Raw genomic sequence first — 72,089 nt, forward strand, 5'->3', positions numbered from 1 at the left:
TGTCCTTCCCCCAAGGTCTGGTAATGACAGGAGAGGACCTGTTTGTCATTCAGGTTGCTGAACGTGATAACCTCAGAACACTCTAGGATCATTGGTTTGGAGAAGTTACCAGTGTCTGGATATTTCATCAGCTTAAGACGTTCTGCAAGTTTGTAAGCAACTCAAAAGCAGGGGTCTTTCTTTCCCACTGCTAAGTTTCAAGCATTTAAAATAATGCCAGACATACCACACATATGCAAAAATTATTGACCGCATAGATACTTCAAGTTTGGTTTTATTTGGAATTAGTGATGAATTTTAACAAAGGACACCTGGTATAGCATTGATACATGACAGTGAAAGAACTTCTGAAGAAACAAATAGATATTCAGGGTGATCCTTGGGAGTTCCAGTGATATCCCTTCCCACTAATATTTCAGAAAGAGCTCCAATTTACTACCAGATACATCTGGCCTCAATACCTGGTCCTGTCACACTCTTTCTAGGTAAATTCAGGCCACCATACTTGAGATTTGCATTTCCATTTGTAAGACGAGGAAAGTAATACATTCCTCACATGATTTTTGTGAGAATTAAAATACAGGGGTTTCCAAAATGTCTAATAGAGTGGGTAGCCCACAAAAGTGTGAAATGTTGCATATCATTACCACCAGTAGGAAAAAGAATTATTTCCTACTATCTGTTACCTTTTTGTTTCTTCATTCTTCTCTACATCCTTATGACCCAACCTCATGCTGGCAGGTAGGAAAATGAATTTGAACACTGAAGATTCTGCAAGCTCAGCTGTCACAAACTTTGTTTTTGTATCTTAGCCAAAGCTGTTACTGTAAAATATTTAACAACTGGCACAGCACATGTTGGCCCAGTGGCTAAGATACTCACATATGCTTTAGAAGTGGTAAGATTCAGTACTCACTTCCAGGTCCTGCTTATTATTAACACAAACTCAGGAAGATGGTGATGTCATGATGATGGTGAGGACTCAAGTAAATTGTGCCATGTCATTCACATGGGAAACACAGATTGAGTTCCAGTTTCCACATTTATTCCTGTCTAACCCCAACTATTGTGGGAATTAGGGGAGTGAATAAGTAAATGAAAGTTTCTCCCTCTCTCTCTCTCTCTCTCTCTCTCTCTATGTGCCCATACATATTTCAAATTTATAGTTGTCTGGGGGAGAAAAAAGAACTGGGTTTTTAACTTTAGATAATATCCAGCATTTAAATATTCTTTCTATGGTCACTTTTCAGTGTCACTCTGATATCACTGTGTAGAATTTGGCAGATACGAATAATCGCACCCCAATGCACAGTATTTCTACCATAAAATACATGCCAGTAGTCACAAAAAATTGTAATTATAATAACAGAAAATGAATAACAATTTATGTGCTTTGAGTATCCCTTACCTTTGATTTCAGTAAAATTCATTTAACTTGCTATGTACTTACTATTTAACTTACGATTAACTATATGTACTTCAAGAATGGTTAAGCTTAACAAGCAGCTTAGCAAATTCCTGAAAATCGAACAAATGAGCCAGTGTGAACTGGCCCCTGCACATTAACCTACCTGTGCTCACAGAAGCAATATCATCAGAGAGGCTTTTGGTCACATGCTTTTGGACTTGAACATGGAAAGATTCCAGTGACACAAAATAGATTTCAAGACACATTTCAAGGAGGCAAATCATCCTTTGACATTTTATAAAAGTGTCTCCAGGATAAAATAGTTATCCCTGATGGAGTCCTTCAGTGAAGAGATTATTTGGTTCTCTATGTGTGGGGGAAGTCCAGCTCGGATTGGTATAGTGAAACAAAGGGATTTAGTCTGGAGTTGGAGTGATGTTGTCATGATTCTGGCAAAGGGCATGAGCCATCATTTTGCCTCCTCCCCAATGTGGCTACATGGCTTTAGGTAAGTTACTTCATCTCTTCAGCCTCATTTTCATCATCTGCTTAATTGGGACAGCACCAGCCTACAAATGTGGTTGTGAGATTGGTGAGCTCATGCATTTCACCTGGCTTGCTGATCTACAAAGCATCATAAAAATGTAAGGCATCACTTCTATGTGGGGAATGAGACAGAAACCTGGAGTGAGAAAGAGCTGGGTGGTGAAGGAAGGAGGAGGAAGGCAGTCAATTTAGATAAAGGACAATGAAAGAAAACAGAAGAAGAGGTTTGAGGTAGGAGGAAGATAAAGGAAGTGGGGGTTAGAGAGAGCATTATATAGCCCATTGCATATGCAGTCACGTCCTCAGTGTTTTTCCAATGCTACAGTCATACACACTGCCACGGGTTCTTCCTTATTTCTTAACAGTTCCCATGCATTCATTAATGCTCACATTCATGTACTAGGGACTATGAGTTTATCCCATGCTGATGCTGTCACCATCCCTACCACCAAGAATAGATTCCACCTTTCTCTGCCCATATCCTGTGCCTTTCATGCTAGGATGGACTCCTCATGAACGGAATCATTTCCACTCTACTGTCGTTAGAATTATGCAGTTGCCAGAGTTCTATTTGAACCATGAAAACAATTTTTTTTTAACTCAACGTGTTTTTATCTCTGACATACAACTTGAAACAGTGCTGGGCCTCAAATGACAAAAAGTGAAAATCAATTTCAATCAAGGCAGTGAGTTGCTTTTGTAATGCCTTCATTCATCAGATATACCCGTGCAAGAATTCCTAGAACAACCCCTTTCAAAGCACTCCTTTCTCCAGCCAAGGTTAGGTAGATATGTGACATATAAGTTGCTCTTTAGTTTTGAAACATCAAAGGACAGGCTATTCAACAAGGTGAATTTCTTCATATGACAGAAAGAGTTCAGACAGGAAAACTGCTTTGTAAGCATGTTGTAGGGGTGTTGAGGGCACCCTACAAGTTGGCTTCTGTCTTAGCTATTTTTAAAGAATTTGTTTTGTAAGTCAGAGAGAAGGGGTGGAGATAGGGAGAGAGATCTTCAACTTGCTGATTCACTCTCCAGATGTCCTCAGTGACCAATGCTGGCCAGACAGAGGCTGGAAGCCAGAAGCTTTATCCAGCTCCACCACACTGGTGTCAGGAACCAAAACACTTGCACCATCTTCTGCTCCTTTTCCCAGGCCATTTGCAGGAATCTGAATCAGAAGTTGCAAAGGCAGAACACAAAGCAGCTCCTTTCTGGGATGCTGTATCACAGGCAACAAATTACCTACTATGTCACCACAGTGGCCCCTGTCTTATGATGCTACACAAAATACTTTACACTGGGTAATCTATAAAGAGTGGAAATTTTATGTTTTAGTCAGTAAGCTGTGAAGTTCAAGGCTGAGGCACCACTAGGTTCAGAACTGAGGATGGTCTCTGCTTCCAAGATGCATCTGTTGCCACATCCTAACACTGTGTCCTCATGTGGAAGAAGGCAGGAGGCATGCCTGTGCAAGCAATCTTTGCCTTAATGCCCAGTGGCACCTGATCCACTCTCTACCCCTCCTCTATCTTACAAGGATTCCTTCACCCCTTACATTCATCTCAAATAACACCATTTTAATTCTTTCTCAGAACCACTCAGGCAGATTCCATTTCCTCCCCTTCTTGAGTTCCCACAGATTTTGTACACGTACCTCAGCAATGATAACTCTGCACAGTATCATTAGTATAGCTGTCTGCCTCTCCCAGAACAGCGAGGACAGGTACTAAGGTGAACTCAGCTCCTTCATCCAGAAGGCTTAAAACAAGGCCAGGTTCCTGTAGAATTGACTTATCCAAGTTCACACAACTGTACAGGGGGGAGGGGAGCTAGGTTGATAAAATTCATTTTTAATTATCTTCCTTCACCTTTTCACCCTATCATGAACACAAATGTATTCTGAATACTTCCAGATTTCCACTTTAATTTTAGCTTTGTAGGTATGCTCATCCAAAATGATACAGCATGTAGCCTTTGTAGCACTCTCTTAACCTCTGTACCTACCACAACAGTATCTGAATGTTGTTCATAGTATTATCCATCAGGGAGGTACACAGCACTACCCTGAGAGCAAACGTCTAAACAACCTCCTCCATCTTGAATCCAGCGTGGTGGCCTAGCGACTAAAGTCCTTGCCTTGAACTGGTTCTAATCCCAGCAGCTCCACTTTCCATCCAGCTCCCTGCTTGTGGTCTGGGAAAACAGCAGAGGATGGCCTAACACTTTGGGACCCTGCACCCCCGTGGGAGACCTGGAGGATGTTCCTGGCTCCTGGCTTTGGATCGGTGCAACACCAGCTGTTGCGCTCACTTGGGGAGTGAATCATCGGACAGAAGATCTTCCTCTCTGTCTCTGCTCCTCTCTTTATATCTGCCTTTCCAATAAAAAAGAAAATAAATCTTTGAAAAGGAAAATACCCCTCAGTCTTTGCTGCTTCTGCGAACCACTAGTCATAAACTACCTGGTAATGTATTCAGAAGTTCCCTTAATTAAAAGGCGGCTGCCCACTAGTATCTAAAAGCAAAACAGGTCCAGATTTATTATATTCCATAGGTTTCAAAAAATCATAAAAGAAAAATACTTCATTTTTCCAAAATGCTTCTCTGCAATCATCTTTACAGTCATGCATCCAATTCGCTTCATTTTTTAGGTAATTTAGTAATCAATAAATAGTTTCACAAACCAGATAACCAAAATTACGTGCTGCTGAGTCCTTATGTGAACACGGGCATTCTTTCTCCTTCTCTGGCCTGGTTTCTCTTTCTGAGACTAACAGAGTGTCAGTACAAGTGATATTTAGGCATCCTAAGAAGCTCAATATTCCTGAAGCCCATAGTCACATATCAAGTACGTATTTGAGAAACATCTGCTGCCATCTGTCACTGTGCCAACTGATGAGGGCACAACCACACTCTGTGCCTTCACAACCTGATTCTCACACATTTTTCTTGCTCCACTGGGTTGATTATTACATCTATTAATGTAGCAATTACTTATTGATCATTTCTATATGTGGTATCTCAGTATCCTAAGTTGGGTCAATTATGTGATGAGACAATTTTCTGGGAGCTCAAAGTCACAGAAGAGCCTGCACATGCCCTGCTTATCCCAACCAAGGCAGAAAGTACTCAGTAAAATGAGATTGACCAGGTGCTTTGGGGCAGTTCATGAATAGCTTTAATTAGATCTCACTGCAGTTTAGCTGAAGATTAGTCCAGAGTCCCCAAGGCCACACTGGACAAGATGGATGAGAGATAGATGTGTGTGTCTGTGTGTCTGTGTGTGTGTGTGTGTTTAAATTAGAAAGTCACCAGGGAGAAATAAGAACTGACTCCAGCATCCTCAAGGCTCGAAAGAATTCAGATGGCCTCCAAGACACCAGCCTCCCTCCCAGGGAAGAGATCTACCAAGCAAGATGGAATTGCTAATTTACTCCAATTTGTAAAGATACAAGGCACAGCAGGAGGATAACAAGGCTCTAAGTTTTTGTCAACCGTTAGAGAACCAATCCTAACTGGCAGTCACCAGGGTCTCAACGGAGCCAACCAGACATAACAGCAAACCCTGACTCTGCCACATCCTGTCTGGCAGCTTTCTTAATCTCTGTGCACCTCCATCTCTTCAGGTGGAACTTGAAGAGAATAATACTGACCTTGCTTAGTTTCTGAACACTTAAGTGAAATCCCACATGTAAAATTGCTTAGTAGTTTGCCTACACTAAGTTAGTACTTAGTAAGTCATAACTGAAGTGAAGGGAACTTGAAAAACCTATGCTAAGGAGAGGGAGACCTATTAGACCCTACAGTGGGTGTCAGGGGCAATCCAGGCATTTTTCCTTCAATCCTCCAACAGTTCCTTGATGGTAGCATTCTCCTAACTCAAGAAACACAAGTTCAGAGAAGTTATGCTATACTTAATCATCTACTTAAAAGTCCACTTAGCGGCCGAGTGTGGAGGCCTAGTAGCTTAAGTCCTCGCATTGAACGCACCAGGATCCCATGTAGGCACCAGTTCTAATCCTGGCAGCCCGATTCCCATCCAGCTCCCTGCCTGTGGCCTGGGAAAGCAGCAGAGGATGGCCCAATGCCTTGGGACCCTGCACCAGTGTGAAAGACCTAGAAGAAGTTCCTGGCTCCTGGCTTCGGATCAGCACAGCTCCAGCTGTTGCGGTCATTTGGGGAGTGCATCATTGGATGGAAGATCTTCTCTGCTTCTCCTCCTTTCTGTACACCTGACTTTCCAATAAAAATAAATAAATCTTTTAAAAAAAAAAAGTCCACTTAGAACCTGGGGCTTCATCACTTTGGTTCTGCTATTTCTAAACATCTGTTTCTTAGTATAATATTGTAACTTAAAGTCTCTGCAACTCAATTTTCTCATCCATTATCTGTCAAAGTCTCTTCCAACACTACAAGAATTAATAAAACAATATAGGTAATTTAACTGGCCCCTGATGTCCACTCAAATTGGAGTTTTCTTTGTGACAAATTGACATTGTTAAGAAAGATAGTTGGAATTTGAGCCTAAGTCTAAAGCCCGGATTCTTTCCTCTAAATCACAAGAGAAGAAACAACTTCTATGCAAAATCTACATAAAGGTAGACTGGAGGACCTCCGGAGATGGGGGAATTTCCCAAAGGGTCTAGCTACTCCAAAAATGACTCTAAAGTTAACTCAGTGCCAATTAGTATCATTGCATTGTATCAAAGCTCAATTATAAGCCTAATGTTCCACTTGGAAGGTAATAATTTTCTACTAAAGCATTACAGTCCTACTTTCACATTAGAAGACTATCAACAGAAGACAAAGTATAAAACCAATGACATACCAGATTCAACGAAATTCAAAAAAACAAACAAACAAAAAATTCTACATGGAGCTCTACCAAGGATTCAGCAGACATGAGAGGGGAGGAATCAGGGAAATTAGATCAGTAATGGGGCCTAAGCTAACTCATTAATGAGCTCAGCCAAGTCTCTTCCCTTTACTCAGTCTCGGCTTCCCCTTGTTGTTCACTGTTTGTAGATACTTTCCTAGTTTCACCAGTTAGGTTACTGGGAGAAGAGGGCTTCCAAGCAGAGACCAAATGAGACAGAGGCTTCCTAGGCAGCTTGAGAATCCTGAGGGCAACACAGAGCAAACAATGACAGGGATCTCACTAACTGGCGTGACCGCCAAGCCACAGATCCACAGCCTGAGGTCTGAGTTTACTCATTCCCCCCAAACACCCTGCGGACCAAAAGTAAATTTAGAGTACCTACGACAACCTAGGATGTTCAAGCTCTTACCAAAAATCAGAGTTAACTTAGAAAAAAAAATCACCAAATGGTAGAGTTGGCAACGAACTTCAAATCTACCTCTCACCAGGGCTGTTTTGATTCCATCAATGGGTGCTGACCTTCTCTGGAACAGTGGCTGTCAACCAGGGCTCACTTGGCCCCCAGAGGTAACACTTAGGTATATCTGGATGGATTGGAGGCTGGCATATTTGGAGCAGGAAGCGCACTACTGGCATCCAGCAGGTAGAAGCCAGGGATGCTGCCAAATGCCCTACATTACCCAGAACATTTCCTCATATCAAAGAATTACTAGATCCAGAGTGTCAATAGTGCCAAGGTTGAGAAATCCCGCTGGAAAGCTTGCCTAAAATTCATCTGGTATTTCAGGCTACCTGACCAGAGAGATTTATATAGCTAAGCTAAGAATGAGTCATAGGTCAAATAGCTCCAAGTGATCAGACTCCTCACACCTGACATTTAGACCACACTAAAAGGACACAGCCTCCTTGTCAGGGATAAGGCTGACATCTTACCTCTGTTAATATCACAGATAATCCTTCTGTGAATCATGTTTCCATAGGCTGGGATGATCTTCCTGCTGAATCCTTGATGAATAAAAATGGGAAGAGTAGCTCTTGAGCCCATTTCCGAACTGGACTGGTCATTGATTGCTCATTTGTCAGAGGTTACCATTCACTGTCTGACTTTCCCCTCCTTCCTTCACAACAAAATCCTGCAACACCAGTATCACTTGAGCTATAAATATTTGTTGTAGTGATACATGTGCTGGGAACTAGAAACCATGAAAAATGACTCTCTCGAAACAATTCTGGGCCTAGCAGGTTACAACACAGCCCCATTATAGTGCAGAACAGAAAATGGTTGAATAGGGAATCCCCCAAAAAGGTACTTAGCCCAAGTTTAGAGATCAGAGAAAGCTCCAGAGGGAAGTGAACTCCAACTAAGGCTTAGAGGTGTTATCTAGACCAAAGCCAACATGGCAAAGAAGCATAGGAGGTCAAGTGAAAGCACATTCAGATAGCTAAAGAGAGATTAGGGTGCATTCAAGAAACTGCAAATTGTCCTGTAAATTGTAGCCGTGACCTGCCACTCATTTGAGAGACGTGGATTGACTTCCTGGCTCCCAGCTTCATAGTGGCTCAGCTCCCACTACTGCAGCTTTCAGAGAGTGAACAAGCAGGTGGAAGTGTTTCTGTTTCTGTCTCTCTTGCACTTAACAAGCAAAACAAGCAGTGGTTGGTTATTGCTTGGCTTTGGGAGGTGAGGAACAAGGGGAAGTCAACAATGATTCCCAGCGTTCTTGGTTGGTTCCACTCTAGTGGTCATTGGGAAAGGAGATACATGGTAGCTCTAGATTGGTGGAACATTACCCTTCTAGTTCTGGTTGCGTTAAGAATAACTTTGCCAGCAGACTACTATCCAGGCTGTACTGGAACTCATAAAACAGGCTCAGACACTCAAGAGAGGGTGGGACCAAGAATGAGGTGATACACTGTGGCGTGAGGTTTTTCATCCACCCCAGGAGCGCCAACTCCACACCCAGGGCTTCAGGAAAAGAATGAAAGCAATGTCCACAGTACCCTCTATTGTTGTCAAGTATATAATTTAGCTATGGAAAGACTTGCTTCGCCACTGTCCCTTTTCTTCATTCTATCCTCTAACAACCTGCATGACAAAGTACTAGCTCACAATTTCAACAGCAAAAAATGGGATTCAGTGTGGATGTGGTGACGAACTCACCACTGTGGAGTTGAAATTCCAACTCAGGTTTACCAGGCTCTAAATCCTCACCAAACCAATTACATTGCTTTACACCTCTAAAGACCACCTCTGGTTTTTTAGGTTTTCTGTTTGTTTGCTTTGCTTTGTTTTGTTTTGTTTTGTTTTAATTTTCAAAGTGGTAAAAAAAATAAACAAAGTGGTGATGTATACAGGCTCTCAGTGGAGGGCGTGAATCCATGTAAATTAAGCTTCATCATCCATGAGCAGCTCATCACCCTTGTTTGCAAAGTACAGGATAAGAATGCTCACTATACGCAGGTGTTGTAAGGACTGGCTAAGGTCAGCTCAGGGAGCAGGCATTCGCCCTGGAGGTAAAGAAGCCACTTGGATCACCCGAATCCCATATTGAATGTCTGGGTTCAAGCACAGGCTGCACTTATGATTCCATCTCCCGCTAGGCAGACCCTGAGTGACAACCATCCACAAAAGAAACACAAATTCAGTTGTTGGGTGCGGACATCTGGAGCATCTGGGTAGTAAATCTATGAATGGTTCTCTGTCTTTCAAATGAGTAAATAAAATTTCAAAAACAAATGGAGTACAGAAATCTCTACGCACAGCGCCTGGCATTTTAAAAAGTGCTTGATAAAAATGCCTGATATTGTCATGTTTAAGTGCTTTTAAGTCATGATTGTCATCATTGACCAGTGTCTGGAGACAATTTTGGCCGTCACAACTCGGGGAAGTAGTGTCACTGAGTTCAGGATGTTGCTCCACATCCTCCAAGTACCAGAACAAGAGAATTCAGAAATTACCTGTCCTGAAATGTTGTGATGCCAAGAGTGAGAAACTGACCATATACAAAACATTGAAATTGGGATAGAGTGGAAATCAATTAGGTTCAAGATGATCTCATTTAACTTCCTCTTTTCACTCAAGAGAAAATGGAATCTCAGAAAGGGAAAGGGGTTTGGGCAAAGCAAGGATTGGCTGGAAGGTACAGAGAAGAATTGTCTGGGAGCTCGGTTGGGAGAATGTGTCTGTGCCTTCTTGTCATTCCTCCAGCTCATCCTGGGAGAGTGGCTGTGGTCACGGTTTCTGGCCCATTACCAAGGTAACAACAATGATCAAGGGTGCTGGCTCCGTTCCCATCACAGCTACACCCTAGCCCTTCAGCTGAGTCAATTAGAGGTAGCGATTAGAAGTATGTGGGAAACTCACAACACACCCAGCCCTTTATGAACATTGTATGACTTAACTCTGCACAGCACATGGCTCTATTGTTGTCATTCTGTTGTGGCCAATGGACACAGAGACCCACAGAGCCCCCACAGCTTTCCCAAGGTTACACACAAAGTAACACATCGAAGACAGAGGTGGGACTGCAGGGTTCACACTCTGACTCACCTCTTTAGAGGTGGCGAGACAGCGGCCTGGGGCTGCAAACCCATCACTTCCTCCGTGTTAATAGGAAGAAGAGTCAACTTCCAGATGTAGGGTTTGGTTATAGCCAAACTCTATCAACAAGCCATCAGAAAATTCATTTCACTAGTTTAAGCCACTCCTTTGGCACACAGCTAAGAACTATGGACTTGGAGGTCTTTCTGAAGACTAGAAGGGAGAGCAAGTTTGCATCTGACCTCCTTACTTCTTGCTTGTTTCATATTAGGAAACAAAAAAGCAAAAGTAAGAGTCCCAGCTCTCAATGCTGCCTCCCAACAAGAGGCAGAGGGCTGACATCAGGGAAGTTTCCTTCTGAGACAAAGACATTTGCATGAAGTGATTCCCCAAAAAGGAGAAAGGGTTTTCTTGCCTCATTCCTCTCTTGGCTCAAGTTCTTGGGATTCTGAGTTGTTAAAATAGCAACTTGAAAATGGTAACCAAAACTACGAAATGGAAAAAAGAAAGCTATTTGAAGATCTCAAATCCAAGCAGTTTCCATTCAGTAAATCTTCAAGCCAAGACCCAAAGCATCACTATTCACTAGAAAGAAGGCAAAGAACACTGACTGATTCCCTGATTTCTCTTTCACAGAAGCCATCTGCCAACAAGAACACTTCTGGTGTATCCACATGGCTGACAGTTCATCTCAGCAGATACAGGTGTATACAACACAGCAGCAGGGAGGGAGGAAAAGAAATCAGAGTCACGGGGAAATGGGAGTTCAAGCTGCAAGAGAGGAGATGCATCAGTAAAGAGCAATGAGCAGGTGTTTCATTGAGATGCCTAGTAGCTGATGCTGCTAAAAATCACAAATTCTGAGACTTTCAGGTGATCAACACAGCAAAGATCTTTTCTCATTCATTCACTCTTCCACAAAGATAGATGGGACCTTTTCTATCTTTGAGCTTCTTATGAGCTTGTGTGTTCCAGAGCCTAAGAGATAAAAGATGAGATCGTTTTAAAGCACCTGAGGAAAGACGCAGTAAAACTCAGGGAGAGATATTAGCTGACACACAAGCTTCCTCTCTTTCCCTGACCTCTGTGAATTCAGAGGACACATATTCTATAAGGTGTAGCTCTGAGATGATAGAGGAGAGTATCACGGGTACAGTCACCTGTTGGGCCGTAAGCATTACCTCCCTCCAAGTTTCTTATGCAATCCCAGCTCTCAAACATCAAGAAGTATATCAGTAAACTTGGAACCTCCATAAACAAGGAAGGTAGCTTCGCTGAAGAGCTAGACACTGTGAGATGGCAGAAGCCAGTTGTGGTAGACTGCAGTATTGTTTAAAAGCATCCATTGCCCCTTCCTCAGTGAAGGCATCCCTTCCCTGCCTCATTGACATAAGGCCCTGGTCCATGTAACCTGTATGAAGGTGGTATGTGTCAATTCTGGAGAAAACTTGCAGACCCAACATGTGAAGATCCATAGTCTTTTTTTTCCTTCTGTCTCCACACTCAGCACTGTTTCAGATAATAGCAACTTGAGCAGCCTGGTTTCTAGAGTGAAGATAAAATGGAGTAAAGATGTTCTGGCATGCAGTGAACAAATAATGTGAACAAGAGCAGAGCCTCTATTCCTGAGGGCTCCTGAGACCTTGAGTCATGTGTGCCTGGAGCATCACCTAGCCTATCCCACCTGATCACAGAATAATGTCCTGTAGAAGAGCAGCTACAGCAGGAACAATGTCATCTATGAGCTGAAGAACCAAGAGGAAAAGCAATGCTTTGTTCCTTGTGAAAGTCACAGAGTCTTAGCTCAGCCTAAGGAAAAGTGTTCTTAGAGTTTGTCATGAGCGAGCAATCATTTCAGCTCTGCATTCAGATAAACAGAGGTCTGAGCAGGGAGGGTGACAGGTGGCTCTCCAATGTGGAGGTGTTGTGATGATGGGTGATGACATAGAAAGTCTACACTACAGGTGATCTTTGACTTGGAGGCTTCCATGTGTGAGTGCTGTGGTCTCCAAAATTGATATAGTGTGACTTAAGATAAAATGCCATAGTACTGAGAGGTGGGGTCAAGAGGGGTTGGTTAGGTCCTAAGAAACAGTCCCTGATGAAGAAGATTAGTGCTCATATAAAAGAGGCCTGGCAAGCTGATTTAATCCTTCCACCATGTGAGGTTAGCAAGAAGGTATCATCTGTAAGGCAGGAAAACAGCCCTTACTGAACCCTGAACACACCACTGCTTAGCTGCTGGACTTGTTCGCTTGCGGGGCCATGCACAGCCGACACCTCGGGTTTATAAATGAGCCAGTCTGAGCTGTTTCGCTGTATCAGCACAGACAGATTACATGAGATTAGAAAGCACAGAGATTTAGGATCTCCCAGTACCTCACCTAAGCCAAACAACCTATCCCATAGGAGAAGCTGCAGGTGTGAGCACACAGACCTTCTCAGGCAACTCCTTTGCATTTTCTCCATGAAACACAGCTAAGCATTGGGCGTTTCTGTCCCTGTATCTCCCTCTTCTCCCTCTCTTCTGTTTTCTCCCTCACTTCCTGGTTTCTTTTTTTTTTTTTTTTAGATTTTTATTGGAAAGTCAGATATACAGAGAGGAGGAGGAGAGACAGAGAAGAATATTTTCTGTCCATTGATTCACTCCCTGAGCAGCTGCCACGGCCAGAGCTGAGCTGATCCGAAGCAAGGAGCCCAAAGCCTCTTCTGCGTCTCCCATGCAGATATAGAGCCCCAAGGGTTTTGGCTGTCCTCGACTGCCTTCCCAGGCCACAAGCAGCAAGCTGGATGAGAAGCAGGACCACCGGGATTAGAACAGGGGCCCATATGGGATTCCGGCGCATGCAAGAAGAGGACTTTAGCTGCTAGGTTAGTATGCCGGGCCCTCACTTACTGGTTTATTATTTGTCTTTGCATCAGTCTCCCTCCCTCCCTGCCCCTTCCTCTCCTTCTGGATGTCTCTGTGTCATCCTCTGTGTGTTTCTTTTGTATTTGGGGTTTTGCATCCACCACAATCTCTCTGTTGCTATGCGCTCCTTCTTGTATTTCCAAACTTTTTATCACTCCCTCGAATATAAAGGGTCATTTTAAAAAATCATGTAATATGTGCATTGTGGGGAAAAAAGGCATGTATTTCAAACATTTTTTTTTTTCACCAAAACTGATAACTGAATTCTACTCTCGCAGGAACTTTCTTAAGTACCCTCTTAATTTGTTTCCATCCATCTGCCACACAGACGCTGTTACGTAAACTGGTTCTTAGGTTTTTCTTGTGCCATAGCAGAGGCTGAATAAAGATGGTAATGTGAAAATATTTACTCTTGTTCTCTGCACCACCCAACTCCATGCCCCACTTCACCTCCTGGGAGGACCTGCCATGAGTAGGTTTGGGAGTTGTGATACTGTTTACAGTCAGGGTCTGCTCTCATGACCCAGCAGGCTTGCAGTTTCAATTTTTATTTATTTGAAATATTCCCCCATAGCACCACAACCGTACTCACCTCTCCACCCCGCTAACACATCTCCACCTGTGAATTCTACTCCAAAGTCCAAATTAAGCCAACCCCCATTACCTGAACACCTGGTCCCCACCCACCCCAACCAGTGATAATCCGTTTGTATTCTGAAGTTCCCACTCAGTGGGGACTGACTAGAAGGTGCCACATATAGTGTTCCCCAAAGTATTACTTTAGCATTTATACTATGTCCTGAATTTTGGAGACTTGCCAATGAAACAAACAAGGTTTCTATGCCCATGGAATGTTCACCGGTTAGTGGGAGTAAGAACTGTGTAAATAAATCGTGACAACGCAATGTGATAAGACTGCCATAATCGAAGTCTGGGCGGGGCACCCTTAAGAGATGGAGTTCTAACATTAGCCAGGACTGCCATTGTGAATGCAGTCTCTTCTCAAGAGTCTCTCAGCTCATTTCAGTCCCAGGATCCGATACTATCCGTGTTGAGAAGGACAGCTACAGCCACAGCTCATGGTCATGATAATGATCCCAATTCAGGATCTGGGTCATACCTAGCACTGGTAACTCTAGTTCCGCTAGAGTTTCAGTTATTGAGTAGCTACTTGAGGAAATGAAAGATGTAAGCCAGAGGAGGGGAAGGCAGTTTAGAGAAGCATGCCAGTTTTTTTTGGCTTTGTATTGCACTCTCAGAATTTGCCAGTGCTCTCCTGGAACATCCTTCTACCCCTATACAGCTCTCTCTCTTGACTCCCAAATGCATGCCAGCCCTTGGTTTACCAGGGCACCCTTCTCCCAATCATAACTACCATCTGTTTCCTCTGTTAATCTAACCAGGACCAAATGATCAAAAATTACAAAATTCCACTGTGGGTTTTTTGAAGAGAAAGTGTGTTCTTTTTAAACAACGGAGGAGGCAGGGTGAGGTTCCGCAAGCCTCCCATATCTAACTACATTTTTCTGTCTGGATCAGAAATAAAAACTAGGAAGAAAATGAAAATACTCCTCTGTAAAGTCAAAATAGATCCCCTGAGATCTGTACAGTAAAGCTTATCCATGTTTCACAGGAAGGTCGGTTGGAGCCACACGTAACATCCATGACTCATTCTGTTCTGTTTCAGGATTTCAGATACTCAGAACAGGAATTGTGTCAATCATTAGATTATGTCAAACCTTTTTTAAAAAGATATTTTCATGTATATGAAGAATTGAGTTACAGAGAGGTGGGGAAGAGAGAGATGGAGATCTTCCAGCTGAGGTCTCACTCCCCAAACGGCCTCAATGGCCAGAGATGAACCATCTGAATCCAGGAGTTTCTTCCAGTCTCTCCCATGGGCTTAAGGGCCCCAAGCATTTGGGTCATCCTCTTCTGCTTTCCCAGACACATTAGCCAAGAGCTGGATCAGAGTAGAACAGCTGGGACTTGAACTGGTGACTATATGGGATGTTGGCACAGCAGGCAGGACCGTTACTCACTACACCATAGCAGTGGCCCCAAGGTTACACTATTGTCAAGGTGCATTCTCAGACAACCTTTTATTTGGTCAGGAAGACAGTTACTGTAATGTTATAACCCGCTGTGGATCCACGGTAAGCAAGGAGCTTGGCATGCACCATCTAATGTTACAGAACCTCTCACCAACGCCTCCCAACTCCCTGGCTCAAGTTTCTATCATTCTAAATCCTGTGCCCATTACTGCTTTGCTTTCCTTTTTAACTTGTTGTGTCCATATGTACTGTGTCTGTGTGTGTATGCACTGTTATTTTTAACTTTATGTGAGCCTTACTATGTTAATTTGGAAATTTACTTTTTCCTTCAACATTGTTTTGTCCTCTTGACTGAATTGGGTGGTTATTCCTGCTCTTAGTGATTCGACAGTGCCCAGCTGGGTGACTCCCATCCTCTCCTAAAGTGCTACAGTACTTATCTCCTGTTGAACAAGAATATCCACCAGGAACATGCCTAGGTATGGAATGCCTGACTCTAGCCTGCTTGAGAGTTTTGATCAATACAGAAAGTTGCTAGGTTTGGGTCTGGCATGGTAGCCTAGAGGCTAAAGTCCTCACCTTGCATGCGCCGGGGTCCTAAGTCAGGTACCCACTCAAATATTTCCCCTCAAGAGGCCTTTTCTGACCACCCTGGCTTAAATGGCAGTTAAGATCATTTTCTCTCTCCTGTCTCTGTTCATTTACATTTTATTTTATTTACATTCTTTTATTTATTTTCCTAGACCATTTAAAGCTACTTAATATAAGGTTACCTTACGATTTGCTTCTTCTCTCCCCTCACTAGAATATGGTTGACCTCCCGTATCTGTGGTTTTTGTTGCCTGAGGCCAACCATAGTTTGAAAGTATTAAGTGTAAAATTCCAGAAATAATCATTGTGTCCTTAAGTCATATGCTCTTCCAAGCAGCATAATGAACTTTCTCAAATCATCCTGCCCCACCCCATCTGGTACATGATTCATCCCTTTGAATTGCTCACGTACACTGATACAGTCACCTGTCCATCAATCAGCAGCCATCTCTGCTATCACACTTGCAGTATCACAAAGCTTGTGTTCACACAACCCATATTTTATTTAATAATGACCCTAAACTAAAAAGTAGTGATGCTGGCAATGTATTCAGTATACTGCTATAAGTATTTTATTTTATTAATATCTCCATATGTCTAATGAATAGATTAAATGTAACCACAGATAGAGAACATATTTGGCAACATGTTATGCCATGCCTACAATACTGGCATCCCATATGGACATTTGTTCCGGTCCCAGCTACTGCTCCAATCCAGCTCCCTAGTGATACACTTGGGACAACAGTAGAAGATGGCCCAAGTGCTTTGGCATCTGCCACCCATGTGGAAGATCCACATGGAGTTTCAGTTTTGGCTTCAGCCTGACCCAATCCTGGCCATGGTGGCTATTCAGGGAGTCAATCAGTGGATGAAAGATCTTTGACACTCCACCTATATCACTGCATCCTATCTTTTAATTAGATAAATCTTTTTGGAAAGATCATGCTATATCCGGGTTCAGTACTATCTGCACTGTCTGCAGTCCCAGGCATCCACTAGGGGCTGTAGACTAGCACACCTTAGCAGAAGCTGCACAAAAGCAGGAATTTTTGTCTATTCCCTTCAATGGTCTATCCTTAGGGCCAAGAGCACTAGCGTGGACACAGTAGGCTTTCAAGCTCATCTTTGGCTTTTGCAACCACTGGAAATTAAGAAGAATGCAAGCATTATGTGCAAGCCGAAAAAAAAAATCTGTGACTGTTTCCCCAAAGAGGAAAACACAGATGGCAAAAGAAGTACTTGATGTTCAACATTATTATTAGCCACTAGGGAAATGTAAATTAAAAGCATAGTTATTATCATCACAATGTTATTATCATCACAATGTTATTATCATCACAATGGCTAAAAGGAGAAACAATCAGGATCCAGGAGAGGGGATGCTGGATCTTCCTAGCACTGCTAATAAGAAGTAAAATGATACAACCCCTTTGCAAAAGAGCAGGACGCTTGTCTAAAGATCACATGTTACCATGTGACTCAGCAATTTCATTCTTTAGCATTTATGCCAGAGAAAGGAGAACATATTTGGAAAAAAATGTAAGTGAATATTCATAGCAGTTTTATTCATAATCACCTAAAAGTGGAATTAATATAAATGCCCTTTACTTTGTGTATCATCATCAAAAGCAAATGTTTATCGGCAATAGGAAAGAATTAGATTAGTCTCGAAGCACAATTTGTAATAGACTTTTTGAACCAAGAATGAGTTTCCAAAGGGCATGTGAACCATCCTTTGCTCAAATATATTAGGTGCTTATTCAACAGATGTTAGTCACAAATCTGTTACGTGACCGTTGCGATGTTAGGAGTAGCAGCCATGGGGGTGGGAGTGTGACTTTGCACCTGCCCTTCCAGAGCTCCCTGTCTAATGAAGATGACAAACACAATCTAGTACAAAGTATTCCATGACAGGTGAAGAACAGGAAGCAATTAGGAACATAAAAGACAGTGTCTCAGTGAATCCTGGAGGCTCTACACACAGTGAAGAAATATGCAAACATGGTGTCATGACAAGAGATGACTGGAAGCTTCCACAGCAGCGGGAACAGTGTGTACAATTGACAGCAGGTCCACAGGGTGTCTGTGGGATGGTAGCTTAGGAAAGAACAAGACAAATCTGAACACTGGCAAGGGTCCAGGCCAGGTAAGGGCTTCCGTAGTAGCCTGGAGGGTTGGCTACTTTGATAGAAGTGGACGTAGTTACCAGAAGGAGGCTTTATGGAAGCATCTCCACATGTCACAGGCCATTTGCTTTCCTTTTGGAGCACCCCCCTTTGGCAGAGTCCCCCACTCTCCTCTAGCATCACTTCTCCCTAGGCTTCCAGGCCTATCTCTAATACCCCCTCTTGTTCCAACAAGCCTTTGCCACAGCCCTGTGGGAGGGCACCTTCTTCAAGAGCAGAACAAGAACCTGCACCTGTGTACCTGCAGCACACAGCAGCACAGGCTGTGCTGAGCATGACATCTGGGAGCTCTACATTCACTCTGACTTGGTCACAAGCCTCACTTCACCACTTAGTGCCCAGGCTTCAACTTCCTTATCTGTGAAATGAGAATGATAACGTTACTGCCTCAAAAGCAGAGGATTAAACTGCCACTTAGGACACCTGCATCTCATTTCCAAATATATCTTTAAGTCCCTGATACTCTGCTTCCAATCCAGATTCCTGTGAATGTGTTTTGCTGGGTATCAGATGATGGCTCAAGGGCTTAAGCCCCTGCCACCCATTCAGGAGATCCGAACAGAGTTCTGAGCTTCTGGCTTTGACCTGGCTCAGGCTTGGCACCAGATGGAAGATTCATTCACTCCCTCCCTCTTTCTCCTCTCCTTACATCCCACCCTCCCTTTCTGCCTTTCAAAATTAAAAAAAAAAAATTCTCAGAAATGATTAACTTCATTAATGCATTTAATTCTCTTACAATGAATGGTTGTCACAAAGAAATTGTCTAGTAAGAGTCACTCTTTTTCACAGGTTATGAGCCCTAAGAACAGCCAATGTAGCAAGCTTTATCCCTGAGGCTCAATGAACTTTGCAAAAATCAGGGAGGAGGAGCCAATGTCTTCCCTGCACACACAGACCCCACTAGCCATGACCTCACACTCTGTACTTAATAGTGATTCTCATAGTCTACAAACTCACTTCCTTTTCACACGCATTCACATGATAGTGCTCTGAACTCTGAAGTCTGTTTCAAAAGAACTAAGTCATGCCCCATCTCTGTCTTCATACCTAGAAGGCCTGCAGCAATTGCCTTCACCTTCCAGAGTTTTCATATTCCTTGCTGCACAGTGAAAATGAGCTCTTATGAGGCTCAACAAGACAGAAGGCTCGGTGACACTTTCCAAAGTGTTGAGACAAATGTGATGTTCATTTCCCATTTCCCCATCTGCAAGCCTCACACCCCTCCCCATCCCTCACTTTCACTTCCAGAAGAAGCATACTCCCCTGGCTGGCACCACTGGCCAACTGCAATGCAAGGTGCAGGTACATTTTAACTTGTCCCACCCACTGACTCGATGAATTCTTTTTCTCCTCCTCCAGGGACTTTCCTAACTTCCTTCTGTAAACGAAGGAAGGAGCACATGAGCAGACTGGATATAAATATGCTTGGGAAAGCCTTCTTCTTCTTTTTCTTCTTTTTTTTTTTTCCTTAAACCAAACTTGGTTTCTGTTGTAGGCGGTGCATTCCCTTGCAGGGCAGGGCAGGGCAGCAGTGTGCTGTTGAAGGAGGTAGGGGGTGGGGGGGAACGGAGGGAAAAGGGGAGGAGTAGCCAGCGTGATTAATTCACCCACTGAGTTGGTCTTCTATTTAATGAGGGGTCTCTCTGCCCAGGAGGAGTCAGAGATACCACCAGCACCAGTAGAAGCATGGCAGAGAGCCTGGAACTGGGCTTTGGGGAAATAGTCAGCGTGGAAATGTTGCCTCAGGATGGCATCTACAGGCCCAGAGCCAGAGCCAAGCTGGGAGGCAGAAGCAGCAGTTCAGGCTGCGCTCGCACCTGCTGCCTGGTATCTGTCTCCATCCTCCTAGGACTCGCTGCCTACCTGCTTGTTAGCCAGCTCCGGACTCAAGGAGAAGCCTGCGTACAGCTCCAGGTAAGCAGACTTGTCTCTGAAGCCGGAGGCAGCAGATGCCTGATGGGGTCCAGCAGTTCTTCCAGTTTTGGTTGGAGGACAAGCTCTATCAGGCATCAGTTTCCTTGCCTGCACTTGCCAAGGAAATGTGGAGTGAGGATTAGGAAAGTTCACCTGGGCTTTCGTTTTGAATAGTTCTGGGGAATAATTGTGCCTTGTTATGTTCATATTGGAATAACTTCAAGCTTCATGTTTTAGGGGATTATAATCATTATATACTGATGGTTGCGAAATAATCTTTTTTTCTTAAAAAGACAAAAAATAATAATCTGAATTACTTAACTGATACTGGCCATTGAAAAAAGCCAAAAAGGCACAGATAATGAAATGAATAAAACAATTCATACCCATATTCTCTTAGAGTTGATCATGGTTAACAATTTACGGTATACTATAATTTTCCTAATAAAATGGAATTGTTATGAATGTGATAATAAATTATGATTTTATTTATAACAGACTATATTTTAAATTTACAGCAGCATTATATTATTAATAGATGCTTGTATTATATCTTTATGTGTGATTTACTTTAAAAACTCTTGAGTTTAGAAATATTAGTTTTTATGCTTAAAAAAGAATTTTGCAAGTGTTTGTCTCTGAGGTCTCACTGTGTCGAGGAGAAACTTATTAAAAAGCAAAAACATAGATAGGAGATAGCAGAAATTAAGGAAGTAGAGTACAAGGTGCAAGTGTCAATGAGAAAGCTTAAAATTGCAGACCAGGGACATTAGGGACAGAATTCAACTAGTAGTCTTTCTTAAAATGATCCTGTATCATCTGTGATGACTGATTTTATCTTGGTCTAAAGTACTAAATTTCAAGAGAGAAAATATAGACTTTTCTAATGATTTAATTAGAAATCCAGTCCTTCAGCAACCCTGGCTATCTTCCAAGATACATGGCAGAGAGCAAGCCTTAGCTAATATGTGACTTTTACCACCCCATCAAAATCAACAAACAGACCTTAATTCAGGCAACACTACTCATGGCCACATGCCAAGTCTCTTGAAATCTAGAAATATGCAGATGACTTGGAAAAGTTACACATGTCCAGGAAACCTGTAAGCATGAGAGGTCTTCTCCTAGGAGCCAGAAGCAAACTGTACCATCAAGTTGATGATCTGGAACTCTGTTGTTTGTTAACCAAGAAATAGTTGTTCTAGAATGAGTTTTGAATAGCCTCCAGGAACCTGCTTTCTCCTATGTTCTGGAGTGAACCCAGGAGCGTGACGTCTGAGATTCCCATGTCATCTACAGTTCAGGGAGGGCAGTGACATGTCCAGTCAGTGAGCAAACTGGAGAGCTGAGCTGTTCTTTGTTCCACTACATCGCTGAGTCCATCACGTGTCCACTCTATGGCAGGTGCCTGAGAAGTAAGTAGGGCTAACCTGACCCATTCTGTTCTAGTTAAACCCATTTCCCTAGAGCAGGTTCAAGAGGTGTCTTTCACAAATGCAGCTTGGCTAGGCTATGGAACCTCTAAGTTAGAAGAAAGACTAAGAGAAATAGGGACCAGGCTACAGCTAGGGAAATTGGGGTCATAAGGGAAACAGCTAGGACACTCAAAAGGAGAGAGTTTAAAGCAAAACAGCATTTGCAGAACAACTGGGGCAGTTTCAAGAAAGGACTGGGTAAAGAGATGAAGATGGAAGCATCGAGGTTTGGCCACAGTGGGAAATCAGTTCCTATTTCTCAGCATGGGGGAACCAAGCCTGGGAACTAAAGCCTGGGGAATCAAGTCCCCTTTAGTTCCAAGGGGAACTAAACCTGGGACAGCCTAGCTAGGGTGTCTCAGAGGTCAGAAGGGAAAACAATCACAGTCAGAACAGCAATGAGAGGGGAAAAGAGGTGGGGCAGGATTTGCTAACCACTCACTGCTTCCAATTTCTGATACCACTGAGCAGGTTCAACTAGAAGCCAAGGCTCAAAAAGGTCAGGAAGTAGCCAGATCCAGAGCTCAGCCTTAACAGGGCTTATAACAGGGCTGGAGAGGTCAGAGAGTGGATCTGGAGGGGTTCATGGAGAATGACCAGGTCAGAGGAAGTGGAAAATGGAAACTAGGCCACCAGGATGAACTTGGTAGATACAACAATGAAATATGGCTCTTAGACACATTGACTCAGCATCTTAGGGCCCAGTGGAGGGCAGGGGGAAGCAAGTGACTTCATGTCTGACAGTCTCTTTCCTTTTATACCAAAAGAGGTTACTAATACCAGCACTGCAAACAGACCATTAAGGCACATTAGGGATATTTTGTGTGTTGAGAAGACAGGGAAAGCTACATACAATGTACACAGTTGTGATGATGTGGTGGTCATTCTATGCCAAGAAACATGAGAAAACTTGATCTTGGCCTCAGGTCTGATGCATGAGTCAGATAAGGAAATGGACTCACTCAATGTAGAGGTACTATGGAATTCCAGATGTTCCCACAGCCTGCCGTAGGAATGGAGTGATCCAGGGAAGGCATCCTAAAAGAGGGAAACGAGGCACCTGTAGCTAACATCCCAGGCCTGAGGCTTATGTAAAGAACCTCATTTCAAATAAAAGTCAGTAGACCACAACCAAGGCCACTAGAGGGGACTTTAGGAAACTGGGAGTCTTGGAAATCTAAAAGAGGTTTGCCCATACCTGTCTCAATTGAAATGGGACCATCTGACCCCTGCTCCAAGCATTCAGACAGTAGCGTCATGTTTACCCAGGCACCAGGTTCTGATACCATAAGTCAAAGGAAGATCATTGAGAGGTGATGCTGCTGGAACTGCCACCAATTACTGAGCTTTTGCCCCATGTCAGCCTCCCAGCCAACAGCTCTATAACTTCATACACCAAATTTGTGTCGCACTCAAAACCCTCCACCGAAGACCCCTGCCTGGGAGCAGCAGAGTGAAGTTAAGGCTGCCAAAGTTTTTCCAAGAGGAAAATACAAAAAGATTTGTGGTAGGATCCATGCTCAGGTTACTGTCATGTAATTAGAAACAAAATCTCCCAACCCAAAAACCCTCCCCACAAAGGTAGAGATAAAGCACATACTTTTATTAGTGGATATGTGTTAAATTAGAATGCAGTGTCCATCACAAGCCATTTGCCAAGAGTACGTTGAGGCAGTAAGAAATCTCACCTTTTATTTTGGCCAAAAATTTACCGTTACCTCCAAGTTACGTGAAAAGAGCACACTGTGTAACAGCATGTGAAATGAGTACTTCATTTTAGGAAAAACAGCCACATATATGAGTTTGCTTACAAACGCACAAAAGATCTCACTGAAGAACACAAAAGTAACTCTGCTGGCATGCATGTAAGGGAAATCAAAGGCTCAGTCACATAGGTATACAGAGTTTTGTGTAAAATGTGTGTATCACCTATATAAAAATATGTTGGGATAATAAAATGCTTGCAGAAGTAGAACATGTATGGCATTGTGGGCCATATAAGGCCTACAAAATCATCTGGTGTGGCCCAGCCAAGGCAACTGCAGGCAGGACTTGAAATACAATGAATCTTTAGCAGGCTAAACGTTTGATTTGATAATTTTGTATAGTCTAAAATTGATACTATAAATAGCCAAATGGCCTTCGGAAAGAAAAAATCCATCATCCCTGCTCACACTTCTTCAAGGCCTAAACAGATTTGCATTCTGGACACATCACAAGTCAAAAGGTCAAGTTCAGTGAGATTCTGCCCTCCCCACTTCTTAGCTTGTGACCCAATGCCCTGGGCCCCAGCTTCCTTATCAAGTGAGAATAATGAGTATTCAAAGTGTCTGACAGGAAGTATGGGATTAGTCAATCATAGTGATGATTATTGTGACAGCAAAGGAACTGCCCAGCTCACAGAAATTACATCACAAAACACAACTTCTCTGCCCTCTCTGGAATCTGGCCTGGCCTGGACAGAGAACTATTTTTAATATCAAAGAGCTTTCCTTGGGCTCTGATCCTTAAGAGCTACCTCTTGCCTTCTGCAAGGAACTTTCCCCCACCTGCTTCTCTCAGTCCACTCTCACATAGCTATGTTTCACCACAGCCTGGGCATTTTTGAGCCCTTCAGTGGTTTCTGTTGCCCTTAGGATGGGACCACAGGTATCCTGGGGTTCAGCTCTGCCACACAGAGAGAGCTGAAGGCAAGTGAATGCAGCCAAGTGACTCAGCCCCAAGCCCAGCACAGTGGGCACCCAGTTCTGTGCCATGCATTAGTAGGGATGCTTAGGGAGCTTTCCTGGCCAGGGTTGCACCAATGCCCTTTCCCTCCATCTCCACACACCCTCCCCCAATTTTCTCAGCTTCCTCTCGTCTCACATCCATCCTTTCCTGAAAATTCTCATGAGGCCCCTGATCTTTAATCCCCATGCATCCTTTTCCCTCCCTGACATCTGCTGGTTTCCACCCAGACCAACAGGGCCTCAAAGTGGTCAGGAGAAATACCTGACACATTTTAAGTGCCCAGTAAGCAAGAATCCCTTTATCTTCCCCATATACCTAGCACACACTCAGGAGTCATTTCATGTTTTCTTGATGGAGAGAGGCATGGGACAGGCAAGCGACCAGAACTCTTTGATCCTTAGACCCATCATGTGCAACATGTCCTTCCTCGCAGCATTTATGGTAAGAATTCTGCAAGATGCTAGAAATCTATTTCCACCAGGAAGCTGTTCACAGGCATTCTTTGCCTACCTGCCCCACCTGGCATGAGCCTTTCTAGCTCACTCAAGTTGTGTTCTCTTTGGCAAGGACAGTAACAACAGTCCCTTTCAGTGTTACCCAGAGGAAACAGACAGCCAAGAAGAACGGATTTTGTAAACCAAAAAAACGTGAATCCCTCAGGGGCTGTGATCTTGTTGTAACCACAAGCAGCCCCAACACACCTGGAAAAGAAGCTGAATTAGTCCAAGAGTCACAGTGAGCAAAAAGCAGGAACACTGGAGGTAGTGCAGATGGCACTTGGGAAGTAAGGGAAAGAAGAGTGCATCCAGACGTGAGTCCTAGACAGCCACTGCAGCTCGTAGCGATCAACCTCAGCATTCACTCATTCACTCACTAAAGGCAGCACACAGCCATCCCTGAATACCATTCCCACATGTTGAGTCTCCTGCATCGTCCCCAAACAGCACACACATCATCAAGCTGCTGTAGGACACTGACTTCAAGAGGTCAATTTGAAGCCTGGTCCTTTAAGAGCAGGCTTCCAGAAGCATGTAATGGATTGAAGAGGTGTGTAAAGTGTCTGTGGAAAAGAAGGAAGCTCCCCAAACCTCCAAAAGGACTTAGATCAGCCACTTAGAGCAATGAAACTAAGCCTGGGCTGCTTATCGCAGGATCCCCCATGGAGAGAAACAAACAGGTTTATTTAAGAGGGAAAGGGAAAGCAGACACCTCCATTCAAAACATTTTCCACCTGGCCAGTTAGCAAGAGCACTTTTTAAAGAAGCTAAAGGCCAGTAGGGGAGGTTAAGGAAGATAATGGGCACAGTGGATTGTCAGGCAAGTTTCCAGTCAGCTCACAGTGGTCTCTGGACCTAAAGCTTGACTGTTTACAGAGAGCGGAGGTCAACCTGCCCAGACATAGCTTTCTTGGGCAATAAGCTTGCTTATCGTGAATTCCTTCCTTGTCTGAGGTCTTGCAATTCGAGCCAATTCCCAGCTGTATAATACCTGGAATTCTTAACAAGTTCTGTTTGTTTGCTGAATTAAGCACTGGTCTCATTAATCATGAGGCCAGAAGTTAGCTTTGTGAAGCAGAACGTGAAAATAGAATATGTATGTACATATATGCGTGTATGTGTATATGTGTGTGTGTATTCACTTTAGTGACATAACTGGTCATGATATTAGAATGCGAAGAAGGAAAAGAATCTGCGATCACTGAAGTTAGTTACATCACAGTCATAAAGAGAAGCAGGGCAGCATCTGTTTACAACTGAAGTTGTAAGGCCAAAAGGTGGATGCGCAGAACCAACAACACACTCCAAGAGCATATATTGAAGCCCAAGAAAGGAGAGAACTTGGATGTGCATGTTTTCTTTCTGAGTTGTCACAATATGGGAGGAAAAGATCCCGGCTGGTTTTTATTGATAAGTAAACCAAGACTCACTAAGGTGAGGTGACGTGCAAAAATCACACACCAGGAAAAGCAAAAGGGCTGGGATTTCCAAATTTGCAAACACCAGAATCTTTGCTCTTTGCCACACTGAATGTCTCATGAGTCCAGGGCACTTCGGAACATAGTGAAATAAAATGACCTTGGTTTTAAATTTCTGGGTTGGATTACCCTGATGCAAATATAAGCAGGAAGAAATTAAAAAAAAAAAAAAGGAGACAAGGAAGTAGTGTCTTTCTCCTAGAAGTGGTTGGAAGGATGATATGGGTCATAAAACGTTTATGTCTTTGCGATGGAGCATTTATGGCAGCATGAAATGAATATCTCTTCCTGTATATGAATAGATAAAGGGAATACCTACAGAGCATGAGAAGAAAGGCCAAGTTTGAAGGCCATTAGTTAAGACATTTTTAACTAAGGAAATGTCAGGAAATCACAAACATCATCCCTGCTTCCAGCTCACCCATCTGCTGTGCACCGTGCCAGTGATTGGCAGGTTCATGAAACATCCACATTCCGCATCTGTCCTTGGTCTAACGATTCAGAGGCCAGGCCTCCCATTTCTCTTTGACCTTTAACAGTTGTTTAATCTCTTTAAACTTTTATTATAAAACTTACACAGACTGTAACTCTCCTTTCAAAGTAGCTGCAATATTAGATGAAGAACACATATAAATGCCCCACACATGCCCTAGTGAACATTAGTGGTTGGAAGTACCTTCTTCCCAGTTAGAAGAATAAGACTAATTCCAAAATGTCCATAGTGATAGTTATGGTCAGTTTGAATAAGTGATTACCAAACAATATATTATATATAAAAAAAGAAAGATAGAAAATTAGAGGATGAAAGGTTCAAGTTCATGCAAGCATTGTGGCAAGAGCATATTAAGAGCAGCTTGCAACCCTAGGAGCACTAGTTTGAGTCTTAGCTGCTCCATTTCCAATCCAGGTAACTACTAATTTGCCTAAGCAAGCGGTACAAGACGGCCCAAGTGGCTCCCTGCCACTCATGTAGGAGATTAAGAATTCCAGAATCCTGGCCTCATCCTGGCCCAGCCCTGAATGTTGTAGTCAATTACAGAGTAAGCCAGTGGATGAAAGATTTCTTTCTGTTTCTCCCTCATGCTCTGTTACTCTGTCTTTCAAATAAATTTTTAAAATATATATTTTCTGAAAACAAAGAAAGAGGGCCAGACACAACGACTTGATTCACTAATCCTTTGCCTTGCAAGCGCTGAGATCCCATATGGGCATCAGTTCATGCCCTGATTGCTCCACTTCCCATCCAGCTCCCTGCTTGCAGCCTGGGAAAGCAGCATCAGAGGACAACCCAAAGCCTTGCGACCCTGCACCCATGTGGGAGACCCAGAAGCAGCTCCTCACTCATGGCTTTAGATCAGCTCAGTTTCTACCATTACAACCAGTTGGGCATGAACCAGCAGATGAAAAATCTTTCTTTCTGTCTTTCTTTCTGTAAATTTGCCTTTCCAATAAAAATAAAATAAATCTTGGAAAAGAAAGAAGAGGGGAGGGGAGGGGAGAGGAGAGGAGGGGAGGAAGAGGTGAGATGTGGAGAGGAGAGGAGAGGAGAGGAGAGGAGAGGAGAGGAGAGGAGAGGAGAGGAGAGGAGAGGAGAGGAGAGGAGAGGAGAGGAAAAAAGAAAAGAAAGGAAAAAAGAAAGGAAAAGAAAAGAAGGAAAAGAAAGCTCCCCTGAATCCACAAGAAAAATTTGGGATTGGGACTGTAGCGGGTATAGGTGGAGGGTAAGCAGCAGTTTAGTTACTATGTCTCAGACCAATGCTAGTGGCAGCAGGCAACTCACCATCCTATTAAGATGTATAACCATAGTCATACATGTTTGTCTTGTTTGACTCCAACTCCTTACCAAGCCTTGAAACATTCAACAAACCTGTTAGAGCCAGGATTACACAGACACTGACAAACACCATGAGAAATAATAGTTCTGTGTAATCAAAAATGTGTAATGTCAAAAAAATTATCCCTTTCCTAGATTTGGGGATTGCAAAACCCTGTCTGGATTCACTGAACCTAAACTTTATACAATCTTCTGATTTCTCTCTGCTACCATCTTCCTTGTGGCTGAGAATCTGCATGCTTTGCCAACTGATAATCCAGCAGAAATCCCAGGCACTACAGCATTGCGAATACAGTGGTAAGGAAGATAGATCAGCTAGGTCCCCCTCATGAATCCCACTAGAGAGAGAAAACAATAAGCATGAGGCCAGTGCTACGGTGTACGGGTGAAGCTGTAATGCTGGCATCTCATAAAGGCTCTAGTTCATGTTCCATTTGCTTCACTTCTGATTCAGCTCCCTTTTAATGACCTAGGAAATCACTAGAAGGTGGTCCAAATGGTTGGGCCTCTAACAAGAAAAAACTGTATGAAGTTTCTGGCTCCTGGCTCCAGCCTGGCCCCAGCATTGGCTACTGCAATCATCAGTGGAGTGAACCAGCAGATAGGAGATCTCTTTCGGTCTCTCTCCATCTCTCTCTGTAACTCTGATTTTCAAATTAAAATAAATCTTTAAAAAATAAAACAATAAGCTTTTAACAGAGGTTTAACAGGTTCAACAGAGAAAAGCCAAGATTGGATCACAGTAGATACTGCATTGGTCTAGTGTTGCCAACAAGCATCTTGAGAATAGGCTTCAGGAAAGCTCAAGGGTATAAACATTTCTACACATCAGCCACTATGTCGTGTTCTCATATCCCTCATTCATTACCACTTCCTGTCACAAACTCCTCCTCCCAAGCTGGATGGAATCATCAGAAACGGAAGGAGCAAGGCAAGGTGGTATGCTGTTGTTCTTGCAGAGACAGCCCCAGCCGATATGCTTCTGGACTCTTCACATACTATGATCTCCAACATCGTCTAATGGGCACTGTCATAGCCTCTGGGTATTGAGCGGCATTCTGGGTCAGGGAAATCTACACATGACTATCCAAATAAAATAAAATGTGTCTCCAAATTATATAAATCCAGCAGAGAAAACGAAAAGTGTTCAGTGCTGTGAACTGATGTGTACACACTGATGACAAGATGCTGGATCACAAACGAATGTGATCCAAACTCTTGGCTGTGTGCTTAGGCAAAGTTAAGCAGGGTGCTTGAAGAGTTCTCAGCTAAGAATGAAATGAAGTTAAAGTAAGCTAACTAGGGAAACTGCCCTTTTCTATACAAATTTTCTATACAATTTTCAAATCATTTGCATCAATCACTGAGGTTTCCTCTTCTGTTTGGGAACCTGGAGGACTAAGAGAGGAACAGATAACAAGGCTGGGGTAGTAAATTCGGACTTTGAAGATGAATATAAGATAGACCAGTGGCAGAGCCAGTAAAGGTTTGTGAGAGGAGTTATGCATGATAAAGTGATGTTTTTGAAAAAATGCTCTAAAAGTAGACTAGCAAATAAATCAGATAAAGGGAGAAAGCAAGGCAGGAAGACCTGTGAGGAGGCTATTGGGAAAATCTGGACAAGCAGCATTCCAAAGCCTGCAGGAGAGGCCTGGACAAGAAAAACTGAAAAACAGAAATGAGAGCCCTTAAGTTTGCAGAAGAAGTAACATTCAGATCTGGTGGCAGAAAGGAAGCAGTAGTGGCATTATTAATAGAAGTAGGAAGTGCTAGCAAAGGGCCTGCAGACAGTGAAGTCAGTTCTGTATTCAAAGCCAAGATTCCTACTGCCACTAGAAGACAGCCCAGCCAGAAAATGTAAAGTGCTGGGAAGTCTGAGCTACCGAAAGATGCGTTATTACAGACAGCGATGATAAGATGCCATCCACTTGTACACTCACATGCACATCACAGACACAGGCAGAAGCAAAGAGGCAAAAAACATATCAACTCACATCCCGTCCTTTGGATACAGCTCTATTCTCTCACATTCCAACACTCAGTTCCCTTCCCAAGTACACTAACATCCACACACACATACACACCCCTCTCACACAAACACACACACACACACACACACATCTTTTTAAGACATAAAATAAATCAAGTGTTCATGATAACAAGAGAATTCCTTAGTTAGTATGGGCTATACAGTTTTAAGAACCAAATCAGGAGACTGGTTGAGTCAAAAATCATATGAGAGAAGATTTTTTTTCAAACCACTGTAAAATGCAAGAGGGAGATATTATTCCTAAGCTAAGAGCACAATTTTGCTCCTAAGCTTTATTCATAGGCACCTGAGTTGTGGGACCTTTGTTTTCTATGCATTCTCTGTACTGATTCATGCATTTTCTGATTTGATCCTCACTGCATCTCTATAAGCAATTTGAGCTAGGGATGTTATTATTCTCACTTTACAATGCAGAAACCAGAGCTCAGAAAGGGAAAGCATCTTATTGAAAATCAAATTGTTAATAGTAGTGGACTCAGAATTCAGATTCAGGTCTGCTTGCCTAGGAGGTAATTACTTTTCCACTCTCATATGGTATTTGAAATATTTATAATTCAGATTGCGATGATGAGAAGGTCTGTATGTGCCACACAGAAACAAAGAGGCAATGTTGAAGCTAATGAGCAGACTACATAGCCATTTTTTTCTTTTTCCATATCATTTTTTTAAAAAAAATAGTTCGAAGTTTTGAACTGTGCTAGGGAAAAGAAAATAACACAAGTGTCCTTATACATTCAAATAATAGGAAAAAAAAAAGACAAGAGGCGGAAGTTCCTTAGAATAGCAGAGAACAGCTATAAGAAAGAACTTTAAAAGTTGAGCTTCAGGGGCTGGTTGCAGCAGCACTGCATGCTGTTCCTCTGCCTGCAATGCCAGTTCTATTCCCAAATTCTCCACTTCCAATCTAGTTCCTGCTAATGGTCTGGGAAAGCAGCAGAGGATGATCCAAGGCCTTGTGCCCTGCATCCACATGGGAGACCAGAAGAAATTCCTGTCTCACAATTATAAATTGACCTAGCCCTTGTCATTGCAGCCATTTGGGCAGTAGTCCAATAGACAGAAGATCTCTCTGTGTGTGTCTCACCCTCTCTATAACTCTTTCAAGTAAAATAAATAGTTTTTTTTTTCTCTTTAAAGAAAGTTTCACTTCAGAGACAAACCTAAGAAGGAGAAACCACATCAGGGGTAATGCAGGACATAAGTAGTGAAGCAAGGTGCATAATGCCCACTAGCCAAAACTTTCCAAATCCCTTTTCCCTCACTGCAGAGCCCCCAGGCTGGCAGCAGCAATTTCTTAATCATACCCACGCTATGGGCATCTATGAGGGCATTGGAGTCTGAGAGACCACAGGTGGTCTGACCATGTCTTTCTTTTACAGCAGACTCTGAAAGGACAGGAGTTTGGACCTTCACATCAGAGAGCTTGTAAGTGTTTCCATTTTTTACCCCCTTTCTTGTGAGGAACAAAAACAATTTCAGTTATTCTGGTATGTGGGAGAGGATGGGGGGGTGTCAATGTTTACTACCAAGTTGCTAAGCCAATTGGTGCAAACCCAGAGGAGCACTGAGGCTTCTCCCTAATGACCAAGAAGACAAAATGTTGCATTGGCCAAATGCCTGACCCACAGCCTGTGGCACTAATGGCCTAGATTCAAACCTCAGCTCTGGAATTTAATAGCAGTTTGATCTATGGACAAATAATGTCACCTCGATTTCCTACCTGAAAAACAATATTAATACTTTCCTACTGAGTAGATGTAATCAGGTGATTTTTCTAAAGGAACTGTGTCAATACCTAGAAAATAAAAAGAGCACAAGAGATTCTTGCTTTATACCATCAACAACAGCCTCTTTATCATTGTACTTTATGCTACTTAATCTAATATGATCATTTCCAAGAACCAATGGAAATGATCTTTTCAAGAACTTAGGGAGAATGAGGACAGAGAGAGAAACAAATATGCCAAGGACATATGGTTGCACACAAGATCCCACCTCTTCTGTCTCTCATTTCTGTTGGTATAACCATATGTGTCCAGTAGCTTTTTCAAGGGACCATACTAAAGACATAGGGCTAATTAGCTGAAATCACCCCATTCATAGTAGGGTTCACCGTGTCCCGAAATCACCCCATTCATAATAGGGTTCACTGTGTTCCTGTTAGAGAAAACAGTTTCAACCCAAAGTCACAGGGCCAAGATCCATTGTGTCCCAGACTCTTACTTCTGAGCCTCCCCTGTCCCCAGCAGTGCTTATCACAAGTACCACATTTCAGTACTAAACCTTGTAAGGAGTGGAATTAACTGGACTGAAGGTGATCCATGTTTCTTTCTCCCCATGGATACCTGTAGTTCCCAAAGGCCTATCTTCACTCCAATTACCCCTTAAAGTATACAGATCATATTTCTCCTTTCATTACAGACATGCCTCTCAGAGCTGAGAGAATGAAGCCAAGAGCACACCTGACAGGTAAGTCCCCCCAGCCCTCAATCCCTGGAGTGTTGTCCAGGAGCATGCAATCTGTGGTCCTGAGGTTCCTTTCAGGATATCACCAGAATTCAGTATAGTGGCTTCAAACTGGAAAACACAACCCCAGGTGACAGGTTCCTCTTCTCATGTGAGGATTCCAAAGGCCCGTGTATGTTGGGCATTTTCTCTGTGATTCTATGTACACCCCCCCATCCTTTTTCACCTTTCGTTGGCAAAACCCAACCATTCAGAAAAGGCTTTCCTCAAACTCAGAGCTTCAAGGAATTCTGGACCTAGGCACAGATGAAAAGGCCCTTGAGTTTCCAGTACATCCAGTTCACCTGTGTCTTGCTCAAGGTAACACTGCAGGACATTGACAATGAGGAAGGTGTTTCCAAAGAATGTTTATTGATGTGAAGCTAATGAGTGGAACTTTCACAATGTCTGTTGGCCAGCTTCCCAAATCTATGTAAATTCGAGGTATCTAACAGCTGCAGTTCCTATTCCTCTGAGACTCTCCTCCCCCGCTGCTCCACACACACCAAAGAAAAGAGCAAGACAGTTCAGAAATAAGTATTCACAACCCATTGATGTGCAGTAGACATTCAACCTAATGGCTAAAAAAAAACCAGTTAGATGTCTGCATTCCACATCAGGGTGCCTGATTTTGGTTCCTAAATCTTGAGTCCAGCTTCCTGTTTATGCAGAACCTAGGAGACAGCAGGTGATGCTTCAGTAATGGAGTTGCAGTCATTCACATGAGTTGCCTAGCTCCTGGCTTTGGCCAAGTGCAGGACCAGCCATTGCGGGCATTCAGAAATTCAAATAGGAGTCTCAGCCTCTCAATCTCTCTATTTCCTGGTCTCTTTCTCTCTATTTCCTCGTCTGTAAGAAAATTTTCCATTTTCAGGAGAATATCCTTATGACTCAAGACATTTGCTTCAGAGAGCATTATTTGTGGTAAATACTGAGCAAGGACTAGGGCCGGAAAAATCCCAGGTAATCATCACTGTCTGGGAGAATGAGAAAAATTAAACAGGCTGGGCTAAATAACCCTTTTATTTAAAAGCTACTGACTATAGAAATGTCACTTTTGCTATGAGCAAGAGAAGTAGAAACAGTGGGGGAGGGAGGGAAAAATAGTCTAAGTTTCCAATACGTGACAGACATTGTGGTTATCATTAATGTCCATTTTCTCATTTCATTGTCTTTCAGATAGATGAAATAGGGATTAGTCACTACTGTTTATAGATAAAAAAAAAACTAAGATTCAGACAACTAAATTCACTTGTCCCAAATCACACGCCCAGGAAGTGGAAGAACTGAGATTTAAGCTTGACTTTCAAAACTACAGTTTTCATTTCAACATACTTCCTGTCCAAACTCCTACTTACTACTATGTTGACACAATTAATTGCCTACAAATTTAATAAATGTTGCCTTGTCTTAGAGACTCATGAATTTATTCTTGCATTATCTGCTTATAATCCACTGAGCCATCCGCAATGAGAAAGCAGTCACTACTAAGGGTGATCAGTAAAAACACCCTTTACGGATTCTGCAGACAACAGACTTTTCCAAGGAGCTTTTTGAGGGACAAAGGAAACTGCACACACTTGGAACACGCATATCATAATTGCGAAAGAAACTAACCCAGCCAGCAGGAAGAAAGGTCCCAAGAAAATCAAGGGACTAGGTTTCTGGTCATCCATTGAATGTGAAAGTTGCTAAGCAGCCTCTAACACAACCTATCTCAAAATGCTAATATCTGAACATAATGGTGATTGGTATAGATTTCAAAGGCAATTATAGGAAATGAAAGTCTTTATTTATCCCTAAAAGTATTCATTTTATTTCAGATTATCTTATTTGAAATCAATGCCTCAAAACACTATTTGATTTATCATTTACTTCTGCAATAGACACAGTGTTAATTCATATGTTCTACACATACGTGAACAATGCAAATAGAAGAATATATAAAAGGATATAAAGCAAAATTCATTTTTGATCTGCCAAAATGGAAGATGCTGGTGATATTTGGGGAGAAAAAATATGTATGGACTGAATATAAGTGTACACCTGTTATCAGCCTTGATGGGAAGGGAGTATCTATGTGTCCTTTTCACCTGGTCTTCAGAACAGGACACTCAAAATGGAGTGACACTCAGTGAAGAGAAAGAGCTTACACAGTTGACTGATGACTCAGCATGATGCAGAATCTGATTTCGAACTGGGTCCCTGTAGCCCAAAGCCCAGGTCTCTCCCACTCCACAAGCCAAATCCACTGCCTTATTTTTGGTCCCATCAATGTCAGGGAAACATTTTCAAACATTCTGGGTTTCTGGTTACAACATACATCTGCAAATTGATTCTTTATTAATTACTTCCTGCATGCCATGTGACTTTGGATCATAGGATTTGAACATGGAAGAAAATGTGACTCCAAAATGCCCTCTTTGGTGAGTCAGAGCATGTCTGCAACAAGGTTAATTTAGGGGTGGGCAGTTAACAAGTTAAAATGCCCAGACTCCAGCTTCCCACTAATACATATCCTAGCAGACAATGGTGATGGCTCCAATGATTGGGCTCCTGCCACCAACATGGGAGATTTAGATTGAGTTCCCAGCTCCTAGCTCTGTCACTCAGCCCATCCCAGAGACATTGCAAACATCTTGGCATTTAAGGGGTGACCCAGTGTGTGGAAGTACTCTCATGAATTCTCTCTCTCTCTCTTTTTCTCTCTCCTTCCTCTCTTCCTTCCTCTATACTTCTTTCCCTCCCTTCTGTCACTCTACCCCTCAAATAAATAAAGCTGTAATTTAAAGGGTATTCCTAATTACGTAGCAATTTAACATATATTATCTCTTTTAAACCTTTCCTGTGGGTTATGTCACTTCAAGAAGGAAAGGCCTATCAAACAAACAAAAAAAACTAAATTTAGTGAATGTTACAAAGTTAACAAACCCCAAAATAAAATTTTTAGAGAATAATAACAATAATACTTAAATGCAAAAATATTCCCCAATGGTTTTCCCTCATAATTGGTTGAATTCATAATTTCCCCAACCCCAACACATTTCAACTGTGGTTGTATAACTCATAGATACAAAGCCTACAGATGTGGGAGACCAAGTATACTGTGATAGGGTATAGTACCATGACCACGGGGAGACCCCTTTGGTACTAGAATCAGCAAATTTCTCAAGAGTTGGTTAAGGGGTGTTTATGAAGAGGAATCAGCAAAGCCAAAATGTGTCAGTTACAAGGAAGAAGCATGAGAGGTTGGATCTGAGAATGTTTTATCCTAGAACTAGCCTTTGAGAAGAGATTGCGTTTTTCCCAAGTTGAGTGTGGCCAGCACTGAACAGTCTGGTCTTAATAAAATAAAATGCTCCAGCTCATCATTTATGGGGCAAAGAATGGGAATTGAGGTGTGGTGTCCAGTTCTGTAATGGGCAAACAAGGGGATATCCATGTCTTCTCTGGGTCATTTGCAAAAGGTTGACTCTTTGCAGTAAGCCATTTTCTGGAACACGAAAAGATTTTCTTCACTTTCATTGTTTTCTAAGCCCACAGGTTTGAGGTAAAATTTAAAATTGTCAGAAAGTCCATAGAGGCCACATAATTAGCCCCATGACACCCTTCAATGAAGCTGTTCTCTTTGCACAAACATATGCATCCACTTACCCTTCACCCATTCCTCCCTCAGGTACTTGTTAGCTACTGGTTATGTTCAATCACTTTAATCTTCCCTGAAAATGATACGAGATGCTTTTCAGCCTACTTTTTTATGTTCTGACATAATCAAATTTCACTTCTTTCTTCTCTTTGCAGTTGTGAGACAAACTCCCATGCAGACCATGAGAAATCAGTTTCCAGCTTTGCATTGGGAACATGAACTAGGCTTGGCCTTCACCAAGAACCGGATGAACTACACCAATAAGTTCCTGGTGATCCCAGAGTCGGGAGAATATTTTGTTTACTCCCAGGTCACATTTCGAGGTACCACATCTGAATGTGGTGAAATATACAAGATGAGAGAACGGAAAAAGCCAGACTCCATCATTGTGATTATCACCAAGGTAACAGACAGCTACCCTGAGCCTGCCCAGCTCCTAACAGGGACCAAGTCAGTGTGTGAAATAGGCAGCAACTGGTTCCAGCCCATCTACCTCGGGGCCATGTTCTCCTTGGAAGAAGGGGATAAGCTGATGGTAAATGTCAGTGATATCTCCTTGGTGGATTACACAAAGGAAGACAAAACGTTCTTTGGTGCCTTCTTGCTATAGGAGAAAAGTGGGCATCATCGCATGAAGATCCTATGCCTCCTAATTCCTAATCTTGTCCGTTAATATGCAATTACAGCCAAGAGTTTTCTTGGATCCAGCAGTAGGGAGCATCCCGTAAAGACAGTGGTTTAGCTGTGAAATTAAGGGCTCAAACATTCACATTTGATAGACCTTCCCTATGAGGATGCTAATCAGAAAAGGGTGAAAGAAAACAAATTATCATGGTTTCTTGGAGGAATAGTGACTTTTTAAAACATTGATCACCTAATGAATGGTTGCTGTATTCATGTGAGGATCTACAGAGGACTATTTCACACTTTCCTAAATACACCTGTCACCAGTGACAGTTTTTGGTCAATCTGATCATATTTGCTTCAGCTCAGGATATTATTTTTAAAGTCCAAAGCAAGTCATAGAAAACAGCATGAGCCCCTCAAAGACAAAATCCTTTTAGTTTTTCCATATGACTTGCCTGAAAAATGAAAAAGAGAGCTAGTATTTCTCATGAATAATGTCAAAAAATGAACTGGTCTTCATACTGTAGATGGCTATTGGAAAACAGTTTTTTCTTGGATTATGTTCACAAATATCAAGTAAGCATGAGTCCTACATATCTAACAAAGATATGACATTTGCATTTATTCAGTTTTCTTAATCATCTGCTATGTTCCGAGTACTCTCTTGATCTGGAAGACACCATGAAGAACAAGACAGACTACTTAGAACTTGTATCTCTGGACACTTCCTGGTTAAGTGGCCATCAACATACTCCAAAGAATAACTGCAACTCTGAGATTTCTGGTTTTCTCCTAACAACATAAGATACTCCTCTGATTAAATCACTCCAGATAATCAACACATTTCTACTGAACTAGACCAACTCTACAGCAAGTTTGAATGACGCTACAGTGCAGCAGACTTATTCTGTGGGGAGGAAAATATGTCAATAACCAAATCTGAAGAAATTAACCTAGCTCTGCTTTGAGGTTTGGTTTGCAATACTGCATGTAGAATGTTTAACAAGAGTTTTCCCTTTAGAATATGAAGTTAGCCAAACAATTCATCCAGTACTTCTTTCTTGAAAGAGAGCCTCGACATTGAGAGGGTCCTTTCTGTGTCTCCTATGGGTGTGATCCTCCCACACGCTCATCGGTCAGGGAGGAGCAGAGCAGTGCTACTCTCTCAGCCAGTGTTCTGTTTATACTCCCAAAGTGCAAATCCATCAGTTTGTTTCCTATGATCAAAGGTCTCTGGGGAATGAAATAGGTTAACTGGCTATATCCTTGTAATCTCAGAGCGTGTGGGTGTGACACGCAGGCAGCTCCAGCAGCTTCTGTTATAAATGTCCCCTATCTGCTGAGCTGGGACTGATGGCAAATGCTGTTAGATGCTGGGAGACCACAGAGGCAGAGAGACACCTGAGCACTTAATATTTGTTGAGATACAATTAAATACAGATTGATTTCTGGCCTCTTGGTTGGGTAGTTGAGAGTCTCAGAGCACTTCCTAATCTGTTCTTGGGCTAACCTGACATCAATCCTCTTTCTCACCTTCAGTTGCTCAGAACAGTCCAGGATTCCTTGAGAGAAGGGTGTGGTCACCTCCACCTTCAGGGAGGAAGTGAAGCCTGAAAGAAGGTGGGTGGTCCTCAGATGACCACGGGAAAGGGCAGCTGAGACAGGGGGAAAACCCTTTGCTTAAAGCAGAAAAAGAAAGGTTTCTCAGTAACTCCAAAAGCAACTTGATTAAAAACAAAAAAGTATCCCCTTAACAGATTCCTAGAACAATGTTTATTGGAAGATAGTGTTTCCTTTGTGACTCTTGCCTAGCTCCATAATCAGAACAAGCATCCTGTTAAGAAAACACAATACTCTAGGCGCCTGAGTCTCCACGGAGCCCCAGCCCCAAGTCACCAGGAACGGATTTGCATGGAAGACCCACCTTCAACCACCCCAAGAAACCTTTGTGCTAAGAGCCTTCAAACCTCCTCACCGTTCCATAGAGAACATGGTAAATTTGAAAATATATTCAGAACAGGAATTTGCTAATACCCTAAGATAAATGAAACTTCAGGGAAACATCTCTGGCATATATTTATTTTGATTCTGTCATAAGCTTGCTTTGTGAAGAATGTACTGCTGATTGTGTTAGATTCTCTGTAATACACATTTTACTATTCAAAGCATCACAGCCAAACATTCCAACCAGACTTCCGTCAGAACCTCTGTTTCTAAAGCACTATCTCCACAGCAGATATTAAGGCAAAATTTGAGATAATAGATACAAAACTGAGAGGGGGCTTAAAGGGGCGAATGGGATGCATTCAAGGGTTTGGAAGGAAAATAGGAGGAACATGATTCAGAAAATAGCTCATTTTTCCAGGATGGGGGTGGATATTTTTCTTGTTCAACATCCCTAAAATAGCTGGGCTGGAACAAATTCCACAAATATTTACTAAGTGTCTTCTCTCCCTGCAGACAAAAAGATAAGTTATTTTAGTCCCAGACATGTTAATTCTAACTACTCAGCACTATCATCTACAGATACTTTAATTTACTTTGGTGGTATTATATAATTAATTAGCTAACTCTGGGTATATAGATATTTTCTCATTACAAAAATGGGTTCTGCTTGATGAAGGATGATTATCAGCAAGATGATGTGTGTTTATGCTGTGGTTTCTTTAATAGTCACTCAAGGGTAATTTTCCACCAACAAATAGAGGTAGGAAACACTGACACCATATTTTACTCTTTAAGCCACATGTAGAGAAAAATAATTATTTTCTGGCCTTGAGTCTGGTCTTCAACACCCTTGAAAATTCAAGAACTGTATGGATGACCCAGAGATGACTTGAGAAATCTGCTTCTCGGAGAGTAGAGGAACTATAATCAAACTGTGTGAGTCACTAGAATTTTGACCATAGCTTGGTTTAGATGTATCGGCACAATGGAACTGCTTCAGTTGTTAAAATTTCTAAATTAAAACATATATATGTCTATGTGTGTATATATATATATATACATATATATATATATAAAGAGAATAGATTTCCTGTATCTCACTGGTACAATTCTAATAAGATAACCTTAATAGCCTTTCTCTACTCCTCCTTCCCTCAGTCTAGTAGAAAAAATGGAAAGTACATCTTTTCACATCCTAAAATACATCAGAATTGGCTTAATAACAGGGCATTCCAGGGTCACTGGTTCCATGGCAATCTAAGCCATGTCACCCCAGAGGAAATTCCACTTTTGTATTCATCAGTAACCCTCTGGATTATAAAAAATCAACTTGTTCATGCATATAAGCATGACTGAGAATATAAGCAACTATTCTCTTACAAATTATTTTCTCAAGCCCTCAATCATGTTTCTGTGATTGTGACACTGGCAATTAATTCTTCAGGACAGAATTTTGTTTTGTTTTGTACCTTGAAAAACACATGCAAATGTCTCTTGTCTCAGCATTGTTTATCCTCCTAGGGCCCAGAGTCCTGGCAGGTATCTGTTAATTTTAGCAGAATTTTCTTTAAGGGTACATCATTATCCTGGGTATTAACATTAATGTATTGATCTTTGAGTGATTCATTGGACTGGACTCAGTAGACTGGCCCAGGAGAGTGGGTAGGTCAGAACCACACACATGTTCAGTCCCATTTTCTCAACCACATTTTCAGCTTCCTTAGTTCTGAAACACATTCACCCTAACCTTTTCCTTTGCCTCATGTTAAAAAGACAACACTATATTAGCCCAGTAGGAGATGTCATTCATCCAGGACCACTCAGTTGAGAAGTATCTAGAACTGCATTCTGTGTTTCTAAATCTTGCTCATAATCCCTGACTCATCCAATTTTCCTTTGCTCTTAGTAAATGTACATTCTAGTGATTGGAGGGAAAGTTAGTGAAAATGAAAGTATCTTCAAAAGCTACAGGGTGACATAGAAATGGGAAGGAAACTTCTACAATATCTCCCCAGAGAATTCTAGAACTAAAGGATTACAATTCTAAGGTGATCATTTATAGCTCAATGAGCAAAGAAACTTACTACCCAATAGAATTTTTTTCCAAATAGTCATTTCTTTAGCCCCTAGCAGTATTCAAGCAAAGCAACTATCCATTATGGTTTTGTGCAAGCCGCTCCTTTGTTGAAGTTAATGGGATTGAGTTGAAGGATTTCTGAAAGTTTCTCCAATAGTCAATGACTGTCTTTTTTAACTAACTTCCATGTATTCTATTTGATCACTTTGAGCCTGGAAGTCTGTCAAAAGTTCAGTGGCTTCCAGCCTAGAAGTAGCTGTCACTTCCTACTTGTTCAAAGCGTGTCTGATATGAAGTCACTCTGAGCTCTTTGCCAACAGAGAAAGGTCATGGAGGTTTAGAGCTGACAAGATTTACAGTTTCTCTAAGTTGCATCATCTTGAGGAAGCAGAAACCCAGGCTCAGAGAGGCGACATGCATGGCCCCATGCCATGCAGGAACATCTGAACTATCAAGCCTAGACTTACTATCTCCTGACACCAAGCTCAGGAGCCCTCAACCTCATCCATGAATCATTTCTTTGTTTAGCATCTGTCATGTAACATCACATACACAGATGCTGGAGCATGGCAAGCCACAGTGACAGACAGGGAAGTCCTACGCCCATGGCGTACAAATTCAGGAGGAAGGCGGCACTAGAGAAGCTGAACTTCATCAAATGATTTTATTCTTAAAGTCATTAGAATACATAACTTTCCCCTCTTTTGTTTCAGGGGTATATAGATTGAATAAATGTAGTGCTTATGTGGTTTCAGTGACAAGCCCCACGTGCTTTCATTGAGTTTATGTTTTATGTTAAAACGCCACAGCCCCAAGGTAAAATGCATATTGTATGTTGTTGGATATGTACTTAGCTAATAAGCATCCCATGTCTTCGGGCACTAGCATAGAAATTCTACTCTCTGTAAATGAAATGTATGTGATATATTTAACATATATAACTTAATAAATTGGCATTGAAAGCCACAGAATCTTAACCATGGGGTCAGTTCTTTTGTTCATTGGTGCATTTATTTTTCTTTCTGTATTAAGGCTTATGAGTAATCTCTTGGGATTGTTTCAATGTCCCTTTTGTCTGTGTTCTTGAATGCAAAAATAGCAACCAGTTTCTACAAATTACAATAGATCCTATGACACATTGATGATGACACCCCTAATTGTGCCATTCTGGTTGATGATGATGAAAACATTCTGCAGCTGAGGGGCTAGATCCCATAGGAAACAAGCCTGGCCAAAAAAAAAAAAAAAAAGAGTGCCTGGAGAGAGTTGGGTAAACACTTGATGGAGTCCAAATTTGCATCACGGATGCTGCACTTGCTGCCTCTCACAGAGACAGCGGTCAGCAGGAATCGAAGCAGTTCAGTGCTTCTGTTATCCAGAGAAGCAACTGGGGTTGCTGCCAGGCCTCCCTGAGCAACTCCAGCCTCATGAAGTTGCCGTTTCCAAGGATCCAAAGTGATCACAGATCAGAAATCTCATTTGTTTCCTTCCAGTTACAGGTAGAATCGCCCTCCACCAAAAAAAAGGCTCTCAAATATCCCTCCCAGCATATAACTGGGGGATGTACCCATGTCTATGTCTGTTTTTTCATTATTTTTAATGTTTTATTTTGTTTTAAATATCGTTTATATAGTTGATACAGAAGCATGGTGTCTACAGGGGAGGAGGGGAAGGGGACTGCTGCTTGCTGTTAAACTACATTAGCACCATGGGATGCTGGATGGTCATTTAATGACACCTTAGAGACCATGATATGGGGAAGAATGTTGTGAGGGTGTTACTTGAGTGGTTTTGATAGTTCTGAGAAGTTGTTGGTTTCATTGCTCCAGCATTGAGAAAAATCTTTCCAAGGTCTACAGGTTGACAAATTTCCATCTTATTGCATCCCCATCCTAGGAACATGCTGCAAAGCTTGGCCAGGAGAATGATCCAACCAGTTGTGCTTTCCATTCTCTGATGAGGTAGTCAATGTCCTCTGCTGACTTATAGGAGCTGACTGTCATGTCCCCTGTTTGCACCTGAAAATGCTTTCACTGCACAGGCATCAGTAATTGAGGAGGCCCAATCCTAATTCATGCACTCCAAGATCAGACCACACATCCTATGATTTTCCCTGCGGCCAGAGTTTGAGTCCAGCAGGCTAGTCGATGTATTCTTGCATGCAAGAACCTGGGGTGACCACAAACTTGACTTGTGTGTGCTAGCCAGCACAGGGTCAGGTTTGGTCTGTCACCTGCACCAGCCAACACAATCAGTGGATATAGTTGCATGGTCAGTTCCATCCCCAACCCCATACTAATAGGGCTGCCAGCCTCTGCTATGCTTTACTCCTGCTCACCACATCCAACTCTCATGTACACCCATGGATATTGCTGTTTAGCTCAGCTTGCCCCACCTCCATCCACTCCCAGCCCAGCTCTCATGTATGCCAACAAGTATCACAGCCTTGTCCAACCTGGCCTACTCCCAGCCCTGGTTCTCATGCTCACCAGTGGTAAGTATAGCTTAGCAGGGAAGTACCCACAGTTCTCCTGCTAGGGATGCTCCCAGCCCTGGATCTTGTACCTGCCAGGGAATACTGCAGTCAAGCCTTGCATGACTCACACCAAGTCCTGGCACTTGTCAGCTGGTGCGTGGCCTAGTGCAGCTGGCTCACATGCATTCTGGCTCTCACACTCACCCACAGAAGTAGCAGTTCAGCAAAGGAGTCCCCAATTTTCCCTATCAGGCATGCTCCCAGCCTCAGGTCTTGCATGTGCCAGTAGGTGTGGCAGCCCAGCCAGAGATGGCTCATCACCAACCTCAGCATTAGCCAGCAGATGTTATAGCTTGGCTCAGCTTGGCCTGCCCTCAGCCCTCATGTGAACTGGCAGGTGTTGTGATCCAATCGAACCTAGCCTGTACCCCATCCTGGCTGTTACTCATACCAGTGTGTGCTATTGATTGACCCTGTCTGGTCCATCCCTAAGACCAGATCACACATATGCCAACAGATGCAACAGCCCAGCCTGGTCTGGCCTGTTCCCAGTCCAAGCTCTCACACTCACCAGTGGGAGCTGTGGCCTATCTGGGGAGTTCCCCTAGCAACCTACTCCTAGAACAGATCTTGCATATGCCATTACACAAACTGCATGGACATGTCTGTTACACAAACTGGCATGGACATCCCTCATTGCTGGCACTCACCAGCAGATATTACAGACAAGTTGGACTAGCCTGCACCCATTTCAGCTCCCACTGATGGGTGCTACAGCCTAGCCTAGCCTGGCCCACCCCCACATCTGGCTCTCATGTGACCCAGTGGGTACTGGAGCTGGCCCAGCTGCCGCACATCCATTCTTGATTTTGTGAGCGTCAGCAAGTACTGTAGCAAAACCCAGTCTGGCCTGCCTGCAGACCCAGCCCACATGCATGCTGATGGATGCTTCAACGTTTCTCAGCCTGGTCTTCCTAAACTCCTGGCTTTCATACTCACCAGTAGGGGCTGCAGCACATCAGAGGAGTCTCCAGAGTTCCCCACCAAACCCAGTCCTAGCTCTCGTGTGTGCTGGCAGGTGCTTCAACTCAGTCTGGCATGGACCACCCACAGTCTCACCACTCACGTAAGGGTGTTTGTAGCCTATCCAAGCCAGCATGGCCCACACCCTATCCTGGTTCTTATGTGTATGCCAGCAGATGCTGCTACCAGGCCCATCTTGGCTTGTCTCCAGATCCAGTCCACACAAATGTTAACACAAGCTGCAGTCTTGCTTGGCCTGGCCTACCCCCCAGCTCTGGCTCTTGTGCTCCCCAACAGGAACTGTGGTAGTAGGGAAGTTCCCCAAGTTCCCATACCAGTCCTGCTCCTAGCCCCAGGTCTCACACATGCCAGTCGATGCAGTAACCCTGCTTGGCATGATCTGCCCTCCCAGCCTTTGCATGTGCTGGCGAGTACTACACCATGGCACTGCCCAGATTCCTCCTGGCTCCAGTTCCTGTGAGTGTCAGATGGAGTCCTGCCAGGTCCCATCACCACCCCTTGTTCTCCAGGTAAACCAATGGGTGCTGCAGTCCCACAGAGGTGAGCCAAAAAGCCCCCTACAGAATCTGTCCACAGATCCAGTTCTGTCACATTCAGGTGGGTGCTGCAGCCCAGCCTGATATGACTCACTTCCTGCTCTGGTTCTCATGGGTAAATACTACAGCCTAGCCCAGTCAGGCAACCCCCTTGCCCCAGTTTTTGTCAGTGCCAGCATGCAGTGGGTGATGCTGTTTAGCCCAGGCCAGGTCTCCTACATGGGTAGGTACCTTGGCCTGATGCTGACATGCCTTCTGGTTTACTTCCTCTAAACCTCACCATCTCTGCTCCCTCACCTACCTGCAAGTGCAGTGGCCCAGTCCATGTAGATCCCCAGAAGTCATTCCTTCCCAGTCAAGCATGCCCTCAGCCACCCCCACTCTAATATGTCCCCAGACTCATTCCTTAGGCAATCTGCAGGCCCCCACCTGGGAGCCGATATAACATGTCCCAACATGGAGTTCCCCACTAACTCCACATTAAAATAAATTAAGAAAAAAGCAACTATGCTAGCACACTGATATAGTTAACACAAATTTGGCATTAACCAGGTTCAGAATGCCCACCAGCTGCCAGTTGCTTTTCTCCCAGCAGTGCAACACTTGTCTAGGTACAAGCCAACCTAGACAGTTGCCTACAGCTGGAGCCATGCCCTCCTGAAACTCAGTTCTGACACTAACTTGGATCCATTCCTGGGAGCAATAAGAACATTTCCTTATACTTGTAGCAAGAAACAAATTATTTTCCAGAAATTTCTTAAATATTACCTATCTATAAAAGGTGCCAGAAAAAAATGAAACTTGATATTTACAGGTAAATGAATGAAGCTGAACGTGTCATGTTAAGTGAAATAAGTCAAACACAGAAAGACAAATAACACATGTTCCCTCTCATATGTAGCAGTTTAAAGTCATGCTAATAATACATATGATGGAGCAGAATTTAAAATGGTAATTAATAGAGGGTGGGGAAGAGTAGGAAGAAGAGGTTGTGGGTGGTTAGCCAATGGGTACTAAAATATATCACAGTGAATATAACAGGTTTTATTGACTCACAGGAGTGACTACATAATATTCTGCATAAAAAGCTACAACAGGGGTAGCTAGAAAACAGACACAAATACAGATACAGAAAGACTGGCTATTGCATAGGGTCTGTTGAAGCTGTGTATATGTTTTAAATGTTGCACGTGTATTTCTTAAACAAGTGCAAGTATTGTACATTGACCCAACACTTAAAAATAAATTTAAAGGGCTGGCATTGGGACATGGTAGGTTAAGCCTCTGATTGAAATGCTGGCATTCCATGTGGGTGCCAGTTTGAGTTCTGGTTGCTCTACTTCCAATCTAGTACCCTGCTAGTGCACCTGGGAAAGCAGCAGAAGATGGCCCAAGGACTTGGACTCTATACCAATATCGGTGATCCAGAAGAAACTCCTGGTCCAGCCCCAGCCATGTGGCCATTAGGAGAGTGAACCAGTGGATGAAAGATCAATCTCCCCACCACCACCTCTTTATAACTATCTTTCTTTTTTTTAATAAACATTTATTTATTCTATTACAAATTCAGATATACAGAGAGGAGGAGAGACAGAGAGGAAGATCTTCGGTCCAATGATTCACTCCCCAAGTGAGCCGCAACGGGCCAGTGCTGTGCCGATCCGATGCCGGGAAACAGGAACTTCTTTCCGGGTCTTCCACGTAGGTGCTGGGTCCCAAAGCTTTGGGCTGTCCTCGACTGCTTTCCCAGGTCACAAGCAGGGAGCTGGATGGGAAGTGGAGCTGCCGGGATTAGAACCGGCGTCCCTATGGGATCCCGGGGCATTCAAGGTGAGGACTTTAGCTGCTAGGCCACGGTACCGGGCCCAACTATCTTTCAAAATAAATAATTTTTAAAAACTTACTACAGGCACCCACACAGATACAGCCAAATAATCTTTGACAAAAGGACAAACAATAATCCTGGCAAATGGGAAGATCTGTTCAATAAATGCTGTTGGGACAACTGGTTGATAGCCTGCAGAAACAAAAAGATAGACCCACATCTCTCACCATACACCAAGATCAAATCTAAATGGATAAAAGATCTAAACCTACATCCAGAAACCTTTAAACTTTTGGAAGAAAATGTTGGAAATACTCTGCAAGATCTAGGGGTAGGTCCCTACTTCCTAAAAAGGATGCCAAAAGCAATAGAAATCAAGACCAGAATAAACAAATGGGGCCTCAGCAAACTAAGAAGCTTCTGTACAGCAAAGGAAACAATCAACAAAGTAAAAAAGCAGCCCACAGAATGGGAGAAAATACAAAGAACTACAAAACAGCCAAAATACCAAAACAAACAAGCCACTCAAGAAATGGGCACGGGAAATGGGCAGACACTTCACAAAGGAACAAAACCAAATGGCAAATAAACATATAAAAAAATGCTCAAGTTCCCTGGCAATAAGGGAAATCCAAATTAAAACATCAATGAGGTACCACCTAATGCCAGTAAGACTGGCCCACATGAATAAAAGCACCAACAACACTTATTGGCGAGGTTGCGGGGGGAGGGAGGGCAGGGAGGAAGGGAACCCTACTCCACTGCTGGTGGGACTGCAGGCTGGTACAGCCTCTATGGAAATCAGTATGGAGAACATTCAGACAACTCAAAATCAACATACCATATGATCCAGCAATAGCACTCCTAGGAATATATCCAGAACAATTGTTTTATGAGAAACCAACATGCACTCCTATGTTCATAGCAGCACAATCAGTAATTGCAAAAACATGGAAGCAGCCAAAATGCCCATCAACAGACGATTGGATAAGAAAGCTATGGTTCATCTACTCCATGGAATACTACTCAGCTATTAAAAAAAACAAAATCCAGTTCTTTGTGGCCAAATGGCCCAACTGGAAACCATAATGCTAAGAGAAATGAGCCAATCCCAAAAGGTTAAATACCACATGTTTGCCTTAATTTAAGATGATATGATATTATGTATAACATGTTATGTTATGTATGTTATGTGTTGTGTATAAACTAAAACTGAAATGTCAATGAGGTGGTCACAGAAGGTGGTTAAGAACTCGCATTTACTTTTTACATATTGGTTACTCATTACTATGTCAATTAATTCCATAATGATGTAAATTTTTGCTGATGGTGTGTTGGAGCTTTTAATTGATCGGGATGATACTCTGCTGGCTCTGTCTTCAGACCAGAGAGGGTATACCTAAGAAGCCGTTGAACTTGACTGGACAATAAGATGCTGGACTCTTTGTTTGGTATATGCTTGCAATGGGGGAATCTCAACTGAACTTGAACTGTGGTTATGCAACAAGGTGGAGGAATCCACCATGGTGGGAGGGTTTGGGGAGGGGTGGGGAGAACCCAAGTACCTATGAAACTGTGTCACATAATACAATGTAATTAATGAATTAAAAATAATAAATAAATAAAAAAGAAAAAGAAAAAAACTTACTACAGGCAAAGGTCCATCTCTCACAACAAATAATTATTCCTTCTCAAGAAATAGTAAATCTATTTTTCTGCCAGAGTCCATACAGAGTAGACATTAACAGGTTGAGAGGGAGAAGCACAGGTCTAAATTGAGCAGTTTGGCAACAAATTCCATTAGGGCATTCTGTATGCAAAGCAACAGTAGGCATGGCTGAAGCCCTCAGATGCAGGTGTCCTGCTAAAATAATGAGCACACAGGCGTGTGTTGCTCAGCGTGGAACCCTGTCCTCCTCTCTCTAGTACATGCTGCTGTCCTGGAGTTCTCAGAGGCTAGTTAGTAGTAGGAATGAGGATGCTACCTCTGACTACTGCCACAGCAGTAGAGAAATTAGACACTGGAAGAAAATTTAAATGGCTGGGGACATCTCAGCAGGGTTCCTCTCCCTCTCATAGAAGGAAAACCTCTGCCTTCCCCTCACCTGATTTTATAAATCTGTGCTTTGAGTCTCTGTTTCTTTCTGATTTCTAGTTATGCATCGCCTCTGATTTCACACTGGTTCATGCTGTACAGGTCATGATCTTTTTTTTAACTTCCCCACTGATGGCCAAAAAAAGTTTGTGGAAGTTTGCATCTAGAACTCCCCTAGGGAAAGAGTTCCTTGGCCCTTATGTGGAACATGGCAGGGGACACTGCTCATCCTTTCACCTTTGGTTACCATATAGGTCACTGCCACTTCCAAAATCAAAGGCAACTTAGGCTCACTAGTTTGACACCTGTAAAAGCAGATGGAGTACTTCAAAGGGGTAACAATCTCCACAGCACAGTTTAAAGTGGCTCATCCATTTAAAGTTGACAAATCTATACACTTTTTAACTTTTCTCAAAAGAGCTGCTCGAGGACTCAGTGCAATAATTTGATTGGCTAATCTTCTACTTCCAAGTGCCAGATTCTTGTATGTGTGCTGGTTTATGTTCCAGCTGCTCCATTTCCAATCCAGCTCCCTGCTTGTGGCCTGGGAAAGCAGTAGAGGACGGCCCAAAGTCTTGGGACCTTGCACCAACATGGGGCATCTGGAAGAGGCTACTGGACCTGGCTTTGGATCAGCTCAGCTCCAGCCATGCGGCCACATGGAGAGTGAACCAACAGAAGGAAAATTTTTCTCTCTGTCTCTCCTTCTCTCTCTGTAAATCTGCCTTTCCCATAAAAATAAATAAATATTTCTTTTAAAAAAAGAGCTGCTCAAGTCTGCTCTAAAATCTGAACTAGTCACACCTTTGTGTTTCATTATCTAGCAAATTCCTTTTAAAAAATATAACTTATCTTTTTTCCCAAACTGGATAAACATAATCTCTTCCCATATTGCAAGAAATATATAAAGTAAATGTAGTCATTTGTGTGGAATAAATGATCTTCAAACTAAATCTTAATATAAGAACACAAACTTGGACTTTATATCTGTAACCAGCAGCATCCTTTTAGTTCTTATCTGAAAATGTATTGTTGAAATTTTGATTTCAGTATGCTGTAAATGTTAAAGATATGGCATTTGTCATCTTAACAATTTCCAGTGAATTTTGCTGAATGATCAAAAATGGACATTATACCAGTTCTCCAGATTGAAAAAAAAAAAAATGTCTGTTCCGGATCACTAAATACAAGTTTGTCAGTCAAGTCATGAGAAAATTCTCCATCTCTAGGAACTTCAGAACAAAGAGACAATATTAACCATCTCTCCTGATCCCATTGCCCACAGGGAGCATCCACTGTCCCAGCAGAGCCCCACTAACATTCAGTCAACATGGACAGAAGGAATGTTTGCCCAGGGTCCTTAGATAGGATTCTCATTAGCTGATGCTCACATCACACTGGCTGTGAGATATTTTTACTACCATTCTTGTTTACAGTGCCTCTGCCCTCTCACTCCCACTTGTATCACAACAATCTTCATTAACGCAAAAATGCCCAGGGTGGAATGGACCAGGAGTGAGCAAACCTGGGTTTCGGTCTCGGGTATCTGAACTGGTAAATTGTGAGACCCTGGGGCTAACTGCTTCTACCGGTCTCGGTTTCCTTCTCTGGGAATCAAGAGCAGAGAACGAAGTGAACTGAAGTTCCTTCTATTTGCAGTTTAGAAACAAGTTTTGATAAGTTGATACTTACAGGACCTGAGTTTCAGAGAAGCTTCCCTTTTTCAGGTGTGTTGAAGGTCTTTCCCCCAGAGAAAGCAAAACTCCCATGCACTGTATGCTGCCTGAGCACTCAAGTAGCATTCAGGGACTTTTTACTGCTTCTCTTGCAAGAAACAGAAAGGTAATTGCCACTGAAATGTGCATTCCAGGGTCTGCCAACACAGTCCCGTGTAGACAGCACTTTTTTCTCTCCTTCTGCCCACCTGGCCCCTGATCTATAGTGTGGCTTTTCAGCTCAGCCCAGCCCAAGGAGGAGATGCCATCTTGCCAAATGCCAGAACTTAAACTGACATTGTCTGTGTTCTTTGACTTGATCTTAGCCAAAAGGCCGAGAAGCGATTGTCTGTGTTCTTTCCTTATGTCAAGTATTGAGCTCCATTCCTGGTATAATTCATCATATTTCACAATGCAGTGACATGAGCATTGTCATCTCATTCTACAGACTTGGGAAATGAGGTCCAAGGATTAAGTCCACTTGTTAAATCTTATGTGCCTAACCCAGGAGTCCAACTCCTGGGTAAATAGCAGTGTGTGCCTCTCAGAGTTTGTCAGCACTACAACAAGACTGAGCACCGGGCCAGGGCTGGGGACACCTACCATACTGAGTCCTTTTCTTGCATTATCTCCTCTAATGCTCAATCCAAACCTGATTCCTTGATTCCATATAAATTAGCCACACCTACGATCTCACAGGGAATGCACCATCAAACCACAAAGGATGACTGTGTCCTTTCTTCAAAACCCTATTTGAGCACTATTTGTCAATCACATAAATATTTTTAAAAATTCACTTATTTGCAAGTCAGAACTAGGCAGGTGGGCAGGGAAATGAGAGAGAGAGAGCTTCCATGTGCTGGTTCATTCTCCAGATGGCTACAATAGCCAGGGCTGTACCAGGTCCAAGCCAGGAGCTCCATCCAGATCTCCCACATGGATGGCAGGGGTCCAAACCCTTGGGTTATCTTTTGCTTATTTTCCTAAGACATTAGCAAGGAACCAGATCAAAAGTGGAACAGCAGAGTCATGAACCCACACCCATATGGAAAGCCAGCATCACCAGGTGGCAGCCTTACCTGTTACAACAAGTGCCAGTCCCAGAAATATTTGAGTAACTCTCATATACCAAACCCTTTACAGACAATTGTTTTCACCATCATGGAACCCTGGAGGGCAGGCTATTTTGCTTTTGAAACATCTGAGGCTGAGTGAGGTACAATGATTTGCCCAGAAACATGCGGGCAGTGCCCTCGGTCTGGAAGTGGACCATCAGTCCTGTGACTCCAGCCTCTCACTTTCTGTCTTGTTGTCATCTAACATTTCAAGTCGCTTAAAGAGATTTCAGTTCGCTTTACACTCAGCTCCTCTGATTCCAACCACACAGTGTTATCATTTTCAGCATGCGCAAATCACAGGTAAGTAAGTCAGGCCTTGAGTTTTAAGGGGAATGTCTTACCCAAGCCCTCTTCTCTCTGGACTGTGCATTCCTTCCAGTGGGCCACTACATTATCGCTAAAGCCTTTCCTAGAAACCTCTCCTCTGGCTGCCCCTGTGGACATATGCTTGCCTGAGTCCCTTCTTATCTGACTTTCAGAGCAAGAGTTCCCAACTTTGTGTGAGTGGATGCTGATGACAAATCAGTCCACAAGTCAGACCTCAGGCCAATTCAGTCAGACTCTCCATAGGTAGAACATTGGAAAAATGGTATGTTTTTAAAATCATAGATAATTCTAAAATGCTTCTCTAAGTTTTCAAAGCATGGACACTTGAGGGAAAGAGCGGGGCCTGGCACGACCAATCTGTATGGTGTTCTCAACTCTGTCATGGTCTAGCTTTAAGACCTCATGCAGCTGAGTTCTATTCACACCTCAACTTTCTCCATACACAAAGCAAGAATACCAGTACTGCCTGCTCCCTGGTGTCCTTGAAAGATCAAATGAGATAACATCCGGGAAGTCACCTGACAGCAGTTTTAGCAAGGTTCCCGATCAGTGTTCAGCTTGCAGCAGCTGTCACTGTAGCAAATTCACCTGGTGTGTTGGTTCTCAATATTTCATCTCTTTCACTTTGAAGTAGGCAACACCAACTCACAGCAAATTATAGGACCATAATGAAATGGAAAGTGATGGACTGGGGAGTCAGTTATTCACTCACTCATCTGAGCTATAACAAGTATGTCTGGGTGTCAGGTGCATGGTTCAGGATGCTAGGCATGAAACAGAAAGGACGGTGTGCTGTATCAGGTTAAACCACTGTTTATCATGCTGACTTGAATTCTGACTGCTCTATTCTTAACCCAGCTGCCTGATAATGTGCTTGGGAAAGCAGAAGGTGATCCACATGGTTGTGTTCTTGCATTCACCTGGGACACCTGGGAAGCTCCTGGCCTCAGCCTTGCCCATCCCCAACTGTTTTGGGGAGTGAGCCAACAGATGGAAGATCTTTTCTTCTTTTCCTAACTCTATGAAAATAAATAAATAAATAAATAAATAAATAAATAAATATTATTGAGCTCACCAAACTTCCGTACTATTGGGTTGAAGATGTGGGAAGGTGGTTACACTAAAGGAATGACTAAGAAGTAACACATGGTGATGCGTGGTCTAAAGGAAACAAACAGAGAGCAAAGGTAAGGAACAAAAATGAACGACTCACATATCATGTGAGTGATTCAGCGAGGCTTCTCTGGGCTCTCCCTGTTAACATCTGGCATTGTGCCTCCACAACACACTTCAGGATGATAGAAAGTGACTCACTCCATGGATTCTACTAATGTCAGGGACCTTTGAGGACCAAGACCAAAGTGGCTGAGTACTGGCCAGCAGCCAGCTGTCCTCAGGCCAAAGCAAGCAAATTACCCTTTGGACTCAGCTGGAAGGGCTGATGCCAACCAGTCAACCCACCAATGCTTAGGGCTCTGCTCCACACCACAGACACAGATGGGAGTCACTGCAGGGAGATCCAACATCCACCATGGAACTTCCTGCTGCTTTTCAAGAATGACATCTGACTGGATTTTACTGTTCTGTGTGCCAGGGAGCTCTTCCAGTTTTTGCCCTTGTGCTAGTAATACAATCTAACATCACAAGGAAGATTACTGGTATATTCCCCTTCTCTCAACAGCTCCATGGGGAGAGAAGAGAGGTTAATAGGTGAGATCATCATGTCCACAGATACATTAGAAATAAAGGGACTAGTGCTGTGCCCCTAGCCCCATGATGTCACATGGATACAGTCCATAGGCAAAGGGGTCAAAGAGAACCTTCCCTCTGGGAACCTAGGAAGGAAAGATAAATTCCCAGAAGGCAGAGAAGTAACAAAGAAGCACTTTGGGCCTGGCTCCTTCTGCAGGACACTCTCACACGCTGTCCAGCCATTCATGCACAGCTGGACCATGCTTGATACACATTATTACTTCATACTTCATAACAAGTACCTCCGGCAGAGCCTGAGTTTCTTAGGATGATCTCTCCCTATTGGCCCACATGTCATCGCTCACAAAGTCCAACTTCTGGGTCGCAAACCAAACTCCTTTTCCTCATTGTTACCAAGGTCTCCTCAGTAATCTCTGGGTCGCAGTGAAGTCCACTGCAGGCTGTACAGCCCTCGCTGTGAAACCGAAATGATATAAGCGCTTCCTATTATCTTTCAAGTGAAATTCAAGCTCCTGAACTTGGCATCCAAAGCCCTTCCTGATCTAAACCCTATCAGTCTCTGTGCCTCTGCTTGCGTGCCATCCCCTAGCGATCATGCTCTGCTGGGAAATGTTTAATGAACAGCTCTCCAAAAGAAAGCTTGCCTGTAATCATTTGCCAATATCCATGGTGTATTTCTGTCCTGACCATTTCTGAGCTGCTGAATTGGGAACTGAGAAGAAACTCATAGTAGCACAACATTCAATAGAATTTCTGCCTCAGAGATACATTAGAAACACACAGCCTTACAGGAGGGATGACAGAGAATACAATGCTCACTTAAAAGTGGGCATTTATTACCTTCATTTCGATATCATTTTTCCATGTAAGTAGATACACTTTTCAATCAACTCTCAACTCTTGTTCATTGATATGCTCTGATTTCAACACCACTAAAGAAGCCTTGTCAAGCGTTTTTGACCCACTTTTAACTCCAGGCAGCTTGTCTCCTGTCCACTGCCTACTGGGGGTTGTGAAGTTTTCTGTGTCTCTCTGCTATAGCGCCTTGCTGGAGTGACCCATGCATGTGGTCCCACAGACACGCCCCAATTCCCTCATAAACTCTGTTTTTCTGTCTGTCTTCAACCAGATGGTGTCTTATTTATTTACACTTGAGAAAAAATATCAAGTGAATTGTTAAAAATATTTGTAGAGGCAGGTTCAGTGCAGTAGCCTAGCAGCTGAAGTCCTTGCCTTACACGCACTGGGATCCCATATGGGCACCAGTTCTAATCCCGGCAGCCCTGCTTCCCTTCCAGCTCCCTGCTTGTGGCCTGGATGGGAACCAGTCAAGCATGGCCCAGAGCTTTGGGACCCTGCACCTGCGTGGGAGACCCAGAAGAAGCTCCTGGCTCCTGGCTTCAGATCAGCTCAGTTGCAGACATTGTGGCTGCTTGGGGAGTGAATCAGTGGATGCAAGATCTTCCTCTCTGTCTCTCTTCCTCTCTATCTGATTTTCCAGTAAAACAATAAATAAATCTTTAAAAAGTGTGGGGCAAACCACTGACTACAGTTTTGAATGTAGATTCCTTCCTCATGACTATTTTCTTCTGATTCCCAGCATTATCCAATCTTACCCACACTGAGGATCTCGCTCAGACCCAAAAGAGTCTTTTAAGTGGGGACTGGAAGTAGAGGAAATTTCAAGTCTGTTTTAGTCATTTGTTTTCACACAAAAGTAAATTGAAATATCACTCCCACAGCCATCCAGGGTAATTCCCCTAACAACAAAAAGGAGAGGAATTGCGAAAGAAGTTAGACAAACAAAGCAACTGATCCAGAGCTAAGCACCTACCACAAAACAAACTTGGTCAGTGTCTATTTGATTCTCAAGGTTGTATTATCAGTTAAGATAAAGGAAAGAGTGGGCAGGGGAGAGAAAGCAGCATGTATAACCCTAACTGTTCTGTTCTTGCGAACTTCTTTAATCTTACCTTGAAGATAAGTATTATTATTCCCATTTTACATGTGAGGAAACTGAGACTCAACTTGCAGAAACTGACCAGCATCATGTATCTCATCAGCAGAACTCAGCTTTCCAATTCCTTCTTCCTTTAAGTTCGTGTTTCTGACTCTGATTCACTCTTTGAACTGCATTTCTTGCTGCAGCCACTCCCAGGAAGTGGCTTAAATAAAAATCAATATTTCAGCATGGAATTGAAAGAATGCAAGCTAATAAACAGTTGCTCAAGGAGATCCAGGGTAGTCATCGGGACTGTCTCAGAGAGCAGGAAAATCACTCCTAATTCCATCAGCCATGATCTCGGCAGTGCTCTGTGGCTTTGTTCAAGGAAGCCAGGATGATAGCACTGAAAACTCCTGTCCATTTCCCTGTGTTTCCCCAGGGTTCCTTAGAGTGAATCCCAAAAGGTTAAGTGTGGTTTCATCATAGTGTGGGTGTCAATTTCATAGAGGAGGGAAGAAAAGGGCATTCATGGGGAACTCAAGCTGTCTTTCTACAGAGGTGAGTTGGGTGAACTCTGAGCCCTAATTCAGAACCACATGAAAAGAAAACAAAGCTCCACCAAATTTTGCGTAGGAAAGTCCGGGTGAATACACGGACTTGAGAAATACATTTTGCTCTTCCATGTACACTTGCACAGGTCACAAGACAAAATTATCTATCATGGGGCAAATGCTGTGGCATAGCACACTAAGCCTCCATTTGCAGAGCCAGTATTCCATAGGAGTGCCAGCTCAAGTTCCAAAACTTCCACTTTTGATCCAGCTCCCTGCCTGTAGCCTGAGAAAACACTGCAGGATGGTCCAAAGCTTTGGGACCCTGCACCCGTATGGGAGACCCAGAAGAAGCTCCTGGCTTCAAATCATCTCAGTTCTGGCCATTGTGGCCACTTGGGAAGTAAGCCAGCAGAAGGAACATCTTTTTCTTTCCTCCCCTCTGTAAATGTGCCTTTCCAATAAAAAATAAAATTATTAATTAATTAACTAACCTCAGGCACCTAATTCTAAGCACCACTTTAAACTCTAAGGAAACAAAGATAAAGGCGATATTGGCACTGTCACTTCTTTTTTTTTTAATTTATTTATTATTTTTAATTCATTAGTTACGTTGTATTATGTGACACAGTTGCATAGGTACTTGCAAACCCACCCCTCCCCAAACCCTCCCACCATGGTGGATTCCTCCACCTTGTTGCATAGCCACAGTTCAAGTTCAGTTGAGATTCCCTCATTGCAAGCATATACCAAACATAGAGTCCAGCATCTTATTGTCCAGTCAAGTTCAACGGCTTCTAAGGTATACCCTCTCTGGTCTGAAGACAGAGCCAGCAGAGTATCATCCCGATCAATTAAAAGCTCCAACATACCATCAGCAAAAATGTTGGAGACTTATTTGAGGAAAACTACAAACCACTTAAAAAAGAAATTGAACAAGACCTAAAAAGATGGAGTAACATCCCATGCTCCTGGATAGGTAAAATCAATATCATTAAAATGTTTATATTGCCAAAGGCAATATATACATTCAACGCAATTCCAACCAAATTGCCAAAAACATTCTTCACGGAACTGGAAACAATGATCCAAAGGTTCATCTGGAAACACAAAAAACCACGAATAGCCACAACCATCCTGAAGAACAGGAAGTTAGCAGGGGGAATCACAGTTCCAGACCTCTGGACATACTATAGTGCAGTGATTATCAAAACAGCCTGGTACTGGCACAAAGATAGAGAGGAAGATCAATGGAGCAGAATAGAAACACCAGACGGAAACCCACACAGATACAGCCAAATAATCTTTGACAAAAGGACAAACAATAATCCTGGCAAATGGGAAGGTCTGTTCAATAAATGCTGTTGGGACAACTGGTTGATAGCCTGCAGAAACAAAAAGATAGACCCACATCTCTCACCATACACCAAGATCAAATCTAAATGGATAAAAGATCTAAACCTACATCCAGAAACCTTTAAACTTTTGGAAGAAAATGTTGGAAATACTCTGCAAGATCTAGGGGTAGGTCCCTACTTCCTAAAAAGGACTCCAAAAGCAATAGAAATCAAGACCAGAATAAACAAATGGGACCTCAGCAAACTAAGAAGCTTCTGTACAGCAAAGGAAACAATCAACAAAGTAAAAAAGCAACCCACAGAATGGGAGAAGATCTTTGCGCACTACGTAGGTGATAGAGGGCTAATCTCCAGAATATACAAAGAACTACAAAACAGCCAAAACACCAAAACAAACAAGCCACTCAAGAAATGGGCACGGGAAATGGGCAGACACTTCACAAAGGAACAAACCCAAATGGCAAATAAACATATGAAAAAATGCTCAAGTTCCCTGGCAATAAGGGAAATCCAAATTAAAACATCAATGAGGTACCACCTAACGCCAGTAAGACTGGCCCACATGAATAAAAGCACCAACAACACTTGTTGGTGAGGTTGCAGGGAAAAGGGAACCCTACTCCACTGCTGGTGGGACTGCAGGCTGGTACAGCCTCTATGGAAATCAGTATGGAGAACATTCAAACAACTCAAAATCAACATACCATATGATCCAGCAATAGCACTCCTAGGAATATATCCAGAACACTTGTTTTATGAGAAACCAACATGCACTCCTATGTTCATAGCAGCACAATCAGTAATTGCAAAAACTTGGAAGCAGCCAAAATGCCCATCAGCAGAGGATTGGATAAGAAAGCTATGGTTCATCCACTGTCACTTCTAACCATGACAAAGCACACCTTCTTTCTGGGTCAGCCCGTGTTAGTCTGCTTTCCAGTACTACAGTGAATTACTGAGGAAAGCTGACTTTATTTCAGCTCACAAACTTGGAATCCACAACCCAAGATTAAGCAGGAAGCTGATTCTGCCTTTGGTGTTCTGGCTGGTAGAAATACAAGACAGGACAGGGTACCACCGGACAAGAGGGGCACTGAGCCAAGGAAGAGGAGTTGTCACATGGTGAGCTAGAAAACCCACACAGTGCCTGGGTCCAACTCGGACATTTAGAATCAACCCTCTCAGAGAATTACCTTTCAAGGCCATGCCCATAGTGCCCTAGAGACTTCTCACTAGGTCCACCACCTAAACACCACAATTGAATTGTTCCCACCTTCTAGGACCATTAACTTCTAACTTAGACTTGGCCATGAGTTTGGGAGTCAAATCTTGTTACAAACCCATAGCACAGCTACAGAACTGCTGTTGTTAGACAGCAGACAACACAGAACTGTGGTCTTCCAGAGAAGAGAAACACATGAAATGCACTGCACATGTCCAGAGAGTGGAGGAAAGAGAGAAGTCTTACAAGGCAGAGAGGTCTTTGGAACTCATTAAGCAGCTCCAGTTTGTGGTAACAGCTTCAGCAATGCAGCCTCTGCTGCAGAGGAGCTGCGGAATCTTCCTGTTGGTCCCACTGGTGGCCTGCTTCACTATGTCAGTACAGGAGCATGGCATGAAATGATCACAGGGACCCTATGGGCTGACCAGAGATCATGACAGTCACAAACCAGTTGGATAAAATGGGAACTGTGAGCAGAGCAAAAACAGATCGCTGTAACCCCAAGCACTGACTTGAAACTTTACATAAGCCCACCAAGCCATTGAAACAAGCCTTAATAGAATCAAGTCTGGCAGGAAAAGGAAAACCTTTCTGAAGAAGCCCACAAAATCCAGTTCTCTCAATAATGCATGTTCCAGATAGCAACATAGTGTACAATACACAGCACACAATTAAAATCACTAAGCACAGAAAGAATCAGAGTAAAATGTGACCTACACTGGAAGAAAAAAATTATCAATAGAAATAGAAATGACAGCTGTTGAAATTGGAGACAAAATCTTTTAAACTGCTATGGTTAATGTATGCCCTGTTGTAAATGAAAATATGGGTACAAATGAATATTTGGGGACTCACAAGAAATAAAGATAAGCTCTAAAGACTCTAAGAATAACCTAAATAACATTCTACCAACGAGAAACACTAAGTCTTTTTTTTAAATCACTGAGTATACTTAACAGCATAATATATCTTGCCAAAAAAGTGGTTAAGTAAAGGTAGGCTAATAGAAACTATCCAAAGGTGCCAACAGCCACAGAGACCTGAGAGACAAAGTCAGGTATAGCATTCAAGTCCTTGAGAGAGGAAGAAAGGACACTGGAGCGGAAAAAAGTGCATGAAGACATAACACCCCAGATCTCCTGGACTTGAAGTCAAACAACCCAAGTATCCAAGAAAGTCAAACCTACCATCAGAACAAACTTTTTCAAGAATTCTCCCCTGTCTAAAACCAAAAAAAAAAACACATCATGTTCAAATGAATGAAGAAAAGTGAAATCTTAAACACAATCAGAGGAAGAAAAGACATTACATTCAGGGACACAGTGATAGGAATGACTTCTAACTTCTTGACAGAAAGGCAATGGGATAACATCTTCAAGTGTCCAAAGGAAAAAAAAATCCATTGACACAGAATCGTATTTTAAATGGAACCATCCTTCAAAAGGGAAGATAAAACAGAGATTAGATTGCAGGATCCGGAGGAGGGAGGGGATCGCAGCATTGTTTGCAGATGAAATAAATCACAACTTCCAATGTCTTCTATTCAGATCTCAGAGCATCATGGAGGCAGGGGAGATTATGCTGGCCCACCACCAAAAAGGCAATTTCTCCACCTGCACATATCACCTGCCAAAAAAAATTTGTGAACTTTTCAGAGAAAACATCTATTTGGGAAACCTAATGGGAAATAGACAGAAAAGGTCTATTTAGGGGGATGATGGAGAGAGAGAGAGAGAACAGGAGCGAGTTCTCATGGAACATCCCCATTAGGATCAAAGTCAGGGCAGCATTTTCACAGAAATGGTGAGATAAAGATGATATGGTCCCGTACGCAGGAAATGGAGGTGATGGGTGAGCTTAGTAGAATATAGATGAAATTCTTTTCCTGCTGCTAAACTAGATTCCTAATCCACGCAGAGAGCTTTTGGCACCAGAGATGGTAAAACAAGACCTGAACAAAAGAGATCAAGAATAAATTTTCAATGTGCGAAACAGAAAAGGGAATGTTTTAAGTAGAGAAATTATGATTTTAAAATAAAATAAATGAAAAATGTCAAGTTGAATGAATGCTGATTGGCAAGATTTTAATTAAGCCTGGAATTGTAGAGTGAACTGAAAGCATGTCCTTGCAAAAATTAAGAACAAAACACAAAGCAAAGAAGCAGGGAGGTTGGAGGGAAGGAGAGAAGAAAAAGAAGGAAGGAGGTATGGTTACATCTTAGAACTATCCGTGAAATACGTGAAACTTGTTCTCTTTTATATTAGTAAAGATTAAAGAAGCGTAGAATAAAAATTGGGCCACCTTCAAGTGGAAATATAATTCCTTTCAGAAATCAAATAAGCTGGTACGTTGATGAACTTCTAGAACTGTGAGAAATGTAACTTATGCCAAAAATAAAAAAGGAGAAAATGTGATTCTAAAATAAACAAAAAATGTAAAATTAAATGAATGCTGATTTCAAAGATTTTGCCTGTATTTCTCAAAACTTTTCATTTCTCCCAGCTGAATTCCCTTGAGCACCGGGGACCAGTACTATTTTTGCAAATGGGTCAGGATCTCTTTCTAAATCTATAGCTACTAAGTCACTAGCTGCATAATACTCAAAGCTTAACGCTCACCACCTGAATGAGCTAAAAAGCTGGCTGATTCCTTGATGGTGGTGATATTCAAGTGGCAGTAGTCTCAGAAGCAGGCCATTTGGACCACAGCACCTGTTCTCAGTACTTTCTTGGACTTCAGCAGTTCAGTTCAGGCAGCTCAGCAGCTGCAGTTTGCATTGGTTCCAGCTCAGCAGCCCTGTGCTGTGTGGAACTCTTGACACTGAGTGTGAGGGAACTGCATCTCACAGTCATAGCCCACCTGAATAGGGTCTGCTGCCGTCTCAAACTGTCCCTCTTACCTAAGTGTTCTTCAATAGTGTACAAAATTGGCCCAGTCACTGAGGACCTCCTTAATATGATTTTTTTTTTCTGATTGTTCGATTAATCGGCATAGGACTCTGCGTTGTTTCTGTTTCCTGTGTGGTACCTTATACCTTTTGAGGCTTTTAAAATATGCTAATGAGACAGTTATCACATTTGCTTTTTCACTGCTGAATACTGAACAGTACCTTGCTTACAGCAGATGCTTAATGAAAACGTGAGGAATTACAAAATATCCAACTAAAAAACAACTTACAAAAAGGAAGAAATTTAGATTTTCTTCTTGTTTAGGCTAAATTGCTTTTATTAGTTTTGAAAAGTTTTTAACTATAGTGAGACAAAGACTTTAAATTTTCATTCAAAATGTTAACTGCAAATAAAAGCATTCTATATGGGCTGTTAATTCTCTTCCTGAGCTCTAGTAAAGTAATGAAATGTATTAAAATGGAACAGTTTATATCCTTTTACAAATGTGTCTTTAAGGCTAGAACAGAGTTATAGCTTTTCCCCTCCTTAACAGTCTCTGTTATGCTGAAATCTGAGTACAAACGAATTTTGAGAATTTCAATTTCAATATAACTTGATTATTCCTATTGAACGACAATTATAAAAAGAGTTAACTTGAAAACAGAGAGGTATACAGTTTGGGAATGAAAATAAATTTCAGTTGTAATAGACTCTTCGTAAAGATGGAAAGAAATAAAGAGGGTATAACACAGATGATTAAAAAACACTCAGTATCTTGAATTTTGTCAATAAAAACTCTGGAAATTATTTTTCTCTTATTACATGAGAAGGTAATTATTATCTTTGACTTTGCTGCTTCGTCACAAAACCTAAAATAATTACTACCTGCTCTTCACAAAAGAAAATTTGCCAAAAATCCTGCCCTTCATTTAAAACTACTGAACAATGTTGACAGGACATAAAGATGACTTAAAATAATGCAGAAATTTCTTACTTCTCAGGCTGAAAAACTTGATTTGCTGTTTTTTAAAAAAAGATCTATTTATTTTTATTGGAAAGGAGGTATACAGACAGGAGGAGAGGCAGAGAAGAAGATCTTCCGTCAGTTGGAGCTGAGCCGATCCAAAGCCAGGAGCCAGAACTTCTTTCAGGTCTCCCACACAATTGCAGGGTCCCAAGGCTTTGGGCCATCCTCAACTGCTTTCCCAAGCCACATGCAGGGAGCTGGGTTGAAATCGGGGCTGCCAGGATTAGAACTGGCACCCATATGGGATCCTGGCATGTGCAAGGCGAGGACTTTAACCAGCACACTATCGCGCCAGTCCCAAAACTCCATATGTTTAAAATATCATATCCATCATTGATGAATAAGTCCAATACTATCTAAATGAAAATCGCAGTAGGCTTTTTCTTTTTTCCAGGAAAATCAATATACTGGTTCTAAGCTCCATCAAGTATTGACAGAGAAGTATAATAGCCAAGACAATCTTGTGAAAGAAGAGCATCATCGGAGGATATCATCTACTAGATTCTGAGACGTGTGATAAAGCTGTAGTAATCAAGGGAGTGTGAGACTGACCCTGGCAGAGCGGTAAGTGGGCTAAAATAGAGAGTCCAAAGCCGCTCCCATATTTGCACCTTCAACTGAATCCTTATTAAGGATCAATAACTCAAAGGAGAAAAGAAAATTACTTCCAAATGTTGCCTGAGCAATTGGATATTATGTGAAAAATAGTTCACATATTGCATAAAACTATTTGTAAAAATAAAGCTAGAAGCAAAAGAGCCTATGTTCCCCACCTTTGAGATATGACAGGTCCTCAGGAAATATAATTATTAAAAATAATAGTAAGATATCACAATATCTGAAAAACTCCTACACCTCTTTTTTTTGAAAGTCCAATAAAAAATGAACAAAGATTTCATACGTCTGTCTTTCTTGATATAAATGTGACCATGGGCAATGTGTAAATAGCGAATCAGTACATGAGAAAGTGCTTATGGCTATTAGTCAATAGGATACTGTAATGAAACCACAGTGGGAAACCACAGCACACCCACTGGAATAGTTAATATTAAAAACACTAACAATATTCAAACATGCAGCAACAGCAACTCTCACATATTGCTGGAGGGGACGTAAGATAGCACAACAAAGTTAAAGAGCTGTTGGCAGGGGCAAACAATGTAATATGGTTGCTTAAGCCACCTCTTTTTTTTTTTAAAAGATTTATTTATTTTTATCGGAAAGTCAGGTATATAGAGAGGAGGAGAGACAGAGAGGAAGAACTTTCATCTGCTGATTCACTCCCCAATTGGCCGCAATGACCAGAGCCAAGCCGATCCGAAGCCAGTAGCCAGGAGCTGCTTCCAGGTCTCCCACACAGGTGCGGGGTCCCAAGGCTTTTTGGGCCATCCTCGACTGTTTTCCCAGGCCACAAGCAGGGAGCTGGATGGGAAGCGAGGCTGCCGGGATTAGAATCAGCGCCTATATGGGATCCTGGAGCACGCAAGCCAAAGTCTTTAGCAGCTAGGCTACCACTGGACCCTAAGCCACCTCTTCAAACATCCACACTAAATACCCAGAGTGCCAGGTTTGAGTCCTGGCTATTTTGCACTTCCAATCTTGCCTTCCTGAAAGACCTGGAGGACAACAGTTGATGGCCCATGTGCTTGAGCTCCTGCCTCATGTAGGGGATCCAGATTGAGTTCCTGGTTACAGACTTTGCCTTGCCAAGCCCCAATTGGAAATTGTGGGCATTTAATTTAGGAAGTGAATCAATCATTAAGAGATTTTCATTATTCTCATATTCATTCTCTCTCTCTCTCTCTCTCTCTCTCAAAATTCTGTCCTCTCTTTGCCACCCTCTTTCTCTCTCCCTTCCCCATTTCTCTGTTACTCTTTTAAAGAAAGTATTTTTAAAAAGAGATAAGAGAAAGAGAGATAAGAGATCTACTGGCAGCTTCTTTCACAGTAATCCTTGTATGTATCTTACACCTATTTGTTACCTGGTAATTCCTTTCCTAAATATACATTAAAATGTATGTCCCTAAAACTAATGTAGAGTGAAGACTTAAGTATTCAAAAAGCCAAAAACTGAAAACAACTGAAATGTCTAATGTACAAGTATATTCACACAGTAGAATAGCAAGTTTCATGCACGTAAGTTAGACATATTTTCCTGATGTTGTAGAATATTCCAAACTAATCCACAATGATCAAAATTAGGATGATGGAAATCAGAAAAACGGTCTCCTCTGGGCAGAGGAAAGACAAAGTAGTCCCTGGGAAAGGCTACTGGGGAGCGCTCTGGAATGAAGAAAGTATGTGATCTATTGACAGGGATACAGGGTGCCATGACAAGGGTACAGGTTGCTTTGGCATATGTATTTGCAAGATTCATCAAACTCTGTACTTTGGATTTATGTATTTTACTATACATGAAGTGCACTTTGGTCTTTAAAAAAAAAGATCAATTGATTGATCAATTTGCAAAGTAGACTTACACAGAAAGAATGAGAGAAAGTCCATCTGCCCAAAATTACTACAGTGGCCAGCACTGTGCCAGGCCGAAAGCAGTAGCTTCACCTGGGTCTTTCTCATAAATGGCAAGGTCTCAAGCACTTGAGCCATCTTCCATTGATTTCCCAAGCACACCAGCAGGGAACTGGATTGGCAGTGGAGCAGCTATGACAAACATGGATGCCCAGATAAGATGCCAACATTCTAGGTGACAGCTTTACCTGTTATACCACAATGTTACCCCTTACACTTCAGTTTTTAGCAAACTTTGACATTTTCATCAAGAGGCTTATGTTGTAACCCCAAAACACTGACAGCATATGAATGGGCTCCTCTTCTATCATCCTGTCTGATCTTTTTGCTGACGTGAGAGCTGGAATTGCTGTACCTTAGACTTCCTGAAAACAACAAATATTTCCCAGACACAGGGAATATCTGCCTCTGAGCCTACTAAGAAAAGACTTCTTACATGCCCAGAGCCACCAACCCAAACCCTCCACCATATGATCTTTGAACATGAGTCACTGGTGTCTCCAAATATTACTGACTATCCTCTTATCTATGAACTGAATATCAGCAGATTTTGTGACATTTCCAGTGTCTGACTGCAGATAGAAGTCAAGAAAATGTAGGCCTTTGAAGAATTTTCTTTAAAGAAAACTTGCTGGAATCCAATGAAAAGCAAAACAAAGAACATGCTTCTGATGAAAGCCGGCTGTGATTACCAACTTTAGAGAAAGTTCAACAACGTATAAACTGTGGGGAGTCAGGAGCTACATCAAACTTCTAGGGTTCTGCTCTTGGCTCCTTTCCCCACTTGCTGAGTTCCTGTGGGTAAGCAACATTATCCCTAAGTTCCACCAACTGCATGACCATGGGCTACTGGCACAACCTCAGATTCCTCATTAGCAAAATGAGGATGAGGATAATTATGCCTCCTGGATCAATTATTGTTGAGCATTAAATGAGACCCCATGTGTAATTTGTTAGTACACTCTAAGCTCTCCCTGAATGTCATTGTTAGCTTTACCCCATAATTTTATTTCTACCAACCAAGCACTGTATAATGTGCCCATGTCCTCCTTCTTCATTTGTGCAAAATTTTCAAGAAGCTAAAACCAACTTCTGTTGGTGGGTAACAGCTCACAAATGCTTCGAGTCAGCCTTTGTGAACAAGACTGTGCATTTATTTTCTCTTCTGCTAACGTGAGCATATTTCTATCTTGTTTAACCTGCCATTTGCACTCAAGAACTTCAAAATAAATTAATTTAAATTTACTGCAAGAGTGAAAAAAAGAATCCTGGAGAGAATGAGATAAGCTGCCAGATGCTTCCACAACAAAGTCTCAAGTTTTATGAAGTCAGGATTAACCCGTCTGCTTCTGACGTAAAATTAAATCTCAGAGAGGTTCACTGTTGCTTCCCTATTGGCTCCCAGCCCTCTTTCAGCTCCTTTCCAACTGCAGAGACACAACACATACACACATAAATACATAAACACATCCGTGCAAATGCACATTCACTCTGCAGGCACATGGATGGCAAATGCTCATGCACAGGCACCTATGTTCACACATGTATTCATCCTCCACCATACACACAGACACATACATATTTACATAGACATTCACATCCTGTACACATAACCACAATTACTATAAACACTCCCAACACCCACATCCACTCCATCTTACTCCTTTCAGTATCTAACAACAGATGAAAACCCAAAGCTCAGGTCAGGGGAATCACTTTCCCAGAATGATCTAGAAAGAAAGTAGGAAGGCCAGAATTTGGTGCCAGAACTATCTTATTCCAAATAGGAACTCTTTCTGAAGTGCTCGTGGGAGCAGCTACATAAGAACTCCATGGATCACACTGCTCATCTTGCACTGCCAGGAGTTTGTTCATTGCTGTGTATCAATGTGAGGTTGGGTGTCTTGTGAAAATAGTCCCTACTCCCAAATAGAAACCAAGTGCAAGGCATATATTCATTATTCAATAGTACTTTGAGTGCACATTTTGTGCCAGGTGCTGTATATGAAATAGATGCTTAGAGTTCAGTGGTGAATACGGACAAGATATGCTCTCCAGGAGTTAACAGAACAGCAGAGTTGATCCACACTGACTTCCTCAATGTACTACCCTGTACCCAGCAACTTATCAACAATAGACATCCATCTTCTCAAGTTCTGCAGGCTGGAGAGTCATAGCTCAATATCCCAACAGATTTGGTTTCTGGCAAAGGGCCACTTCCTACTTCACATTGTCTTTTTACTGTGCCCCAACATAGCAGAAGGGATAAAGACTAGAATCATATTCATTGGGGGTTCTACTCTTGCTTCCCAGTTGCCTCTAAAGGTGATCATTGAACTTGGGGTTAAAATATCAACTTGTAAATTCTAGAAAGACACGTTCAGTCTGCAGCATTCTTATTGCACGCAGTCACATAAACTCAACCCCTCTCATGTATGCATACAAATGTATTCACATTCATGCACACACACACCTTCACATTCTCAACTCACTTGAACATACACAAAGATATCCATACCTACCATGCATGCACATGCACCAGTACACACATTCACTACCCCCATGTACACACACACATAAGAGACTAACAATACTTTAGCTCTTCATTTCAAAGATCAGTCCAATACACCGGTGGCCTCACTCTCCTACCCATTTGGAGAGAGAGTAGAAGGAATCCCCTTTGACATTCTTACTGCTTTTGCCCTTGCTTTGAGAGCTCAAATGTTAATACTGTGTACGGAAAAAAGTAAAGGAAGTATGATACCGATACTAGCAATGCCATTTGGATCTGGGTGCCAAAGAAGCTATTTTAGGGGATCTGAATGAAGGGAAACTCAAGCAAATAATGGAGCAAGAAAACAGCATTCCTAGAAAAGAAGCAACAAGCATGAGTGCCCTGAGTACAAAAGGCACCTAATATGTTCCAGAAACAGCAAAGAGGAGAATGTGGCTTGGATAAGAGTTGAAAGGAAGGAAAGAGGTGAGAACAGTAGAGAAGGAATACGGAGACAAGCAGGGAACCTCCTCAGTCATGGCAAGGAGTGTGGGGCATATGAGCCATTGGGCCAGAATCTGGAAGGTAACTAAAGCAGCAATCAGTTCCCTGGCAAAACAGACCTGGAATTTTTCACATAAACTGGAATGCAACTAAGACTCCAAAATGTACAAAATGTAAAAGTCAAGGAAGGCATCCTTTCTGTTGGAAGTTTTGAAACACTGGCTTACATAGTTTACTAGAGAAGTGCCTCACAGCTAGCAGCATCCCTAAGAAGCTGGAAAAGGACACTCTGCCTGGGGCGGATGCCTGGCTGCTCTGCCAAGTGCAGGTGTAGCTATGGGGGCCCAGTCTCTACCTCTGCCATGTTGGAAATGTTCAAGAAAAACCAAGAGCCATGCAGAAGGTTAAACTCTTAAAGGACTTCTGAGTGAATAACTGTGGGGCTCAGGGACAAAAAGGTCACTAAGTCAACAAGATGGCGACTAACAGTCAAGGTCACTGGGTTATATATAGCGAGCAAGATGACGGCCAAGGACTGAGCCCTGGGCGTGAACCAGGGTGGAGGTCAAGTTGTTTCAAAGAAAGACTGATTGGTCAGAGCCATTTCGTTCACCTGCCCCTGGCCTATGGGAAGTGGCTTACATATTATTGCTTATGACAATTGGCTCCTAGTTTCTCCCCTGTTAGAATTCCTGGAATTCCTGGCCTGAGGTTGTTCACTACTCTATATAAGAATTTGTACTTCCCAAATAAATCAGAACTGCTTAGACGGAACCCCTGTCGTGTCTGTCTCCTGCGCGCCAGGAGGCTGGATGGCGGGCAGCAGGCTCACCCCCTCCGGCAATGGGGTACTAGAGGAATGTGTGGAGAAGACCCCGCAAATTACCAATTTCTTTAGAATGATGACAGTATCCTTACATGCAGTGAAATCTGCAAGGCATAAGGCTTAGAAATTCTTTTTGAAGATTTATTTTGATTTGTAAGGCAGATTTTACAGAGAGAAAAGGAGAGACAGAGGGAGAGTAGAAAGAGATCCTCCTTCTGCTGGTTCACTCCCCAGATGGCCGCAATGGCCAGACTCACTGCTGACCTCTCAGAGAAAACTCTACGTGCCAGAAAAAAATATTCCAGGTTTTAAAGGGGAAAAATTGTCAGCCCAGAATAACTTGCCCAGTAAGCTTTCCACTGACTTTGAAAATGAAATAAAATTCTGTCTCAGTAAAGAAAAGCTCAAAGAATTGCCTCTTCCAGACATGTGTTGCTTAAAGAGGTTCCATTGACAGAGAAAAGGAATAGCACCTATCAAAACTAAAGGCATTACACTAAAATGACAGCAGAAGACTAAATCAACCAATGAACAACCCAAATTACTAAATTATATGTCATTTACTATGCTAAAATGACACAACGAAATTACTATCTATCAGTATTAACCCTGAATATAAAATGGCTTCAACTCATCAATTCAAGCATCACAGATTGATTAGTGGACTGGCTCAAAAACCAAATCCATCTCTCTGTTGCCTGCAAGAGATACATCTCACCAACAAAGACATGCTAAAGCTGAAAATGAAAGGATGGGAAAAGATATTCCAGGATAATGGAAAAAGAAAAACCAGCTTGTGCAGCCATTCTTATAGTAGATTATGTAGACTTTGAAAAATATTCAGACATGAAAAATATTCGAAGAGATGAAGAAGGATACCATATAATGATCAAAGGATACATTCAGCAAGAAAAGATCACCTTACTAGTTCCTTAGGATGTTTTCTTTTCCATCTTTAATTTCCCTTGGTTTTCTTCTCTTGCTTTTCTTTGCTAGTCTGGCTAAAAGTTTGTTTTGTTCATCTTCTTAAAAAATGGCTGTTTCTTGTTACAATTTTTAGTTTTATAGTTTCAATTATATTTATTTTTGCTGCTCTTTTTATCATTTCTTGCTTCCTATTCATTTTTTCTTTTTTTAATAAGTACTTGAGATGTATTATTAGATCATTTATTTGAGATATTTTGATTTTTTGTGGGCTCCTGATGTTACAAATGTCCTCAATACTGGTTTTGACACATCACATGGGTTTTGGTAGTTTTGCTTTTATTTTCATTTCTTCAAAAATATTTATTAATTTCCTCACTGACTCATAGGTCATACAGTAGCATTGTTTGCTTCAAGAAGGTTTTGGATTTTCTTTTTCATTTCTTCAGTGACACATTGGTCATTCAGTAGTGTATTATTTAACTTCGTGTTGTTGTAAATTTTCTGTTTTTCTTCCTGTTGATAATTTTGTTTTATAGTCCTTTAGTTAAGAGGATGTATGATAACTGTGTAACAACGACTATCATATCCAGACGTGAAGATACAATGCAGTATGCATCTCTACTTCCAAATCAAAGACAGACTCCCATTGACACTGTTACATATATCTTGACAATAAGATGCTAGACTCTTTGCCATTGTCCATACCTATAATGTCAGGATACACTTAAGTAGCAGGATGATGGATTTATGATTGTTTATGGAGGACTACACTATTGTAATAACTTACGGGAAATCAGTGGGAGGAAGGGACTTGGGGATGCGGGAGGAAAACTCCCAGAGCTTGTGGGGAACTATATCATAAAATGATAAAAATAAATAAATAAAAGATGCAATAATATATACAAGTATTATATTAATCAAAACTTATTTTTTTATTTTAGAAGATAATTGACTTTCTGTGAAGAATAAAGAATCATCTGTGGGATGGGCATCTAGCACAGTGGGTAAGACACTATTTAGGACTCCACTTTCCATGTTGGAATGCCTGGAGTTGAGTCCCTGTTTCACTTCTACTTCCAGTTCCCTGGTCATGTGCACCCTGGTAACATACAGCAGGTAAAGATTCAAGTCCCTGTCACCCAGACAGAAAGTATGTCACATTATTCTTTCAGGGATAAGTGCACTAATGTACATGAAGCACCAACACAGTACCTGAGGAAACAATAGGTGCTCGACAAAGAAACGGCCGTAGCATTCAGCTTCTGACGTGTTTTTTGAATTGAACCATTCTGTACGTTTTGCTTTCATTTAAGCAGAAATGCACATTATTAACACTGTAGAATCTTCAATTATTTCCCAATTTCTAAATACCTGCTAAAAAGAAAATGGTATACAAACATGGCTGCACACCATATATATCCAGAAAAGGATCAATGTCACAATGTCCTAAAGTTTGGTGAAGCAGGTAGAATCCAGCTGTTACTCTAAATATTTCCGTTTGATTTGGTTTAGAACCTCTGATCAGTCCTGCAAGGAAACAAGTTGGTTTAGCAAGCAAAGCCCCATTAAATATGAATGTTCTCATTGTCCTTCAATAGCATTTCATTGCAATTAGAATCAAAGCCCATTTAGAGTATATGCGACTGCTGTCTCCTGGGCCCTAACAGCCACTCAACTGCCTTTAACCAACTGCCCTCCTCAGGGATGCCCTGGGACTCTGTGCTTGCGTCCTCCTGCTGGTGAGGTTCGGAGGCGTGTGAAACTCTCCCCTTCTCAGCAGTTACTCTCACCCCTCAGGCCACCATCTTAGAGGGGCCTCTCCAACCCGATGAAAGCCAACCCAGTCTTGTTCTTTTCATGACCTTCAGAAGTTTCTGCTGTCCACACATAACACATGGCATGCTTCAAAGTTACGTTGTAGATATTTTTCATAAAAGTGTTTGCATCTGCTCATTTCTAATCTCACCAGAATGTATGCTCTTTGAGAACAAAGACCCTAACTAACCCCTTGCATATGCTGCTAATGGTATAGGCCAATGCACATGGAATACTGCCTTGTACAAAATA

The 72,089-nt window shown here is 42.3% G+C and overlaps 1 protein-coding gene across 2 annotated transcripts; it reads left to right on the plus strand.

Annotated features, from left to right (window-relative positions):
• The first annotated feature begins 19,694 nt into the window (after positions 1-19,694).
• Positions 19,695-36,885, plus strand: TNFSF15 (TNF superfamily member 15). 2 transcript variants are annotated; one of them, XM_058672743.1, is made up of 4 exons: positions 19,695-20,035; positions 31,479-31,524; positions 32,521-32,568; positions 36,406-36,885. In XM_058672743.1, exons 1-4 carry the CDS (start codon positions 19,808-19,810, stop codon positions 36,858-36,860), a joined length of 777 nt encoding a protein of 258 aa, XP_058528726.1. In that variant the 5' UTR covers positions 19,695-19,807; the 3' UTR covers positions 36,861-36,885. The 2 variants fall into 2 exon arrangements, with proteins under 2 accessions (XP_058528726.1, XP_004595008.1); XM_004594951.3 differs by having other exon boundaries at positions 31,482-31,524.
• Positions 36,886-72,089: the final 35,204 nt, after the last annotated feature.

This window comes from Ochotona princeps, chromosome 14 (assembly GCF_030435755.1).
Source record: "Ochotona princeps isolate mOchPri1 chromosome 14, mOchPri1.hap1, whole genome shotgun sequence".
Classification (NCBI taxonomy): Eukaryota; Metazoa; Chordata; class Mammalia; order Lagomorpha; family Ochotonidae; genus Ochotona; species Ochotona princeps.

Excerpts from the sequence above, each read along its gene's own strand:
- TNFSF15 (XM_058672743.1), top strand. The coding sequence starts at position 19,808 with ATGGCAGAGAGCCTGGAACTGGGCTTTGGGGAAATAGTCAGCGTGGAA. Across the intron at positions 20,036-31,478 it reads AAGCCTGCGTACAGCTCCAG|CAGACTCTGAAAGGACAGGA; the intron begins GTAAGCAGACTT and ends TTTCTTTTACAG. Across the intron at positions 32,569-36,405 it reads GCCAAGAGCACACCTGACAG|TTGTGAGACAAACTCCCATG; the intron begins GTAAGTCCCCCC and ends TTCTCTTTGCAG.